The sequence below is a fragment of the Macaca thibetana genome, chromosome 20 (assembly GCF_024542745.1).
Source record: "Macaca thibetana thibetana isolate TM-01 chromosome 20, ASM2454274v1, whole genome shotgun sequence".
NCBI classification, from domain to species: Eukaryota; Metazoa; Chordata; class Mammalia; order Primates; family Cercopithecidae; genus Macaca; species Macaca thibetana.
The window spans coordinates 40,112,678-40,184,766 of record NC_065597.1 but is presented as its reverse complement, the minus strand read 5'-3'; the positions used below and the strand labels follow the sequence as shown (position 1 = coordinate 40,184,766).

Sequence of the window (72,089 nt, the reverse complement as noted above, 5' to 3'; positions counted from 1 at the left end):
ACACACAATTGTTAAAGCAATCTGGCTCCTGCTCTCAGACAGCTGAAGCTGCGATCAGAAGCCAAGGACAATCTTGAGTAATTATAACATAGTGTTTTAACAGTGGTGATAAAATGGTATTATGGAGTATGAAGGAAGAAATAGCGGATCCTCCCTGAGACAGTAGGTTTGACTTCAAGACGGGGAGGGGGCCCTAGAATAACTGGATCACACAGAGCTGGCTATTAAAAGGCAAGATAATGTGGTGGTTCAGAACAGATTTTGGTGGCAGGCTCCAGTTCCATTCTGCTCCACCAGGAAGTGTGTGACTTTGAGAAAGCTACTTAACTTCTATAGGGTGATTTTCTTGACTGTAAAAAGAGATAACAACATCACACACTGCATAAGACAGCTATTGTGGTTCCAGGAGAACTTGGCAATGCAGACTTTAGCATAGTGCATGGCATATAATTTGGGCTAAATAAGCTAAACATAACTTTTTGGCCTCAGTTATCTTGTCCAGAAGAAGGTGGTTCTGCTGCAGAATATAATTCATTCACTACTTCAGGCATTAGATTTTGATCTGCAAGGTGTAGAGCTAGGTTTTTAAGCATTCTGACCTGTTGCTATTAATCATTTGCCTTGGAAACATTTCCGGAGTTGGTCTCCCAAGTGAATTCTGTCAATGGGCTGTGCGTGTGTGAACAGAAGGAATCTTAGTCATGTAGGAGCCACTCTGCCCTTCCCTGGTGTGATACAAATTATAGGGAGGCTGTGGGACTTCCTCTTACTCCCATGGGCTCCTCCAGTGAGGACTTCTTGACAGCATTGTGGTTTGGGTTGTCATCACAACTAACCACTCATTTTTCAGTTGAAGCCCCGTGTCATTCTGCGCATCCCTGCAGAGCTGTGGGAAAGACGCCTGCAGAGAAGTAAGAGGCAGGAAGACATGCCACCAGAGGGGAATGAAGAGGACATCCAACCTGGGCTGAGGGGCTGGGCACGGGGGTGCTGGAACAATGCTGGCCCTAGTAAAGCCAAGCACCTAATACACAAAACTAAAATTTGTTCTTTGTTTTCCAGAACAGCATGAAGTAACTTTGGTACTTGCATAGTTTGGGATGGGGCTAGATTCCAAAGCAATGTCTGATTTCCTGGAGTCCCCGCAGTGTTATCCCTGATCAGCAGGGCCCCACCAGCTCATTACAGTAATGAAGGCCTGTCTTCACTGAGCTCCAAATTTCTTATATGAATTACTGTTTTAATCAAATACCATTATCATGTCTGTTTCATAGATGGAAAAAAACCGGAGACACAGAGAGATTGAGGGTTTTATCCAAATTTGCACAGCTAGCAGAAGGTGGACCTAGGGTTCAGATCCTGGCAGTGACAGTGCTTAATCTCTCTGCTATGCTGCTACCTCTCAATTATAACATTTCAAAAATGAGCACTGGATCAATGTGCTACTTAAAGGGATCGCATTGCCAGCTAAGGTCTTAAATAGAAGACCGAAGGCCTGGATAAAAACAGAAGTTTCCTGGAGGGGTCCTACTTAAAATCTAAATAAACCTTAGCTACATAGCATGCATTAGTTTCATCACATCAGCTCCTTACCTTGCAAAGGAGAGTTAGGATGAATGAGGCGGGGGGATTTTGTTGTTTTGCTCTTGAGAGAAAGAGGCCATAGAGAGGTGATACCTGGGATTCTGGATTCTGGAGAATAGGTGAAAGCATGGAGAACCAATACATAGGTGCTTGGAGTGGAATTATGGGGTGAGGGAGTAGAGACAAGAGGAAACAAAGGACTCAAAAAGCCTCAGTATGTCTCCACCACGATGTGTTTAGGGCTGGTTCTGCTGATTCAAAAGGTTTGTTCTCTACTCTTCTTGTTCAGAGGAGGTTGCCTGGACCTCCTTAATTTGGATATACTGAGATTCTACAGTTCAGCAGAACTGTGCCTGAGAGCTCAAAGTGCTGTTTGGTTAAGCCTAGGCCTCGGAGTACATGAAAGTCAAAGCCATCCTCAGGAGCACTGCGTCCAGGCTTGCCCAAGATGATGGGGATTTACTAATAACCTAAGTGGCAGCACCTGTTTTAGATAACAAGTGGCATCAGGACACTGCTAGATGGTGTACTGGGTGGTGCTAGACAAGGAGAAATTGAGTCACAAGTGCCCCAGGAATAATAGCTGCTCAAAGTACTGGCATCAAGCTCCTCTTGCTGGGCCATTTTAGTATTGAACAGATAACTACCTTAAAAAATAGAGATTGGGTCTTGCTAAGTTGCCCAGGCTGGTCTCAAACACCTGGGCTCAAATTATCCTCCTGCCTCAGTCTCCCAAAGTGCTGGGATTACACTATATCTGGCCAGATAACCCTTGATGAAATGAAGATATACCTGAAAGAGAGAAGTGACGAGGTATTGAGTGAGGGATGGGAGATTAGCAAAAGAAGAGAAGTCAGGAGGCCCAAAGGTGAGAAGGAGAGAGAAACATGGCTGGAAGTTGAACAAAAGAGGCAACCAGAGACAATTCCCTGTGGCTGAGGAAGTCGGAAGATCTGGAATGTCCACAACCTGCTTTAGGTTTTTATTGGATTTTTCTGGAAGACTACCTTCTCTCCCAACATCTTCCTCTTTTTTTCTCTCTCTTTGGTAAAATGTGCTATATCCAATTGCATTGTGTGAATGGCATTTGGGGGACAGTGATACTGAGGTGCTTGTTTGGGATTGCAAAAAGCAAAGATTTAAGAACTAGCTACAAGAGGAAGACATAAGGGAGACTGATACCAAGCAGGTACGGGAGCTCAGAGTCAGGTCAGACCAAGCAAGGCCCCAAGACCAAATCCCTAGAGCAGTGGAACTTTAGCACAGCAGAATGCTGGGAAGCCTGGCTGGAACACCATTACTGGGTCTGCGATGGGGCCTGAGAATTTACCTTTCTGACAGGTCCTCAGGTGAGGTGGATGTTGCTGGTTCAACCTGGAAGAACACTTGATATGGTTTGGCTGTGACCCCACCCACATCTCATCTTGAATTGCAGCTTCCATAATTCCCACATGTCATGGGAGGGACCCAGTGGGAGGTAATTGAGTCATGGGGGTGGGTCTCTTCCCTGCTGTTCTCATGATAGTGGGTAGGTCTCATGAGATCTGATGGTTTTATAAATGGGAGTTCCCCTGCACAAGCTGTCTTGCCTGCCACCACGTAAGACATAACTTTGCTTCCTCTTTGCCTTCCACCAGGGGGCCTCCCCAGCCATGTGGAACTGTGAGTCCATTAAATGTCTTTCCTTTATAAATTGCCCAGTCTCAGGTATGTCTTTATTAGCAGCGTGAGAACAGACTAATAGAACACTGGAGATATTTGGAGAAATGCCAAGTGTCCTCCTAAATGTGGATGAGGAAATTGGTTGATTTTGTCTCCAAGGAAAGGATAATTTCTACATTATACAAGGGGTGACATACCAAGAATCACCAGCAAGTCTCCAACAAAGTACTTTGGAATTTGGAAAGAGGAGACAATGCAAATAATTCCATTGCATGTAGTCCTAACTAGATACTGCCAGGCTCCCTGTGGGGTTAAGAAGTGTGACAACTTCTCATAGCTTATTGTAAAGGAATCTAATTAGGGGCCAGGAAACCTAAGTTTGGATCCTGACTCAAACTCTTACCATCTGTGTGGCCTTGAGGGGCAATTCATTAACCTCTCTGACCCCGTTTTCTCTAGTTTACACTGGGGGACTTTTCACTGATGATTGCTACTACCACCACGCTAGCTTCCTCGTCCACATGTGGGTCCAAGATTCTGTCCCTGATTCTCTGTAGCATACCTGAGAATAGGCTAGGTGCCTTTGGGTGTCTGGAGACAAAAATTTGAGGGATATTTGCATGCAGAAGTTTTCTTGGGGAGTCCTCTAGTGAAAAACACCTATAAGAGAATGAGGAAAGCCCAGGTGGGCAGAAGGAGATGTTGGACAGTGATGCAATTGCAACAGAGGTCTCAGACTAACCTACTGGGAGCTCTGGAGCAAGAATGGTCCTTTCCAGTTGTCCCGGTTGGAGGCAAGGGAGCTGGGTCTTCATACCCTCAAATCTATGCTGGGTATAGCATTGTCCCTGAGGAGAGGGTTTAACCTTGGGAAGGAAGCTCTCTTCCACAGGGTAATGTCATAGCTGTAAGCTGTCATTAGTCAACGCTCCCTACAGTGAGGGAAATGAGTGTCTCAGGTCCTAAGTAGGAGGCAGTACTCACTGCACAAATTGCAGGGCATGCTGTTAAAAAGTATGGAGAATTTCAAGATGATGATAGCAGTGTAGTAAACCAAGCATGGAGCCCTTCTTGCAGTGTCCACTTGGGTGTTGTAAAAAGAAATGAGAGAGAAACTACAAACTGGCTAACTGGTTTACAAAATGCACCTCCTCTTCTCCTCTTCCGCTTGGGGTCCCTTACAGGTAACTTCGACATAGCTATTGTGGCAGAGGCTTGTCTTTTAGACATCTCCAAGACCCTGTAGACTCCTCAATACCGACACATAAACCAAGAGGCATTCTTTGGACACGTGACACCAAGGCCGCTGGGTTTTGATTCTCAGCATCATGCCTTCCTCTTACCTGGGGGGTACACAGTGGGAATGCCCATTTCTTTCTGGAGAAATCTTACTTGCTTATGGTATGTGGCCTTACCCAACAGGCAGTGACCAAATAATCATCTTTCCCCCTATGTGGATGGAGCAGCTGACATCCCTTCCAGAGGTACACAGGGAAGGGACAGGGAACGTGCATCTCCATCAGCCTCCTTTCTCTTCCTCCACACCTAGACTTCCAGCCTGCCCAGGTGAGGCCTTCTCCTGCCTCCATTGCTCCCTTTTTTCTCAACCTCAGAGTCATGCAAGTCCCTTGAAATCAGTGAAAATAAATGTTTTGTTTGATTATTTTTTCACCAGCCAAACCCTAGGGTTTCTGGACCCTGTCTTTCAGTTCTTTCAAATAAAACTTGAAGTGAAGAATAATCCCCTCTACACAGTCTATCAGAGTTTCATTTTCTCTCCCTTTTAAAAATGTGTTCTAACCCCGATTTGGGGGGCCCCCAGAGCCTATTAAACTCGCTCAATAAGATGCAGTGTTTGCCACTCGCTCTCACATAAGCCTTCTATTCCCACTCACAGCCCCACTTCTTTCCTAACTTCGTTCCTTCTTTATTCTAGTTTCAGAATGTTGGTGAGTTGGCTGGATTTCCTTTTTATTTTCTTTTACCCATTTAGTGACTTGAAGTGCTTTATATTTCACACCAGGCCATGGGCAAGAGACGGCCTTACTTGGATGTCCTTTTCTTGCTCTGAAATGCATCTTTTCTGGGTTCATGAGAGGGAAGATTGAGGTTCAACTCTTTCACACAACTTCTAGCCCCACTCCAAAAAAATGAAAATGAGAAAATGCTAGCCACAAAAAATGGATATCATTAGCCCTCTGTTGGAGTCCCCAATTCATGGTCTGTAAAGGAAAATAATTGATTATATAAACTTACAAAGTGTTTATGCAAACATCCTTTTAAGTGCTTGCTGTGTGTGTACATATATGTATCTATGTGTATGAGATATATGCATATATATACACTATGGTTATATATGATGTAACATATAGTAATAATATATGTAATCACTAATACAATATAGTGATATATATGTAACATACATCATATGTAATTACTTAGGGGATGGATATGTAAATGATTATGTGTATATTCATTTACTCTTTATAACAACTTTACTAGGAAGCTATTTTAATTTCACATATATATACAGTACACTATTATATACAGTTATAATATATATACACACATATATTATCTGTAAAATCACTTAGAAGATATTTATTTATAAATAAATGTATATTTTGATTTAATCTTTATGAAAACCCTATGAGGTAGCTATCATAATTATTCCTGTGGCTCAGATGAGAAAAGTGAGGCAGAGAGTGAAGCCCTGTAAGCTGTCAAGTCATTCAACTGGTGAGAGGCAGTCTAACTCCAGAGTATGCGCCTCCAGCCCCACCATCTACTGCCTCTTAGTGCAGGTAGAAAGTATCAGTCCACAAGGACTCTGATTAACATAAACTAGACATAATCTCTGGGCAGGAATATATGATTATACTTTTTATAAAGTATAATGTGATGATACCTTCATGTACAGTTTGTAAGTGTGTAATATGCATATACTTTTGTAGACTTTTGAGTGCATTGGACCCTGCTTGGAGAAAACCTGGATAAACAGAAGGAGGTAGCCACTTTGAAAACAGACAAGGAAGCCCAGAAAGCCAGAAGCTTTCTGTGTGTCTCTGGCTCTCACTAGGCAGGATGCTGATTCAGAGCATCACAGACATTCAGCCTCTGCTCTCGCTTCTCCATCACAGAGGCCTCGGCACGGCTTGGATAACATATTCCTCATTGTGCCCAGATTAATTGCTCACCATGCTTCCCCCAAATTCTGATACTGGGCAGAGAACTTTAGAAGTGGCATCTGATCCTTTTGGTGCCTAGGATAAGATATCCCCCACTGTATACTAAGAGATTGTCAAGGTAGGTTAACAGAAAATTATTTTTCATTAGTTCAACTGACATGAAATGCATACAGATGTTACATGAGTTTCTGGATCCTTGAAGTGAAGATTGTTATGTCTTCTATCCATGCTCTCATCCAGGCAGAACCCTTAATCACAATTGCTGAGACTTTCTGGAAACTTCATGGCCATATGTGCCTGACACCTGTTCTTCCTTGTATCTTCCTCCAGTCTAGACCACTGGACCATGTCATCTCAGGATGAATTCCAGCCTCTTCGTAAATTCCACAAACTTCCAGGTCATGAGAATACTAGACTTAATGGAATTTTGGAAGGTAGGTGAGAAGGTATTTCTATCACAACAAATCATACTTTATATTGAATATTAGACATTTTCATTCTTGAAACTTCTAACTGGCTCATATCCCATATTTTTCACTGATGACTTCACAACATCCCACCAGCTTCCAAGTCTCTCTGCTCCCTTCTCAGAAGCCTAAGAAGAACCCTCTTCTTAAGTACAAACCAACTGCCCTGGAAACACATATATTTACTTTTTCTACTTCCTTCTAGTTGCTGAGGTTTTAATTGTTTTTGTTGTTGTTTATACAAGGTCTCTGTCACCCAGGCTGGAGTGCAGTGGCACAGTCATGGCTTACTGCAGCCTCATCCTCCTGGGCTCAAGCAGTCCTCCCACCTTAACCTCCTGAGTAGCTAGGACTACAGGCACATACCAATATGCCTGACTAATTTATTCTTTGTAGAGACACTGTTACCAGGTTGCTCTCGAACTCCTGGCCTCAAGTAGTCCTCCTGCCTCAGCCTCCCAAAGTGTTGGGATTATAAACATGAGCCCCTGTACCTGGCCAGATTGCTTTTTAACAAATAAATTCAATTCTCTCCCACAAAAAAACTACAGTTCCAACAACTTAAGGGCAGTAAGTCTAACCTGTTTTAGAGATACTATATTTAAAGCAACTCATTGAGGTAGAGTGATATATTTAAAATACTAACTCTTCAGGTCTTAATAAACCTTCGGTTGTGTCCAGATGAACTTGGAAATACAATTAAACTTCTTTCTTCGGCACACAGGGTTGTGTATGTGCCTCTCCTGCCTATGTCTTCAACCTCATCAGATTCCATTCTCTTCCCCTCTGGCCCCATTTTTCCCTTTTTATTTTCTTCTTCCTCATGGAGACTGTCACTAGCCCCATTTCGAATCCTCACACATCATAGGCTCTCCCCATCTCAGGATTCTCCACTTGCTGTTCTCTGCCTAGAGCATTCTTTTCCAGGCTTTCCCCAGGGCACATTCCTTCTAATCCTTCAAGTCTCAGCCCCATGCCACCTCTCTAGAGAGATGGTCTCTGATTTCATCAATCAAATTAGCTCCACCCGCTCTCACCTGCAGTTATTCTGTCTCCCATCACCTGTTCTTCCTAAACTGAAATTACGTTTTTATCTGTTTGTTCACTTGCTTTTATCACCTGTCTTCCTCAATTAGAATGTAAACGCTTTGAGAACAGGAGATCTATCTGTCTTGGTCACCACTCTGCAGCCTGCCCATAAAATAGTACCTAGCAGAGTGGACTGCGGATGTATGTTTACTGAATAATTGAGTGAATGGAATAAATGGGCAACCAGGAAATGTTTCCTTCTTTCATATCTGTGTATTTATGGGAATTTGTACAAGCCCATAAATACAAACACACATCTTATTCTTTCACATCAGTTGCACATATCTCCTAATCCAACCATCTTAACAATCCTATGAGCAAGTATTATTGCTGTTGTTATTTTACAGTTAAGTAAACTGAGCAAGTAACTTATCTGTTAAGTTACTAAACCACCAGTTCATATAGTTAATTAAGGCTTGCATGTGCGCACGCGCGCACACACACACACACATCCCCCTATCTGTGTCTGCCTGCTTTGTACATATTAAACTAATAGGTTAAGTGAACCAACATAACTTAGTTTAGTTTTATTTTTAAATTGAAGTAGTCTGGGCGTAGTGGCTCACGTCTGTAATCCCAGCACTTTGGGAGGCCAGATTGCTTGAGGTCAGGAGTTTGAGACCAATCTGGCCAACATAGCGACAACCTGTCTACTAAAACTACAAAAATTAACTGGGACTGGTGGCACACACCTGTAACACCTGTAGTTCCAGCTACTTGGCAGGCTGAGGCAGGAGAATCACTTGAAGCCAAGAGGCAGAGGTTGCAGTGAGCCAAGATCACAGGGCTGCACTCCAGCCTGGAATGACAGAGCGAGACTCTGTCTCAAAAACAAACAAACAAACAAACAAACAAAAATGAAGAAAATTTATGTATACTGGTGCATTTTAAAGCCACATCATCACCACTCAGATGTAGTCAGAGAATATCTTGGTATCCCAGAAGGCTCCAGCCTGCATGCCCCCTCTCCCAAAAGGTGACGGCTATTTTCTATCTCTACATCCACAGATGAGTTTTGCCTTCTGCTTGCATTTTACTTGAATGGAACATATCCTCTTTGTTTGTTTGGCTTATTTTTTTCTACGGTATATATGGAGATTCACTCTGTAGTAGTTTAGTATTGTCATTATTGTGTAGCGTTCCATTATATGAATATACCACATTTTATCTATTCAACTGTTGATTTGATATGCATTATTTTTACTTTGGAGCTTCTGTGCCAACTATTACTATGAAGTCCTTTTTAAAATATAAGTCCTTGGTGAGCAGATATAGTCAATACTGTTGCATACATACATAGAAGTGGAATTGCTGAGTCACAAGTAAAGCATGTATTTGGCTGTAGTGAATATCGTTATGGTTTTCCAAGTTACAGTTTTGGCCAGCAGAATGTGAGATTCCTGTGTCTTCTTTGCATCCTAATAATGTAGGCATCTCAGGGGCCTTAGATACTAAGACTAGCTAGTGTATCATAGACTTTTCACTCTAAGCACACGAAAGTCCAGAGCAGCAGCTCTGGCTTAGAGTGTAGTGGCGATTTCCCACTGGCTCCCTCCCACCACTGTGACTTTTAGATAGCTAGACAAGCCCAGAGGAGATGCAAAACAATTGCAGAAGGCTGCATCCATGTCGGGAGGGTGAAACCCCCATTATTATGAAAACGTTAACCTTCCCTCTTCTGGGAAGAAATAGCTCACTCTGTCAGGGGATGCCGTGTTTAAAGAACCCTGTGGTTTCAAAACAACTTCGAATGTTCCAAAGAGCAAAAAAACCCATTTATCTGCTCTGCAGACCCACAATTATATTATTTGGGCTACTGACTTGTCACCTAAATCTTCAACTTGATTTGCAAGAAGTGTACCATACCAAAGACTGGTCTCTTTCTTTTCCTGCTTTCCATACACAAGAAGAGATTATTTCAAGTCAGTTGGGAGCTTACCTCTTCACACTTCACTATAATTTGTAATTAGCGACATGATGGGCCTGGCTTTTCCTTGTAATTTTCCAAGAAACTCCACTTTCACTCAAGGTGAGATAACGTCAGTGTAAGTTTATTTGGGTAGGTGAGATGCTCAATTTTCAGCAAAGAAATTCATGTTGGAGCTACATGTTTTACTCAACTTGGAGCCTCATTCTGGTAAGAAGATTGGAAACCTCAACAAAGATGATAACCTCTGGTTACTCTGTGCTAGCTTGTTTGCCAAATCTTTTCCTTCTTCTCTCTCCCGGGCGTATGGTACCCTTGTGCTTCCTGGCGCCTTGTGTGAATGGAGCTGTGGCATTAATTCTGGCCTGTGAGTCAGAGTGAAATGACATGGGCCACATCTGGACTGGAGCTTTCATTTTCTGTCCCAAATGCTTCAGAACTCACTGTGGATGACAACAGCTGCTTTCATGATGGAGACTTCTCTGACCATGGAGGAACGGAGCCTTAGTTGTTTTCTGTCCCTGAGGTTTTTGTACGATTTGTCACAGCAGCATAGCCTAGTCTATCAGGTTGATATGCACTCTCTCTCATTCACCCTTGTGTAAATAAACCCTGGCCTGATTCATTCTGATCCCTAAGAAACTAGAGACTCCAAGATAGAGTTTCATTAAAACAAAAAGTTCTAATGTAGAATGAAAACTGTATCATTCTGAATACTGTATTTAGTTTGCCATTTATTATTTAATATTTAAACGATAAATAGTACACCTTTGGTAAACAGGCAACCATGTCAATAACAGGAAGGGTGAGGAAGAGCTAAGAGGAGATGAAAGGAACACTATTTTATCTGAAGACGCTCACAGTGAACTGCTGACACAGGGATTTCATGGCGGACTGAACAAGCAGAAGTGGGAAGCATTTAGGAAGGATAGGATCAGTTATTCAGAATAGCCCTAAATGACAATTTCTTCTCCACTACTCACACATAAACTTTCCATTAAGGGGGAGAGTGGGAGGGGAGAAGGGTAGGGAAGAATGAGTTTCCTTAAATGATCCTTTATACTAGGATGTCTAGGGGAACACAGTTTTGAGCATAGAAGAAAAGAGATGAAACAACCCATGTAATAGGCTTTTTTTATTTTAAATCACTTTTGAGAGCCAAAGAGGTCAGGGATTAAGTGATTCCTCTTGGGGTTAACAGCTCACTGTTGTAATCTTAGTGCTGAATGTAATACTTGGAATATAGGAGGAGCCTGATAAGGTTGTAAAATGAATGGCTGGGTGGGAAAAAAGTTGACATTGAAATACCCCTCACTGCAAACTGAAAGTCATGTTTTTTATTTTTCTTTTTTGTTCCAAAACTTTGCAGAAAAATCTCCCATGATCATTCCATACATTTATCTAGAAACAATGAGTTCCTGAGTTTGTGGCATGCTCACTTACCTCCATAGACAGTTATTATTATAGCATCTGTTTCCTAGATATAGTGAAGCACCAACTCAGTGGACCAAGGGATGATAGTGTGGGTGCCCACTGATTGCTGAAACCGAAATCCAGCCTTCTACCTTGACACACACCCACAACATAAGAGGAAAGACCAGCTGAAGTCCAGGCTCAAGCTATCAGGATTCTAGTCCCAGCTCTGTTGCTGTATCTTTCCTTTCTAGAGTTCCTTTGTTTCCCTCTCTATAAAATGAGGAGATTAGAATACTTTAAAAAGTGTGTACTAAGAATCACCAGGACCTTTTTAAATAGGCAGATTATAAATTGGCATACCCAGAGTTTCCGGTCCCTGAGCTCTGGGGTGGGGTCAAGGAATCTATTTTTTAACAGATCTCCCAGATCGTATAGGGTCATGGCTGATTTCTGACAACACACTTTAATATCATCAAAATGGAGAATCTTTAAGTTGAAAGTCTGATGGTCAATATTTCCATCAAAATAACTACATAAATATCTCGTTCTCTCCCAGAAGGTAATTTTAGGTGTTCGGTAAAGAAGTCAATCCCTGCTAATATGAGATTACTTTTGAGTAATGGAACATTGTAGCCCATATAATTAATGCATCCTCCTTCCTCTTGTCAACTCTGCACGAGGGCCCTAGGAGGGCCCTGCGTCAGCATTTCACACAGGCATCTTCGGATGAAGCAGGGTTCCTTTCATCTCCTTGTTAGGGCCTCTTTATATTTCCTTACCACCAACTTAAAAAGGCTGGTGTGGGGATTTCATTAATTTCTTAAAATTGTTTAGAGATACATCTCTGAATTCCTTTGGTGTATTCTTTTTTATAACTCAAAAGCACGGTTTTCTGGGTTCCTATTAAGCTCTGTACTCAAACACTCAGGGGCTTCCAAAAGAAAGAAATCATTTGTACGACTAAGTGAGACCCCATTTTGCCCAGGAATAACAGGGTAGATTTGGTACATGCTAAATTCTTGCCAAACATTGAATAAATCCTAAAGGCTGACATAAGGCTTCATTTTCAGGAAAGATAAGAGAAGATTTATAATAGAAAACATGATTTTCTTCTCTAGACCAACAATGCATGGGCTTTAGAGGACTCAAAGTCCCTAAATCTTTTCCGCCTAACTTTTCCCTAAGAGCCAGTATCAGAGTTGCCTTACTTCCCAGGTTATCTCAAGTGATTTGTCATCCCAGGCATCTTGCTCAGGGAAATCTGGGGTTAACCATGTGGAGTCTGTAGATTTCAATCCTAGAATTTTAATTCCTGCCTGAGGCTCAGGATGGGAAGTGCAGGCATGACGCCCACCTCATGGCTCGCCCAGAACAGAAGCGCTGAGCATGCAAGATATGCAGCGTCAGGTCTTGCCCCAGTGACATCCGAAATGGACCCTTGTGGAAAATGTCATGAAATTCATGACCAACTGATATCAGCCACAAGGAGAGAAGAGGCTGAAAACCAAGAGTTTGCATCCTATTTGGATATGGTTATGTTCTAGGTGACTCATTGACAGCTACCCTCATCATCTGCTTTTCTAACTCAGTTTTACTTTCCTCAATTCAAATATTGGTAATTTGCAGCTGCTTCTACTGTAACAATGACTATAGTTCAATTATGTTCCTGCATGTGTCAAGTATAGTACGGTCTAATTTAATCTTATTACACATCACCATATTGCAATTATACATGCTATCCAAGTGTTAACACATATTTAAACCTGCTATTCCTTTGTCACTGATTTACAAAGAGGTACCTGAAAAGAAGCAGATGTCATAATTACACGCTTATTCAGCTCATTTTAAACGAAGTCTCAAAGTAAATTACAGATGAGCCAGGCGTGTCTTGAAATTAATGTAGTGATAGGACACTAATGCCACGATTCATTACGGTTTGTCAATGTGCCGTACTTCTGGAATGTGCGATAAAATTATATTAATACTCTGTGCTAATGAGATTAATGAATATGAACATGCAGGAGAAGAATAGGGTTCTTTGTTCAACTATTGAAAAAATAACATATAGGTAATTAAAAAGAATTAATCAAACCATGTACAACCTCATTTATATTAAATTAATTTGTCTGGTTTCATTTCTAATAATTAATCACTTTTTGCAAATTACAAAGCACTTCAGGCGGACGGAAGCACTACTGTAGGAGTAGTGATTCAGAATATTTAGAACCATCAAGGTGGTCCCTGTGGGTTCATATTAATTAAGGTTTAACAGTTTGGAAAATTGTAGCAATATTTTATGATTCATGTAATTAAACTCTGTAACAAAATGTCACAACTGCTAGTTACTTCTGCGCCTGTGATTTATATCGTCCCCCCTTTGGAAAGGAAGCGGCAGAAATGAAGTCTTCTTAAATGTGCCGACACTGTGGATGGGAAAACAAGCTGGTGGGTTCAATGCAAACTGAAGCACTTCACCGAGGGTGCGGTGCAACCTTCCACTCTCCAAATTCACCATGTGGTTATGCAAATTAGACGGAGTCATATGATCTGACATTCGATGGAAGTCTGGGTGGGTGGGGTGTGGGGAATCTCTTCTGACACATTTGCTTAGATAAAAACAAAGAGGCAAGAGCCATGAGCTTCTTTCCAAATGTAAGGGGGTGTATTTCAAATTCAAATTCTCATTGAGGGAGGCTCCTGAGTTTCCAGAGCCCACAACCCTAGAAAGAAAGGTAGCTGTTAGTTCATACTTAAAACTGACTGGATTATGTCGTCAGAGTACTTCCTAGAAACCATTTCCCCTAGTCCCTGGTATCCTAGAAGAAGGACTGAAATGGTTCTCCTGGGAAGCACCTCCTGAGGAATATGGTGTAGGAAAGCCACCCGCGTGCTTTCCGGCTGGGGTGGCTCTCTTCCTTGGCTGCTGGAGGAACTGGAGAGAGGTCTGATGAGGATGGCTCCGTGGATCAGTGGGTCTTATTCCTCATTCTGCAGCAGAAGCAACTGGGGTGTTTTTTCTCCTAATATTGTGCTGGCTTCTCTGCCTTTCTCTTTCTGGCCTGTACCCAAGGCTGCTAAACCCTGGTGGCTGGCTCTCCCTGCTCTCTTTCCAGATGGATTATGGCTGGATTTTGCCATGGGGAGCTTGCCCAGTCAGACATGGAAAGCCAGGAATAGGAAAGAGGTCAGGTGGTTCTCTCCCATATCTCCCTGCCTTGGTGCTATGTCTCACCTCGAGGCTGAGTCCCTTGAGATGAGGCAGCCCACCTCCAGGGCTCCGGCCTTCTCCGACTCCAGTGACACTCTTCCCACTCCTGCCTCCTTCCGTGCACTAGTGCTTCACGCTGTTTCTAGCTCCTGGGTGCCTCATGATCTCTTGTTTGGTCCCTTAACCCTACTCTCCTCTGTAAACAAACACTTTATAAACATGTCTTTATTTGAAATATCTGATAGTGAATTCATGCCTGGGATCCACCCTCAAAGATTCTGACTCAATTGGCCTGGGGTGGGGTCCCAACATCTGTATTTTTTTTTTGTTTAATATTTCCTGGTGATTCATTGTATATGGTGGCAAATCCATACATCAGATTCCGGGAAGAGCCGGTGTCTCCAAAAATAGTTAATGCTAACATGGTACTTATTGTGGGCCAGTTTCTAAGATCTTTTAAATACATTGATGTATTCCATCCTCATGACAACTCTAATAAATAAATAGATGCTATTATTATTCTCATTTACAGAGAGAAGTAGTTGAGGCAGAGAAAGGGCAAGTAACTTGCCAAGGTCACAGAGCTGATAAGTAGAGAAGCTAAGTTTCAATGCATAGTCTGAGCTCTCAACCACCACTCTGCTATAATGACATGAGTCTTGGCAATTTATTCTAAGAAGTGATTTGAAAATGGAGAGAACCTTTTTGTTTATTCACACTTACATTAAATTATGTATTTATTCATTCATTCCAAAACATTTGAATGAGTGGCTATTATGTTCCAGGCATCAAGGATAATATCCCTCTAACCATAAGGGCTAACAAAGTAAACAAATAAACAAATCTGTAAGTAGAAAAATACTGAAATATCACAGGATGAATTGAATATATTGTGTTGAGGGATCCCTGGAGAATAAAAAACGTGTTCCAACCAGAAACATGAAGAAAGATTCACGGTGAAGGATACATTTGAGATGGGCTACAAAAGAAATAGGATCATCATTAGACAGTGTGGCATGTGGCTAGATCCACCCATAACACACTCTCACCTGAGGATAAGAAGGTTTTTACAGCAGAGGCTGGAGGGAAGGATTGATGTGATGGTTTAAGAATAATTTATTAAGAGTAATTTATTCCAATTGCTTGAATTTGGGACTTTATCCCTTAAATGCAGAAGAACCAAAATTGTTTTTAAGTAAGAGAATGATATGAGTGTACTGGAGCTTACAGATATTGCTTCACTAATGTTGCAGGAAATAACCAGGAAGAAGACACAGCAAGAGGCAGTGCCATCCTCTGAGATACTTGAAAGTCAGGTGAGAGATGATGGGCTTAGAATAAAAGCCTCCACAGCATGGAGGAAGAAGGTGGCTGTTCCTGAGGAATTTTAAATTCATTGATTTTTCTGCTCTCTGATCCAGTGCACAGAGTCTAACTATTAAACATAACGTGTGTGGTCTGGTAACGTGTGGTCTGATGCCATGTGGAGCTGCCCGGTTCTGCCAGGCCATTCGGGAAGTTCTGGTCCCTCTCAGTCCACACTCAAATTGGATTAACTTGGAAATGAGAAAGGCCATGCTTTTTTATGCCTGTGAGCAGATGCTAGGAATTTTGAGGCTCCCATGGGAAAGAAACATAGATCCCAATCAGCAGCCATGGTGTTACATGTCTGTAAATACCACGAATGGGGAACATTTTATTTTGTTTTGTTTGCTTTATAGAATGTACCACCCCATTGTTTCACTCAAGTATGAAATCCATCCATGGCTCCTTTGTAGGTAACAACTTTGTTCTGACTGTAATACTAATGGGATGGGGTGCAAACCCTGCTCGTAGACAAATGATGATAAAGTGAAATCTTTAAGAAATCATCAAAAAAATGAGGCAGGGCCATCTGAACTGTCTTTCCAAAGTGACAGGGCTAAAGAAGCTGCCAAGACACCAGCCCGAGGCACTGAAGCACATTTATGATTTAATTCCCATTTTGACATCAATCAACATATATTAATAACTTCAGCCAAAGAAAGTAACGTCCCGGGTGTGCTTTCACAGTGACATGCCTGCATCTAGGAAGCACATTTCTGATTGCCAATTAAACCTCAAACAAGCTCAACCTCTCCCACTCATCTCACCCCATAACCTTGCATCATATTTCAAATAGCACTGTGGGGCCCACTGTCATAACCTTAGTTTGGTATTTCCCTTAAAAACTGACACTAATTTTACTAATCTGAATCTGGTCTTATGGAATTATAAAATCTATTAGTTGGAAATGGGGAACTTAGGGATCATAGAGTCCAGCCCCCTACCTGAGACAGGATTTCCTCCAGTTTCTCCTGACAACTTTTTGTCTGCTTCAAATCAATAACTCTAGTACTGAAAAGCCCCTACATCTCAAAAAAGCTATGTGGTTTTCCAGGGAACCTGTGGATTTTAAGTCAGAATCCTAGCTGTACCCCAGATAAACCTGTTCCTCTGTGTGTATGCGTGTGAATATTCAATAATCCTCATCTGAAAGCAATTTTTCTCCCTAGGGTAAATTTGTCAAAGATGGGTTACTTTTAGTTGTCACAATGGTGGTCGGGTGGCATTGCTATTGGCATCTAGTGGGGAGAGGCCAGGGATGCTGCTGCTAAACATCCTACAATGCACGAGGCAGTCCCCCACAACAAAAGGATTATCTGGCCCAATATGTCAATAGTAATGAGATTGAGAAACCCTATTCTATACATACAGAGAAAAATATACAAACACATCCACATACTTAGTGCAGTTTCAGGCAGATTTCCTTTTATTCTATTTGTTAGAAAATGTATGAGTCTCTTGAACCCAAATCTGTTTTCATTCAATCTTAGATCTACCCCACAGAAAAATATAGATTTACAAATATATGAAGACATCTTCCAAAGTTACAATCTCCAAACCAAGCTTCCCCCATTCCTTTCCACATTCCCTTGTAGGTCAGGGTTTCCAATATACTCATCGTGAGTTTTGTGGAAAATTACAAAATAACAATAGTTATTTAAAGAATATTAATGAAAATGGGGGGCCAGTAGGATGAGAAGGAATTTGTTGGGAAAACACTGGCTTATCTCAGAATCCAAGGGATCACCAAAACAACCTGGTCTTTGGGAGAAAGACAAGATTAAAAACTCTAATCTAGACGAGGATTAAGGTTTGTTTTTATGAATCATCCAAACCTCAAGGCCTAACACAGTGGCTGAAATGTTGTAAGAACTCAATAATTATGTGTTGGAAGGAGAAGAGAAGGAAGGAAGGAAGGAAGGAAGGAAGGAAGGAAGGAAGGAAGGAAGGAAGGAAGGGAAGGAGGGAGGGAGGGGGGAGGGAGGGAGGGAGGGAGGGAGGGAGGAGGGAGGGAGGGAGGGAAGGAAGAAGGAAGGAAGGGAAGGAAGAAGGAAGGAAGGGAAGAAGGAATGAAGGAAGGAGGCAGGGAGGGAGGGAGGGAGGGAAGGAAGGAAGGCAAGTTAATGGACAAGGTTTAAGAAGGAAATTCTCATTAAAAAATAATTAAGAGCAATAGCCAACCTCCAGGAATGTTCTTTGTCCCTTTTAGGAGCCTCTGCTATATGGTAAACAATAAACTGTCAGCAAAAATAAGCACCCTGCACATGTGTGAAGCACTGACTCCTACCCTTTAAAGATCTCCTTGCTTTCTTTGACTTCTGTTTGTGATGCTAAATTTCTTGCTGCCTCTTTAAGCTTACAACATGTTTTGGGGCTTTGCAACATGCAAGTCTGTTATTAGAGATTCTGTTGAATTATTCAGGGCTAAATCAAGATGCGAAGACACCTTTTTTGAGACAGAAAATTGGCAAACACTCTTGAAGATGCCTTACAGCCAAAAAAAAAAAAAAAAAAAAAAACCAACACCTACAAATTCTGCTGCAGTTGTATTTATCATAAAATAGGTAATGATAAAAAATTTGTTACCTGCATAAGAATGACATGTATTCCTCAAGAAATTTTTTTGTCTCCAGTGTCAGTATCAGCTTTTGTCAGCCATAGTTCCACAAGAGATGTACCTAATCTGAGACTCAAAGGGTTAATTCTATCCCTTGTAGCTTCTGAAACACAAATAGGATAATGCACCATCAATATTAGAAATCAACATTAAGTGAAAAGATTCCCCCTTCCTTTGACTTTCATTATAGGGCCAACAATATTGAAAACCACAATGACTCAAGGGATTGTGTCAAAATACACTTGATACACATCAAAAAGAATTGCATCAGCAAGACTGAAAAAAAAAATCAATTGTCTTCCTTTCCAAAATGCTGACCCAAAAGCTCAAGCAAAATGCAGTGAAATTTCCTAGAAAGCTTCTGAATGCAGTCTAGGTGTGCCACTGTGCAGCAATTCTTTGAAAAATAAAAAAGAGCATCCTAGCAATGTTCAGTGTCCAAGGTGCATCTCATTCATCAATAAACTATGAAAGCAGGAAGAAGGAGATGATCAAGCAGACAGAAGAGAGCCATGATACTAAGCGTTATTGACTCCCCAAGGCATGGTGCCTGGATGACAAGAGTACAGGAATCTTGGACATTTAAGCCAAGGCTCTGATTTCTAAATGCTGATGTAATTCAGTGTCTGAGAAGGAATCAAAGTGAGTATGTTTCCAGAATGTCATCAGTGTACCTTCACTTCAGTCAAAAGTCGGTAGAATATCACTTTCCTTCTTTCCTGAAAAATTATCCTTTGGACTAGAAGCTCCTTCAGGGAAGTTTCCACCTAGTTTTCCATTTCCCCAGCTCCTATATCAAGTCACTCCTGCTATGCTAGGAAGGACTGTGTTGCCTAAAAACTCATATATTGAAATCCTAACCCCCAAGTTGATCATATTAGGAGGTGGGACCTTTGAGGGGTGATTAGTTTATGAGAGCTTCACCCTCATGGAGAAATTAGTGCTCTTGTTTTTTTTTAAAAAAAGACTTCAGAGAATTTCCTTGTCCCTTGTGCCATGTGAAGACACCTCAAGAGGAAGGCTGGCTGTGAACCAGGAAGCAGGCCCTCACCAGACACCAAGTAAGCAGGTGCCCAGATCTTGAACTTCCCAGTCTTTAGAACTGTGAGAAGTAAATTCCTGTTGTTACAAGCCACCTAGTCTATGGTATTCCATTATAGCAGCCTGAACAGACTAAGAACCCCCTGCCCCCTTGATAGATACATTTGAATTGTGTGCTTGAGTTCTGAGAATTAAGTATCATGTGAACAGTTTATCAAACAGCTAATGTCCACTAGCAATCAGGCTGTCTGTACATTTCCCCTATTTCTAACTCTTAACGGAGGCCTCAACTAAATCACTGATGACTGAGGTCTTTATTTGAGCAGTTACCTGGTGTTTCTCAAGCTGGTGAAAGATACTCTGCTGTTGTGGTCATGATTACCTTTATCCTTTAAAGCACATACACACAAATACACCCCCGCATATCACTCCTTATTTATTAACGTATCCTAACATGTAGAATGCCTGATATTGAAAAGATGCCGTGAAGGCGGTGGTTCTGTCAACAATTCAGACTAACTGAATTCATGTTTAAATGGTTCTGTGTTCCCTTGCCGGCATGCGGAAAGAAACAAAACCTTTTTCAGTAAGAAGTTTCTACAAAGGGTACACCAAAATCTCACAAATCACCACTAAAGAGATTACTCATGTAACCAAATACCACCTGTTCCCCAAAACCTACGGAAATAATATATTTTTTAAAATGAAACCTTAAAATTAAAAAAAAAAAAAAAGAACTAAGTCAAGACCTGCCGCCACCCTTACCTCCCACCTAAATTTGCTGCATTGGTTTTCTAGACTTAATAAACAACTTAGTCATCATAAATCATTTTTTAGAACAATGCTGGGGCAGCATTGCCAGCTAAGTGCCACGTTTTCTTCCTGTAATCTTGGAAAGCATTGCTAAATGTTCAGATATACAGATTTTGAGGTGATAACTTAGTAAATCTAAGAGTAGTTACACTTATTTTCTCTTTTAGGCTATACCAGTATTTAATGAGCACAAATTTTTAGTCTACAGCCCTGTTACTCTGTTCCTAATTATAATTTAGCTCATTACTGCATTTCTGTTACATGCTGGGTTGCATGTAACAGAAAAGCCTATTCTATCAGCTTAAACTATAAGCAGTTTATTTCCTTATGCAACAAAAAGTTCACAGGAAGGCAGTCCAGGGCTGATATGAAGAATCAACAATATTTTCAGAGACCCAGGCTCCTTCTACTCTCTTGCTTCCATTTTTAGCACGTGGCTTTTATCCTCATGTTTACATTCTAGCTGCTGTGTTTCCAGGGATTGTAGCAGCATTCCAGGTGAAAAGAAAATAAAAGGCCCAAGAAGCAAAGAGGCAAAAGGGACTTTTCTTTTCACTTGGGGATGATTTCTGGTCTTCAAGAATTTCTGCCTGTGTCTCCTTGGCCAGAATCTGTCACATGGCCACCTGTCACTGCAAAAAAAGCAGAATTGATTTTTTTAAAAATCTGAGACGTTGTCACCCAGAATGAAATTGGGATTCTTGTGGTGAGACACGGAGATGGATGCTGCAAAACTAGTATCGTTTGCTACAATATTTCATGTGTATGATTTGTTTACCGATTAATATTCTCTATGATAAGCTTCATGAGGAATAGGACCATGCCCATCTTATCATTGTGTTCTCTGTGTCTTAACTTAAAAGAAAGAAGAAAGAGAAAAAAAAGGAAGGAAGGAAGAGAGAGAGGGAAGAAGGGAGGAAAGCAGAGAGAAAAGGGGGAAGGAATGGGAAAGGAAGAGGAGAACTAAAGAAAGAGCAAAATTAACTCAGAAGATGGAAGTAATGGTTAAATCAGTGGTGGTCAAACTATCGACCAAACCCTGCCTGGCCACCTGATTTTGTATGTAAAGTTTTATTGCAATACAGTGGTGCCTATTCATTTGCATATGGCCTATGGCTACTTTTGCATGGAGTGGTTATCACAAAGACTGTACGACCCACAAAGCTTAAATAAAATATTTACTATCTGGCCCTTTACAGAAAATGTTTGCAGATGCTTGGGCTCAATGATTGATGGTTCCTTAGGAGATAGGTCTTACACAAATGTTATTTGAAAATGAATAAATAACATGGCAGCATGGATGAGGAAGGACTCCGTGACCTGATCTCCTTCCCTCACTCGCTTTTCCTGTCCCTTCTCCCTTTCTCTCCTTTACCCCGGACCTAGTGCGACCTCTGCACCCAGGCTAAGTGACTTAAAGGTAAGTAGAGGGGCTTGCAACACAGACACCAGACATTCTGGATTTTCTTATTTAAATTATCCATCCATTATGCCCTTCAGAACCTCCTACCTGTCCAGGCCCCTAGGGATTTTGCCATTTGGCACAGAAAACAAGATGGCTAAATATCTCAACACTTACGGTGCTCAGCTAATACTGAGTGACAAAACAAATGCTATGGAGAGAGGGCAGCAGGAGAATCTGCATGGTGAGCATCCGGCTTGGCCTGTCTGCATTCCCTGCCTTTGCTCTCAGAGTGAATGGGAGGTTGCCTGGGGCTGGCCCTGCTGCTGTGTTCTTTCCGCCCCCTCTGCGGGGCAGCCTTCCCTAGGCAGGCTGGAGCTCTCAGCAACTTATAGGCCCCCAGGGAGGTTCTGTATGGCTTGGGGGTAGGAGTGTCGCCAAGGTCCAGGCTTCCTTCTTCCCACCAAACTGAGGGACAGGGGGTGTACCGGGCACCCGGGGCATTTTAATGACCTCTCCCCTCCTGCCGAGCTTTATAGGGCTGTGGCCCCGCCTTGATGAGAACACTCCCACACACTGGGTCCCAGCTTCGCCCCCTCGTCTTCCTTTGCGTGTCCTCCAAACGAAGACTAGATATTTATTTCCCCTTCTCAATTCCTTTACATTCAGATCATTTTCAATTTGGAAACAGATGGCAACGAGAAACGTGGGGATGGCCCCCGAGCAAACCTAAAAGCCTGATTTGCCCGTCCCGTTCAGTGTGGCCAGACCCCCAGCTTCCCTCCCCAGAGGGCAAAGGCCAGGCTGAACAAAATGCCAAACCAGCTTTTTACAAATAAACCTGTGACCAAACTGCAGCCATAAAACTTTGAAAACCACTCTGATTGAGACATTTGGACTAATTACCAGGGAGCAGCAGCTACGGGCCCTCTCCTAATGCTGTTTATTACATTCTCTCGTTACAGAGACTCCCTGGGGTTGGTTTCTGAAATAAAGATTTAATTTGAGGGTAAATCAGAACAACAAAAAATGTAGCTCATTGTAAACAATAGTATCCCCAGCCCAGCTGAGTCCATCAATATAAAAACAGAAGTCCTCCTCATCCTCTCCGTACTGTAAACACGTTAAATGCTATTTATTGTGACTACATGTGTGTGGCCCGGCATAAGTGACATGGGGAGCATTTTCGTGACTGAGAGACATAAACATCAAATACTGCCTCCATCATTCTTCCAGTTTTAAAGTTATAAGATCTAAATATTAATTTTAATAGAAAGGTTAGGAAATTGGAAACTGCAGTACCCACCGAAGTCATCAGAACAGCACGCAGCTTGCAGAGGAAGCGGCAGCATTCCAGGGAGATTAAGGAGGCAGGTGGGGTCCAGACGTGGTCCATGAAATATGACATGTGTCATAAACAGAGGCTTAGGTCCCATGGCTCCCTACCAACCCCAAACCTTGCCCAGCCAATGTTTTGTAACTCAAGTCATGATGTACGTGGATACAGAGAGAGAGGGAGAGAACAAACAGCCAAACTGCCACCCCTAGGAGAGTCCATTTGACCATCTTTCATCTGGAGTCTGGAAAAGGTACAGTTTGTCATTAACCAAACACCCACTATCTCCAAACGCCATGGCCAACTAGGGTAGGCCTGTTGGAGGGATATTCATGTTTTGGCTGCTCATGCGCAGAGAGTTCTAGTTCTACATGAAACCAGAAAGGGGGCAACACAGCCTCCAGGGTCTGATTCCTTTGGGCCTCTTCATTTGGGAATTAAGATGCCTTTCCTCACTGTGCTCTCACATCCGGTTGCAAAGGACTGTGAATCTGGCGAAGCCACTCATGTAAAAGTCATCGTCACTATGCAACAAATAGCCTGGCATAAGGTTGGAGGCAGATAACTCCTGTTCTAGCCCCCACCATATACCTAACTCTAGACTTGACCTTCAGCAAGCTGTTCACACCTTGCTCAACTTCCTTATCTACCTTCCTGGTGCACAGGTCAAAGAATGAATGACCACTCAGTATGCTCAGTGCACATCAGGGCAGTGGTTCTCAACTGGGAGAAATATTGCCCACTCCAGAATATTTGGCAATGTCTGGAGACACTTTGGATAGTACAACTGTGGGCAGGCTGCTGGCATCTAGAGGGTAGATATCAGGGATATTGCTAAACATCCTACAATGCACAGAACAGCCTCCCACAACAAAGTTATCTGGCCCAAAATGTCAATAGTGGCCAGTTAGAAAATCCCACAATGGGGCTTAATAATCACACATAGTCATTAAGTTATTCAACAATTAATGACCTGCCATATACAAGCAACTGCCTTTGATATTTTTATTCTAAGTTAGCATTTATTTTAGTTATCATGGTGTTCCCTAAACACAGACATAAGTTCTGAAGATCAAGAACTTGCTCCCCTATGTGAAATACAGGAGAGAAGATTCAATCTTGCACCGTCTTCTACTCTTGAGCTAAAGTTACCTAATTTAAACCTGGTTTAAATAGTTTAGATACTTTAGAACACTATAAACCTTTTAAGACGTAATAATGTTTGTATTCAAGGAAAACATAAAGTAAACTGGTTTGAACACTAGACCACAAAAACAGAAGCAGGAATCTTGTTCCTAGATTTTTCAGATCTTTAAAAGTCTTCTAAGAAATGACCCAGACCCAGAGTCTGCCCAGAGTGGGGACATTCCTCCTGCTTGTTGAGTTGAGTTGGACACCATCTTGCTACTCTGGCAAGACCATGCACCTTGCCTGCTATGACATGGTTGTTCATTTTCTGTGCAGAACAAAACCAATGTGAGATGAATGCAGGAGCATGGGACCCAGCATCGAGTTGGTACTTGATAAATATTTCTGAGTAAATAAGGAGACGGGAAACTGGATGAAGTACAAACTAATCAAGACAGTTGTTTTCTCTCTGGGACTCATTTTCTTCACTTATAAAGTAGAAAGATGCTGACATCTGTTCTGTAGATTCTATGGATGCTTGTGAGGAATAAATTATGTAATTCTTGGAATGTCATGTTAAAGAATGGGAATAAAATAGTCCTGGTAATAAAATAGACTCCGTTTTTACTACCACCCCATTGCTGGTCATCCCCTAACCAAACCGATCTGCATCCTTCAAGCAGGCAGAAAGCAACAGCTCTGTCTATCTAAGGAGGATTCCAATTGCCAGTCACCACAAGGGCTTCCTACAACCGAGGAAAGAGAAAAGGAGAACAGAATTATGGAGCTGCAAATAGATAGAAGTTCAGCTCTCACCAACTGCCTAATCTACAGGATGAAAGAAAGGCTGAGCCATCCCACGCTGCTTGTAGCCAAATGATTATCTTCCCAGTAAATGTCAAACAGAAAGATAGGTTACTGGCCCTGTACTCAATTCCTCACCAATGTAGAATGACTTCATGCAAATTTCACATGGTCTCAGATGACCAGGACCATAATTGCCACCCCCAGAATATCTGTAAAGATTTCCACAATAAATAGCTCTATAGAATAATTTTTCTTCTGTCGTCACATAAAAATAAAAAATGCTAGATTAAACAAAGTTAGCAGATTTTTTTTTAACTTACAGGACTTTTCAGAGCCTTTAATGCCCTTTGGAAATTTCCATTGGCTGTAGTGTGTAGATTTCAAAATTTACCTACAGACAGAATCTTATGTTCTCAGTTTACCTAGAGAAAATTATGTTTCAAAAAGCGTAGCTTTGGAAACTGGGAAAAACTGTTTCTATTCTGACAAAGGACCCTCCTATCTTTCTTCTAAAAGAACCAATCTGCGCACTCCAAGTGAGGTCTCCCTTACATGTTCTTCTTTTAATCCTAGACTCAGTTTCTTAGGCCAAATGCCTCAGTTTGTGGATGTTCACTTTGAAAAATCAACTCCTCCTGACAATCAGTTGGCTACAAGCAGCGTGGGATGGCTCAGCCTTCCTTTCATGTGTTGATGAGGTGCTTGGTAAGACATGAACTTGTGTTTATTTGAAGCTCAGTAATTCTGCCCACCCCTTTCTTTGCACCATTTTGTCAGAAGGCCTTCTGGTGACCCGGGACTGGGATCCTCCTTAGATAAACAGAGTTGTTGCTCCTGACTTATTGAAGGGTGCAGGTTGGTTTGATTTGGAGTTGATGAGCAACTGGGTGGTAGTAATCAACCGCTCTTATAAGTCAAGCTAGGTGGACACCATTTATGGACCGCACATCATATACCTCTACCACATTCTTCCTGAGGGAACTACAGTTTATATATATGAACAAGAGGCAGCTAACCCCACAAAACAGCATCTATGAGAGCACTTGACTGAGTATCACCACCTGGGAATGAGAGAGCGTCTCTGAACAGAGAAGAGAACTGAAACTATCAGGGAAGACTTCCGGAAGGTTAGTGGAAATGAACCCAGACCTTTACTACCTTGGGGAAGCAGAAAGTGTCTGGACTCAGAGTTTCAAGCTGATAAAGAAAAAAACCTATTTAGCAGTGTCTCCAATCAGGTTCCCTAAAAAGAGAGCATAAACTACAGATGTGGATTCATTAGTTGCAATGTAGAATATCCTCCTCTTAAAGCAAGGGGTCTTCTGAACTCTCCATGTGTCAATCAGTGATTATGGGCCCGCCCTTCAAGTGAAGGGGTAACCTATGGGCAAGAAGTTCAGCAGCTAAGGCCAGATGCACTGGTCAGGTAAAGGGAATTTAGGTGGAAACTCACCAGCAGCTGCTATGAACAGCAAAGATAAAAATGTATAAATGAGCATAAGATTTTCATGGAGCAATAAGAAAGCAGTCTGGGTATGAGACAATACGTGAATTGCAGTGTCGAATCAGGCCCAAACAGGGTGAAGGGAAGGATGCATGGACGCATTTCAGAAGCCTTTTGAGAAAGGCAACACATGCCTGAAGGTAGAGCTCCCCCCATCCTGATATAATATATCTGGAATGTGACCTACTCAGTGATTTGATTTTTTTTTTTTCCCTATATCTGATGTTATTGCTGCCATCCATCTACATTTTACAGAGAACACGAACTGAACCTTTCTTGTGTGCGGAGGCTTCAAATAAAAAGATACATGTGCAATTCGCTTTTCCGTTTCTTGCATTTTATGTTGGCCTTTGGTATGGTTTTCCTCTAAAACTCTTCTTTTGGATAAACTAAACGATGGTTCTCAGGGTTACAGGGAAGAAGACAGATATGGGATATGATCATGTCTAATATTTGCAGGCTGCAAGAGGAAATGAGTCATTTGAATAACATAAGCAGTGATAACTCAGCTGAATATGACTAAGATGTTAAAAATAAGGTGTGTTTACAAAGGAATAAACTTCCTGATTGCACTGCTGCTCTCCAGAGAGATGGGAATGGAGCGGACAAAGGTCCTTGGCATCTCATAAATTGCACTCTATTTTTCACTGGTCAAATGTGGTCATAGTGAATTGCTCCTGGTGGTCTCTCATGTCTCTTTCATGTCTACCGGTAAACATTTGAAGAACATGGCACTACTGGGGAATGCTTTTGAGACTTTACATGATAGCCGTGTCACCGGGGCTCTTTGCCTTTGTTTTTCTATAGATTCTGAAAGTAATCTTTAGGAGGTATCCTTTCTTGAGGAAAAGATCTCATTTATATTCATTATCATCTAATTCTCCTTTCTCTGCCCTTCCCCAGTTTCTTTATTGAACCTCAGGACCCTATTAATTCTGTACTCATCAGATCTTGATAATTGATTAATGCAAATCTGTAAAAGTATTTTGAACTCAAGTGCTAATGTCTTAAAATGGCTAAACATTATCTGCTATTCAGAAGACAATAATAACTAATCAAGTGCCGTTTTCTTTTGAACCTCATGACTATTATACATTATATGGGCCAAGACACTGGAAGAAACATTTTTGTTAAAAAAAAAAAAAAAGTCTGTCTATCTAGAACTTAGATAACTTCTTTCATATGGTCTATTGTTCCTTGCCATGCATTCTCATGCCCTGCTACGTGCACCCTTATAACACAGAGGTTGGTAAGATAAAAACAACTTTTCTGAGACCAACTTGTGACCACAGCCCTCAACATGACTTGGGTCCTGTAAATTAGATTCGGGAGATTTGGAAGGTAAAAAGCAGGCAGAAATATTTTTTTTTTTTCCAGCAAGACTGGCTGACAAACAACCTGCAATGGCTATATGTGTGTGCTGTTGCCTGATTGCAGGTTCCAGTGTCTGGGGACCACATTTGTGGGTATGAGACAGCTGCAGGAACTGGTGGTAGAGGCAGTTTCCTACTGGGTGATGTTGAAGCCAAAATAATGGCATTTTCTGTATGCACATTATAGTTCAACAAAAGTTTAAATTAGAAAAAAAAAATATATCAATCCCTCAACTTCTGATCCATCCATTTTCTTCAATAATTTTGAAAGTATTTAATCCCTTTTGTTAAATGCCTTTTTGATTATAATACCGAGAGTGTTTTCTGTTTCCTGTGCAAATTCCTGACTGGTATAATAACTTTCTTCTTTACTTCTAAGAACATACATAAAGGACACATTTTAATTTGATTCAGGAATTTGTCTGGCAATGAAATGGACTATATTGATGGCTGGTGAGATTGGTATCAAGAAGATAGTGCAAGAAGAAATTGCACAAATTATATGACGGGGTTGTTGTTAAAATAATTTGAACACCAGGCATTAGCTTAGGTTCTATAATTCTTAAAGTTCTGTTCAACTCGAGATTTTCTCATTTTACTAATTCCCCTTGAAAGTACCCTCTGTGAGATGTTGCAAAAGTCAGACAATCAGCCCCTGGAAAGAACTCTCAGTCCTCACTACTCATCAGAAAACAAAAAAGCACACGAATTCAGTTCCCACCATTTTTCTGCTGGTCCTGAATTTGAGAAAAACACCAAAAACATAAGTATATTGTAAATAAGGAAGAGGTCTTCTAACTTCAAACAGCAGAGGCACAGAAGGCAAGAACTTCCCCCACCACCAAGAAATAGGTCTGCCAAGCGTTAGACAGAATCTAGAAGCACCTCTCAGATCACAAAGGCAATGTAACAGGATGAAAGGACCGAAGATAGGAAGATGGCTCATCCCATTTTTGCTATCTTTCATTAGTTCAGAATTCCAAGGACTGCACCAATCAGAAAACTGTTGTCTCTTTACTTACATTAGTATTTCTAGTTGAAACAGGTAGAGTTGTGGAACTCCTTCATCAGCTCTTATGAATGACTCTCCTTTGATCTCCATTCATAGATTACAACTTCTGGAGAATATCTGGATATAAAAGGGGATGGAAGACTGGAAGTAATATACTGAACCCAGGCGGTAGCCACAATGAAGAGAAGATAGGACAATCTGTGGTAGTAAGAGTTCACAAATCCCGTATACTCAAAACATCATAGTGCTTTGAGTAGCATCATAGTGCATCATAGATAGTGAAGGCAGAAAAAATTTCCCAGGTAGACAGAGCCATGACACAGCACCAACTTTAAACTCAGAAGAGAACTCAACAAGCATCCATATGGAAAGAAAGCTGGAGAAAATTCAGACATTTTGCTGTCATACTCTGGATTCAGATAGATTTCTTCTGAGTTAAAAACAACTGTACCTTTTTTTTCTCCTTTTTTTTTTTTTTTTTTTGCATTCATTGTATTCAGGCACGGGGTAAGAGCTTTCTATGTATCATCTCATTTAATACTGAAAGCGTTCCCGCTATATGTATAAATATTCCTGTTTTACAATGATAAAACTTAAACTATAAGGGTATAGTTAACTAGCCCAAAGATACATAAAAAATAATCGGGAGAGCTAGGATTTAAACACAGACTGCCAAATATTAGAGACTTGACTTTGAGTAACTCTGCTCTATTGTGATTGAGCCCATGGGAAAATTAAAAGTCTGTGAAATAGACCGAGTGCAGTGGCTCACGCCTTTAATCTTGGTTGGGAGGCTGAGGCGGGCAGATTGCCTGAGCTCAGGAGTTTGAGACCAGCCTGGGCAACATGGTGAAACCCTGTCTCTACTAAAATACAAAAAAATTAACCGGGCATGGTGGTGGGCACCTGTAGTCCCAGCTAGTAGGGAGGCTGAGGCAGGAGAATTGCTTGGACACGGAAGGCAGAAGTTGCAGTGAGCGGAGATCGGGCCACTGCACTCCAGCCTGGGCGACAAAGCAAGACTCCGTCTCCAGAAAAAAAAAAAAGAAAAAAAGTCTGTGAAATAATAAAGAGAAAATAAGGCCGGGTGGGGTGGCTCAAGCCTGTAATCCCAGCACTTTGGGAGGCCGAGGCAGGCTGATCACGAGGTCAGGAGATCTAGACCATCCTGGCTGATACCATGAAACCCCGTCTGTACTAAAAATACAAAAATTAGCCCAGCGTGGTGGCAGGCGCCTGTAGTCCCAGCTACTCTGGAGGCTAAGGCAGGAGAATGGCCTAAACCCAGGAGGCAGAGCTTGCAGTGAGCCGAGATCGAGCCACTTCACTCCAGCCTGGGCTACAGAGCGAGACTCTGTCTCAAACAAAAAAAAGAGAGAGAGAGAGAAAATAAAACCACGGAGAAATACACAAAACACACACATACACACCCCTCAAACATCTACCAGCAACCTCAGCTTAGCTGTGTTGTGAGCCATAGCTATCACGTCTGGTGTTTGAAGTTTCCATCAGGTAGCCCTCCTTCTATTACTTCCTAGAAACTTGCAAGCTACAGTCTTTCCATATCTATTTCTATAAGCAAAATCTAGTTCTTTTTCAAGGTAAAGTGTCATACTCATTGTAGTATGTATTTATTTCTTAACCACCTAACACATGTAAAACTGTTCTACTGTTTTTACTAGATTCCTATGGCATTTATTATTTTTCAAACATGCTGCTGATATTTTAGAGTGTTGTAACTCTGCTCCTCTTTTCCCCATCAGACCTGCTGTTTTTGCTGTGTGATTTTGTAGAGCACAGTGATCTTTAGGGGTATATCTGTTGAATCATAGCAGGCCTGACTGTACATAGAATAACGCAGTAGAGGACGTAGGAATCTGGTATCCTGGGGAGGCAATTAGAGCTTAGCAATATGAGAGAAATGAGGTTTTCACTGTATTTTCTTTTATAATATGTGTATTTTTTAAAAATGGATTTCAGAAATAAAATAACACTAACCAAGCACTGTGACAAATGAACCTAGATTTAACACTTTCTTTTTTATGGAAACCTAACTCTGATGAACACCTGAAACATAACAAGGTAGGGAATCGGAAGAGATAGGTCAATTTAAATTGAAATGAGAATTCACCCAGTTCTCAGTTAAGGGTCTGTCTTTCCAGTTAGATATGAAATAAAGAACTTAATCGAGTTCTCAGCACATACAAAATGCTTAATCAAAGTTGGATGCATGAATGAAAAATGAAATACGTGGACAGATGGGTGGATGGATGATATTTAGGGAAGGAGGGCCTTTATCAAGATTTCTAGTGGTCTGGGTCCAAATCTCACGTGAACACCAGCACTTCAGACCCAAACGAGTTAAAGGTATGGGTGAAACTAGCCAGGAGTCACTAGGAAAACCTCACATTTTTTCTTTCATTATGTACCAAGGCGTTCTAATTATCGTTGCTATCTCCTGTGCTGTAAAATATTTTATCAGTTGCGCCACTTTGCAGCATTTTGTCTCAAGCTCTTAACTGTCATAAATGCACCCAACTGTCTGCCAATGTGGAATAATAAATAATTATTATGTGAGTGACTGATTTACCTTGAAAAAACATGAAAGGCCTCTAAACCTGGAGTTTCCTGCCCCCCCATAATGTGCATGAAAGAAATGAGCATCAGTAATCACTGTCAACAGTCTCTTGTAACTAAGAATTGAACCATTTATCTGTCCAGCATGTGTAAATTATCATCATTGTCTATTCCACAGGAAAGCCTAACGGCAATTTATGTTATAAAATTAATAAGATATGAGGGTTTAATAGAAATCACTTCTTGTTGTTCTTCTTGGGAACACCAGCCTCTGGCGTCAGCAGGAATCATCAGCCCTACAAATTCAGGCATACCATCCAGCTGTTGACTCTCTTATTTATATATTTTCCTCTTACCTTCTCTAAGCGAACTAAGAGCAAAGAGCTTGCTTATTATTTTTATGAGATGACCTTTCCCTACATGTTTCAAGGATACTTTCCATTGTGACCAACACAGATAATGCCAGGGAGCAAATGAGTTCTGAGCACTGAATAATTGTAAATGCTATGACATCCTCTGAAAATATTATCAGAGCTCCAAGTTGCTACATATCCATCATGTCTTCTCTGGGAGGTTTTTTTTTTTTTCTCTCTCTCCTTAAACTAAACTGATCTTAACTTTAACTGAAATGCTCAACAGCTTTTGGAGTCTGCCAGTTTTCTCAGTTACCTTGACCTTCAGGATATGTAGTCTCCTTTGGATACCTTCAAAGAAAGGGCTTTGGGAAGGCGATGCATATGTGTTTACAATAGCACAAGGATGTGATGTGAATTATTCTTTTTGTCCTTTGGGGTGAGCCTTCACAGTTTCACATCCTGAAGACACGGTGTCCCTCTACACAGAGGAGAAAAATGACTGTTTATTGCCTAATGGGAAAGACTTTTTACTTTCTGTCCTACTTAGGTTCCTGTAGTAAGTTCAGCCATGTCAGCTGGAATCCAAGGGGGTAGATGTGAACTTAAGCTGTAGGATATAATTTAGGGGACTGAGGAAGTTGGCATGCTTACTGGAAGAATGAAAAACCACACTCTTGACCTGAGATGTTATGTGTTCAAACCAAAAACATCCTGTAGGTTCAGGAAATTCAAAGATGTCTGAGATATGGTTCTTACTCTTGAGAAACTCAGGTTAATAAATGACATGAATATGTATACAGGTAATTCTTTTTTCTGATACAGCAATTCTTCTAAGAGTTTTTTTTTTTTTTTTTGGTCACTATGTTTAAAGATGCTCATATATGTAAAGAGTGGTTGCAAAGATAATCTTTGTATCATTGTTTATTGGACGTAGAGTAGAAACAACCAACAGTCCCTTATCATGGACTGGCAAATGCATTAATATTATGACATATCATGTACTTAGAAGACTATAATTCACTTTAAAAAATGAGGTCATCTGTATATACCAGGTACAGACTTTCATCCCCAGTCAAAGGCCATCTTCTCAATGAGGCCTTCTCTGAGCAGTAGATTTAAAATTGCAACTCCATCTCCCAACATTTTGTATCTTCTGATGCTACATTGTTTTCCTACATAGTATTAAATACCACCTGTCATAATGCATATTATGTTACCTAACATGATACATAATATATGTAAATAATTTTGTTTTATATTATTTTTATTTGTCAATGAAAACTTGCCAATCAAAATACTCAATTTGTCAATCAAAACAACACAGAAAATAAATCAATTAGTGTTGCAATTGTGTCTGTTCAAAGCTGCATCCCTAGAGGTTGAACTGTGCTGGTATGTAGTAGGCATTTGATAAATATTTTTGGATGAATAAATAAATGTATTGATGTGGAATACTCTTAAAGACACACTTTCAGAATACAATCTTTTAAGATATATTTCAAGTAACAAAAAATCAAGGTGAAGAAGTGTGTGTAGTGTCTTCGTTTGTGTGCAAAGTGTTATGCATGCTTCAGAGATGGCCTTCAGAAGGAGACACAAGAAACTGAGACAAGTTGTCTCCTCTAGGGAAAAGTACCAGGGACACAGGGTTAAGAGTAGGGAGGGATATTTATGTTTTACTGCATATACTTTCAGAAGCTCCGATGTTTTTGTTTACTATGTCCACATTTTACCTATTAAAATTGGTTTTAGAGTCATGATTAAAGCTATCAGATGATAACAGTATAATGTGATTCAAAAGAAGGGGAACAGGGCAGTAAGGACCCAAGAAGAGCTTGATTACTTCTTCCTTTGAGAGTCAGAAGCATTGCCCAGAGTTCTGGGACACTGGTAAATATTTTCAGGTATTAAAAAAAGGTATTAATAGAAAGGACACCTTTGGCAGAAGGAGTTACTTGGGGAGACAGAGGCACAAAAGAGAAATACACATTTGAGAAAGGTTTTCATTGTAGACTTAAGAGACCTTTCCAAGAGAAATGTTAATGGGACAAATGTATCATCCTTTATTCTCTCCAAAGAATAGTTGCCCTGGAATCATATATGGTGCCACTAAATAAAGAGTTGGATTGAAAATGAATAAAGTAGGGGAAAACAAGATCATCATACTAAGATATGGGAGTCATGTGGATGACTGGGTACAGAAGAAGCAGCCTGGGGCTTTCATTGCACCACCTTTGTCCAAGTTGCAAATACTAAGAAGAATTATATGCTCAGTTGTTTCCTTGAAGTCACTCTGTACGCCTCCAGAGGTGTGGCATGGGCAAGATATAGGGAATGATACTGGAATATTCATTTAGAGTATAGTTTCTAACCTAGATGCCTTCAGGGGTCAAGATGGTGACAATTGTGATGAAAAATAGCTGAAAATACTGATCACTTCCCCCAAAGTACGTGTTTTTTCTACTTTCCTCAAATTACATGGTTTCTTCCATTTTCCCTGAAACAAACAGAACTCTTTATCTGTCTTTTACTTTTCACTTTTTTGGAGACATTATCATAGATAAATGTTTCTTTCCTTCGAAAAAGCCATGAGTCATGGGCAAAGACTTCATGTCTAAAACACCAAAAGCAACGGCAGCAAAAGCCAAAATTGACAAATGGGATCTCATTAAACTAAAGAGCTTCTGCACAGCAAAAGAAACTACCATCAGAGTGAACAGGCAACCTACAGAATGGGAGAAAATTTTTGCAATCTACTCATCTGACAAAGGGCTAATATCCAGAACCTACAAAGAACTCAAACAAATTTACAAGAAAAAAACAAACAACCCCATCAAAAAGTGGGCAAAGTATGAACAGACATTTCTCAAAAGAAGACATTCATACAGCCAACAGACACATGAAAAAATGCTCATCATCACTGGCCATCAGAGAAATGCAAATCAAAACCACAATGAGATACCATCTCACACCAGTTAGAATGGCGATCATTAAAAAGTCAGGAAACAACAGGTGCTGGAGAGGATGTGGAGAAATAGGAACACTTTTACACTGTTGGTGGGATTGTAAACTAGTTCAACCATTATGGAAAACAGTGTGGCGATTCCTCAAGGATCTAGAACTAGATGTACCATATGACCCAGCCATCCCATTACTGGGGATATACCCAAAGGATTATAAATCATGCTGCTATAAAGACACATGCACACGTATGTTTATTGCGGCACTATTCACAATAGCAAAGACTTGGAATCAACCCAAATGTCCATCAGTGACAGACTGGATTAAGAAAATGTGGCACATATACACCATGGAATACTATGCAGCCATAAAAAAGGATGAGTTTGTGTCCTTTGTAGGGACATGGATGCAGCTGGAAACCATCATTCTTAGCAAACTATCACAAGACCAGAAAACCAAACACTGCATGTTCTCACTCATAGGTGGGAACTGAACAATGAGATCACTTGGACTCGGGAAGGGGAACATCACACACCGGGGCCTATCATGGGGAGGGGGGAGGGGGGAGGGATTGCATTGGGAGTTAAACCTGATGTAAATGACGAGTTGATGGGTGCTGACGAGTTGATGGGTGCAGCACACCAACGTGGCACAAGTATACATATGTAACAAACCTGCACGTTATGCACATGTACCCTAGAACTTAAAGTATAATAATAATAATTAATTAATTAATTAAAAAAAAAAGAAAAAGCCATGAGTACCTATGTCACAGACAAACATTCTTCACTCTGTCTTCTACTGTGGTTTACTGATGGCACCTACCCACTCTGTGAGAGAGTAGTTTCTATTCAACTGTAGTTTGTTAACAGGCAGGATTTCTGAGTCACTGATGTCAGATCTTCTGACTTACCAGGAGAAACGGAAAATTCAAAGTGTTTATTTAAAAGCGTTACATTTAAAAATGTTGGTGGCCAAATGAGGTTTATCACAGAATTGAAAATCTGGCTTAATCCTCAACAATCAATCATGTAATTTATCACAGTATATGATCATATTAATACATGCAGAAAAAAGCATTTTACAAAGTTCAGCATTCATTCATAACAAAACCTTTCAGAAAACTAGGAATAGAAGGAAATGTAATAAAAGATATCTACAAAAAACAGTACACCCAACACATCATATTGAATGTTTTCTCCATAAGATCAGGAAATAGTCAAGGATGTCAACTCTTGCCACTTGTATTCAGTTTTGTACTAGATGTCCTAGCAAATTCAATAAGTCTAGAAAAAGAAATAAAAGGCATTTGGAATAGAAAGAAAAATGCAACTATCCCTATTCATAAGTATATAATTCTCTACATAGAAAACCACAGGGAGCCTACAACAAAGATCCTAGAACAAATAAGTGAGTTCAATAAGGTTGTAGAATAAAGGATCAATACATAGAAATCAATTTTATTTTTATGTATGAACAACGAACAAATGTAAATAAAATAATTAAAACAGTACCATTTACAATAGCTCTCAAAAGGACATCGTACATACGAATTCCACAAAATATGTGTAGGATCTGTGTGCTAAAAATTGCATAATGCTGATAAATAAGATCAAAGAAGACCTATAACAAACAAAAGACACTGTGTCCATGGAGTGAAAGAGTCAATATAGTTAAGATATTGTAAAGATGTCAATTTTCCCTCAAGTTGATACATAGATTTAATGCAACCCCAATCAAAACTCCAGCAAGATTTCCTGTACATAACACTAACTGATTCTAAAACTTGTATGGAAAGATTAATAAATTCAAATGGTCAAAACAATTTTGAAAAATAACAAAGTTGGAAACTCACACTAGTAAATTTTAAGATGTACTGTAAAGCTACAGTAGTCAAGACAGTGTGGCATTGATGAAAAGGTAGACAGATACGACAATGGGATGGAATAGAAAACCCGGAAGTGGAAGCACACAAACATCATCAAGTGATTTTTGAATTTTTGACTATAATTTAATGGAGAAAGGGCAGTCTTTTCAATAAGTAGTGACAAAAAAAAAGCACTTCAACATCCATACACACGCCCCCCCCAAAAAAAAGAAAAAAAAGAAGCTTGATCCACACCTTACACTAGACAAAAACATGAACTGATACAGACTCAAATATAAAACAAACTACTATAGAACACTTAGAAGGAAATAGAACTAAATATTCATGACATTGGATTAGACAAAGACTTGTTAGATATGACATTAAAAGCACAATGGATAAAATAAAAAATGTTACAAGGAAAAATAATGAACTTTATAATAATTAAGCACTTTTGTGCTGTGACAAAAACAAGAGAATAAAGAGATAAACCACACACTGGGAGAAATTATTTGTAAAGCAAATATGTGACAGAGGACATGTACCAAGAATATATAAAGAATCTCCAAGACAACAATAAGAAAATAACAACCAAATTTTAAAAACAGGCCAAAGATTTGAGCAAATCGCTCACTAGAAAAGATATATGGGCTGGGCGTGGTGGCTCACCCCTGTAATCCCAGCACTTTGGGAGGCCAAGGTGGGTAGATCACGAGGTCAGGAGATCGAGACCATCCTGGCTAACACTATGAAATCCTGTCTCTACTAAAAATACAAAAAAATTAACCAGGCTTGGTGGTAGGCACCTGTAGTCCCAGCTACCGGGAGGCTGAGGCAGGAGAATGGCATGAACCCAGGAGGCGGAGCTTGCAGTGAGCAGAGATCATGCCACTGCACTCCAGCCTGGGCAGCAGAGCAGGACTCTGTCTCAAAAAAAAAAAAAAAAAAAAAAAAAAAAGAAAAAGAAAAGAAAAGATATATGACACCAAATAAACACATGAAAACATGCTCAATGTCATTTGTCATAGGGAAATTCAAATTGAAATCACAATGAAATGCTACTGCACACCTATTAGAATGATTAAAATTAAAAAATCCTGACAATATCAAGTGTCAGTGAGTATATAGAGGGAGAGGAACTCCCTCTACATTTGCGTTGCTGGTGAGAGTACAAAATGGCATAGTCACTCTGAAAAATATACTTGTAATTTCTGACAATATTAAAGGTTAAATATACATTTACCATACGACCCAACTATCCTACTTCTAGATATTTACACTGGACAAATATAAACTTAATGTTCATACAAAACCTGTACTCAAATTTTATAACAGCATTATTCATAATTATTGTTTTAGTCCATTTTGTGCTTCCATAACAGAATATCTGAGACTGGGTAATTTATAAATGACACCAATTTATTTTCTCAGTTCTGCGGTCTGGGAAGTCCAAGATCAAGGCTCTGGCAGATTCAGTGCCCTGTGAAGCTTTGTTTTTGGCTTCCAAGATGGTGCCCTGTTGCTCTGTTATCGCGTGACAGAAGGTGGAACGGCAAAAATGATCAATGCTGCCTGAAGTCTCCTTGAGAAGACCATGAATCCCTTTCATACGGATAGGAGTCCTCATGTCCAAATTGCCTCTTAACAGTCTCCCTTCTTATACTATTACATTGGAATCACCCAAATTTTAGAGAGGACACATTCAAACAATAGCAGTCATCACAAACTAGGAACAGCTCAAATACCCTTCAGTGGGCGAGCGAATAAAACAAACTATGGTACTTCCATGGTATATCCATACAGTGGAATATCGTTGAGCAACAAAGAGGAGCAAATTGCTGGTAACACACAACATGATGAATCTCAGATGCATTATGCTAAGTAAAAGAACTGAATCTCAAAATGTAATTAATAGTATCATTTTATTTATATGACATCTTGAAAAAAGCAAAACTATAGAAAGAGAGAGCACATCAGTGATTGTCAAAGGCTTGAAGTTGTGGTGGAGGGGGCACTTGAATACCAAGGGGAAACACAAAGGAATTCTTTGGAATGTTGAATTTCTTCTGTATCTCGCTTTCATTGGTTATAAGAATCTATCCACATGCCAAAGCTCATAGAACTGTACACCAGAAAAAGTTAATGGTACTGCATGTAAATTAAAAAATCAACAAATTAATTTTTAAAATTAAGTAGAAAAAGGGTAAATTCAGTTAAATGAAACAAAACAGATACTTTGGAGATCAAATAAAATCTATCTGTAGTCTGAATCCTACCCATGTACCTTTAGTTTGCAGCTCCTGACCTGAACAAATAGCCTGTTAACAGTGTTCTTAAGACATCATTTGACTCAATTTCTTAAAATGAGGCCCAGACAGGGAAGAAAATTTCAAAAGCCACACAGCTATTCTACTGAGTGAAGTAAGGTTGCCTCACTCCTGCTTCTCTATGACACATGCTTTGATGCAAGTTGAATATAGAGTTGCTTCCTACTACACCCAAGTGAGATCCTAAAATATAATCTAATTCTCAAACACAGATTTTTAAACAAGAAAAGAAGTGGTGAGAAACTACCCTCATGATTACAAAGGGCAAACTCCTTAAAGCTCAGTCTTTACAAGGAGGATATTAAAAATTAGGACCTCAACAAACTATTCCAGTGAAAATGTGGGGATAACAGGCACAGAACGATTTAACTGTTGAAATAATTCTGTCAAAAAATTAGCAGCATTATAGGGAAGGCTGTGGGCCCTGACAGGTCCCCAGCAGACACTCATCTGTGCAGGGCGGCTATTGATTTTGAAACAATCTCGCACATGATAAATGAGAATGTGCTTAGGAGACGATTCGGTCACGAGAGCCCCCAGATCAATCAGCTTGTCAACAGGCAGACGAAATTCAATTTTTATTCTTGGTAAACTCTTATTTGGTGGCAGACCATCGTTTCTGTAGAAATTGCTTCACAAAGGCCGAGGGGCAGGGATGAGAACATGAAAAAAGATCATCTTTTCAAACCATGTTCAAAGTGAAGATGTGGGACTTATGACTGAGAGAGAGAAAATGTGATTTCAGGACAGTGATGACCAGAGCCCACCTTCTTTTCTCACTGGGACCAGTTAGGACCAGCTCTCCATGTCCCACACACAGAGTGCACTTTTCTCTCTGTGACCTGACCCAACCACCTTAGAAGGAAACTCATTTAAAACGGGACTCCAAGACGCCAAGCTTTGTAGAAGAAACTCAGTGACCCCGCAACAAAGCTGAAACGAACTTCTATTCAATTAGTTTAAACCATATGTTTAAACCATGTGAAATTGCCCCTTTAGTAGGTTAAAAAAGGTTAAATATTAGCAGTTTAATATGGTCGAACCGTATAATTCATCTCTTTTCTTATCTTTCACTGCCATGATATTAGAAATTTTCAGGCACCTTTTCTTTTTATAACCACTTCAAAGTTACCCAAGAAATTAACTTCAGGGCTATGACAAGGACCTAGGATTCTTGACTCTCACACTGAAGTTCTTTTCACCATTTGGTGCTGCCTCTTCTCCAAAGACAGAGCTATTCCTCCATTTCACTGTCAGCCCTTGAGTTAATCTTCACTTGCCAGGCACTGACAGTGCAGTGTGAGCCCTGGCCCCATGTTGCTCTTATAGTCTGGTAGGCCACACAGATGTTAAGTGAATAAAAGCATTACTCAGATATTTACGAGTGTACAAAGTGCTACAGGGTAGATGTTCAGGAAGAGCTCTGTGCAAAGAGCAGATTACAGAGGACCTAACGGGACAAGGGGGATAGGCTAAAACGGTCTTATTGGAAGTTGGTCCCAAATTTAGAGCTGATGGATGAATGGGAGTCAGAGGCAAAGATGAAGTAAGGGAGGTAGGCCAGTAGCATCTAGAGAGATCATTCCAGAGAAAATTGTGTGTACAAAAGGGGTGGGTGTTGACATAGATTGAGGGGGATATAAAAGAGGTCCAGATGCCTAGAAATAAGAAAACAAGGAGGGAGGCACTATAGGATAAGGTGGATGAGGAAGGCAGGCCAAGATCACATGTGGTCCTGTACACCTGTTACACCCATAGGTCTCTTTTTTTTGAAAACGTAAAGGACTTTGGGCAAGGACTTTCCTGAGCTTTCTACCTCATTCAGATACACAAAACCAGAAAACCAGTGGGAAGGAGAGTGGAGGTCTTAGTTCATTTGTGCTGCTATAACAAAATACTGCAGACTGGGTAATATATAAAGTATAGCAATTTACTTTTCATTGTTCCGGAGGCTGGGAAGTCCAAGATCAAGGTGCCAGCAAGATTAGTGTCTGATGAGGAACCTTCTTCATTTCCAAGATGGCGCCTTGTTGCTGCATCCTCCAGAGTGAATAAACGTCTTCACATGGCTAAAGAGCAGAAGACCAAAAAGGGGCTAAGGTGGTTCCTTTCAGCCCTTTTATAGGCACTAACCTATTCATAAGGACCTTGTTCTCATGATCTAATCACTTCCCAGAGGGTCCCAGCTCTGAATAACACCACAATGGGGATTAAGTTTCAATACATACATTTCAGAGGCTATTGAGACCATAGCAGTGGATATTTACTATTGCCAGCCTCCTTAGGAGACAATGCAGTGCAGATAGTCCATCAAGAGTGTTTCTGATGTTTTTCTGCTTCAATAATTGATGTTCAACTACCCAGAGCCAGTTTCTTCCTAGACAGGAAGCCCCTAGACAACTCCCAGGCCCCTGCCTCCACTTCAGTCTTGCTGTGTCCATGAGGACCCAGTGGTTCATGAGGACCCAGTGGTTCAAGGGGATAATGCCCAAACCTCCATCATGCTGCCATCAACCACTCCATTTAATCCAGGATTCCAGGCCCACTCTATCTAACTGTTCAGAGTGTGTATAACTTTGAAGAGGTTTGTCAGATGTTTTCTTTGCCAATCTCATGTGAAGATAGAACATGCTGAGAATGTAACGCTTATGCAGAACCAACACAGGGCTCAATCTTCCTTCAGAACACCAAGAAACCTGATGTCAATGACTGAGTAAACAGGATTGTATAGTATCCATTACACTTGGGGAAAATAAATGAAACTCTACATTATTGAATTTAGGGAAATTAGCCACTAGCAAAACAACATCACTTGTGGGACTTCCTTTAGCCCCATTAAATGAGAAGGCAGAGAAATTTCATAAAAAAAAACAAACCAGAAAACAAACAAACAAAAACTATGCGACCAGTGTGTACAAGATGAAGGTCCCTACACTGAAGCAGAGTGGAAGTATCTTTTTGGCAAGAGCTAAAATTCAGTCTTGCTTTCCCAGAGCCATTTTATAGTTTTCTTTCGCCAATAGTATGGTACCTATGTTTTTGGAGCTCCTTTTATTTGTTCTGTAAGCTACACCTAAATGTCTTCTTTTCATATCGTCCCATGATATACCATTCTTTCCAATACAGTCAGGTCTTAATCCTCTTATACAAAAAAGAATAAATTACAACTATACTGATTAAGTCTATTTAAGGGAAGAACAATGGAGAAACACCTTGGTAACTGGACAATTTGATAAATATACAAATCTAAACACATCTCTCATTTTCAATATCATCCATTTTGTGAGAAGCCGTTAAGACCAAAACATACAGATGATGGTTTTAACCATGCAAAGAAGCTTGTAACATTACCCTTAGTCCTGGGATGCATACTTTAAAATGTCTCCACTCTGACCACAGTGCCACTACATATTTTCTTCAGGCCAAAATACCACTAGGATCAAGTAGCTGTCCTACCCAGAGCCCGGTCTTTCCTCTGGGCCACACTCCGCCATGTACTCAAGGCCCTGATAATAATCCCTGATTGGTCAGTCCTGGCTTACTTTTTGGGTTCTGCTATTTCTTCTGGGGTCTGCTCTTCTGAGAGTGAATGGTACCACCCCATGTGCCCACCCCTAGATCTGAGAGAAAGTCAAGGAGTGACCTCTTGAAAAGGGAAAAATGGAGACTGAGAATGCCAGCCACATTGTTGACACTCACAAGCCAGAGGTTCCCTGTAATGTGAGAGGATATTGGCCATGAAAGGGAAGGTAACTAGACTGAATGCATGGCCGGAGACTCTCAGGAAAGAGCCACATTCCATGGTGCAATTCTAAGGAATTGTGATGTATATTTGTCAAGGATAGAACATATTTAACAGGTTGCTACCTGATTTGTAATTTGAATATTTAAACATATGGTCTATAGGCCTCCTTTGCCTTGCAAATGTTACAGGTGAACCTGTAGCATTCCTGTTAGTGACATCATCTTTAAACACGTACACATGATGGCAAGGCTAACTCTAAATGCCAATAATCCCCAAGCAAGAGTGATGCATAAGTGTTTTGTCTGGCTTCAGAACTTTGTATTCCTAATTCCACATATCATTATGTTTGAATAAATTATCCAAGTATGCATGATATGATACATATACAAAAGTATATACATACATATATCTAGTCATGAATTGCTTAACAGCTGGTATGTTTTCTGAGAAATGCATCATTAGGCGATTGATTTTTTCATTGTGTTAACATCACAGAGTGGATGTACTTACATAAACCTAGATGGTACAGCTTTCTACATACTTATGCTATATGGTGTAGCCTATTGCTCTTAGGCTACGAACCTGCACAGCATGTGACTGTACTGAATACTGTGGCAATTGTAACACAATGGTAAGCATTTGTGTATCTAAACATATCCAAGCGTAAAAATAGTAAAGTAAAAATACTGTATGAAAGTTTAAAAAATGGCACACATGTGCCAGGCACTTACCACGAATGAAGCTTGCAGGACAGGAAGTTGCTCTGGGTGAGTCAGTGAGTGAGTGGTAAGTGAATGTGAAGGCCTAGGACACTACTATGCACTACTGTAGACTTTATAAACACTGTACACTTAGGCTACACAAAGTTTATAAAAAATATTTTTTCTTCAATAATAAGTTAACCTTTGCTTACTGAATGACCGCCGTCATATGTATAGCACATCCTTGACCGAAATGTCATTATGTGATACATGACTGTACACACACACACACACACACACACATATCTACATTCACATGGTTAATATATATATATATATATACTTTCATGATTAAATAATCTTGACAACCCATCCATGCATTCCAAATTATGCTTGCCTCAGAAAAGAGGCAGATTATCTGTGATTCTTGAAGTATGTGAGTCTGGAGTGTTAGAGATCAGGGAAGCAGATACTACACATCACCATCAAAGTTCTGCAGGTGGATATGATTAGAGATGGCTCCAATAATTATGTATATTTTGCTTTAATAAAACACTGCATAGAATGAAATAGCATGTGTAGGATGCCAGCAACAATGTGTAGAGCCATTTCTGCAGAAAAACAAGAAACTTCTAACCCCAGAGGTGCCTGGGAAGAAAGATAACTTGCCTTTAAAGCTTCAGAACAAGCCTCCCAGAGAGCAGTTCTTTCACTAAAAATCTACCCTTCCCATTTCATGCCCTTCCTCAAATAACAGTGGAAAGAAAGGGAATGGATGGCATAAAGATTGAAAACCACAGGAAACTTGGACCAAACCAAGAACTTTGAGGAAATACTGCATTTTGTATCATTCTGTATTCCAGCTCAATAGGAAGTGGATGAAGTATCTCATTTCAGGGCTGTGTTTTAACATGAAAAATGACTCGTATTCTTTATCCATTAAACTATTAGTATATCCTAGCATTGTGGGTCTTAATAACATTTCCTTAAATAACTGTGAAAGCCTATTAGTTTTATTTCTTCCAGAAAAAACTGAAAGGAGGAAAACATAACATATTGGACACACAGGGATCAAGCTAATTAAATTGTAAATGCCAATAAAGATATCTGACATTTCTTTTCAACGATAACCAATTATTGTAAGCATTCTCCCAATGGTTATTAAATCTATCCCTGCAAACCTCATTTTTTCACATTTGGAATATCTAACACAGATCATTTGTCCTAGCCACTTCCATTAGTCTATGTATAAATATATATGTAGGGGGGTGGTATGGCTTATGTTTGGCCTAATTGGAGTATCACATTCCATGTTGAAAGCAATATTAAGTTACATTTAGGAAACAGGAATATTATATGTTAAAAACCAGAAAAAAGCTACACATCTGGTATATTTTAGCTGTGGGATATGTAATATCTCTGTCCCTCCCAAATTGTGTCTACTGGAAACCAAAATCAACAACTTGAGGACGTGTTTTCTTTCAGTTGAAACTTGAGGCCCAGACAGAGAGGTTGGTGAATGGATTAAAAATGGATGTGAAAAATCAATAGCAATGGAACAGGGAGATTAGAGCCTGCAAAAGAAATGATTATTTCTAAAGGGATCACATCTTGGGATATATGGGGCTTGGAGGCAGTTTACACTGAAAACAGCCCAAAAGAAGAGCCCATGGAGTGACTTCAGGATGATGGAAAGTGAATCAACCTTAAGCCATGGCCAGAATATAGGATCCAATAGCCCTGTATCAGAAGTAGAGGATGGCTTCCTTGTGGCCTCGATGCTTCTTCCAGACTCTCCCAATCTTATTTGGTAGCACACACAGTCACCAATTAGAGGAAGATTTTCCCTGGTGGGAGGAAATACGTAGCTATCTACTGGATTGTGTGCAAAGCCCAAAATAATTTAGGTGAGGGCCTTTCTACTGATCTGGAATATTTCAGCATGGTACTCAAGGAGGGGAAAGACACAAGAAAGCAACATTTAATAATTCTAAAAGTATCTCCTCTAATCTTGACATATTTATTAATCAAGAGAGCCTTGTGGAAAGCAACCATTATTATTTATATCTTGCAAAAGAGGAAATTGAGGCTTGGAGATGACTCTGAAATCTCTCCAGGAAAATATAGTTAGCCAATGGTAGAGATAACATTTCCATCATTTCCATTCAGATCCCTGCTCACCCTGAGACTCATTTCCTGCCAGTCTTCCCCTTGATGACAGTGCTGTAGTCACACACTCCTTCCTGTGCCTCCGAGCTGCCAAGGTCCTTCCTGCCGCAGAATCTTTTTACCCAGTGTTCCCTCTGTCTGGAGGGATGGCCTCTTTAGATGCTTCCAGTTTCTTTCACATTAGAGTCCTTCCCTGTTTATCATTGTTAAAGTGATCTCCCCTCCCGTCTTCCCCCAGCCCAGCTGCTCTACACCACATTACCTAGTCTACCTCCTTTCTCAGCAACTCTCTCTGACATTTTCTTCTTTGTGTCTATACTTACCAGTCAATTGTCGATCAGCTGACCTCCCACTGAGGGCATAGTCTTTGTCTTCCTCTATTTTGTGAGTATTCCTAGAGCCTGGCACAGTGCCTGGTACACTGTGGGTATTCACATTTATTGAATAAATGTGTGAATAAATGAATGCATGAGAGAGGTTTCTAGCCCAGGTGTATCTAAATCTAAAACCTGAGTTCAATTTCCTCCACCAAGCTGGCTCCTTTGGTAAAAGCACAGCAGCTTTGAGGTTAGTGACATAGGTAGAGCAGTTGCTGAGGCACTGCTCGTGAAGGTGGATGGGAGGGTGTTAGCACTTTTTCCTTTCTGTGAGTGGCAAGTGACCAAAACAGTTCACTCTGAAAAGCAAGGGGGAATTGAGATTAATGAAAACATGCTACTTAGAGTCAAAAATCCTCCAAGATAGAAGAAAAGGGAAAATGTCAAAAAATGAATAAAAATACAACAGAGCCTATCCTTCCCTTTTCTCAATTTAGATCAGCCAAATAATAGCTGATATTGTTTGTTTCAGTTTATTTAGCCACTGTTACGTGCTACCCACAATGTGCTATTTGCATGGGTTATCTCATGCACATGACCATTCACAACTGCACATTGCAACTGCTACTAATATCATTCTCATGCCATCTTAAAAAAAGCAAATGGAGCTCAAAGATCTTAATCAATTTGCCCAAAATCACATCATTTCTGAATAGCTTTGCTGGGACTTTCATACAGGTTTGCTGACTCCAGTGCCTATGACAGTCTGAAGTACTGGAAATAATTTAAAACCATTCTGGTGAGGAAAAGAGAATGAAGGAAGAGCAGGAGAAGATATTCCAAATTAGAGACCATTGTGGACAACTTCCCCAGTCTACCAAGATCCTAATGGTGTAAATACTACTGCATCTAGAATATACTTCTCAGCAGTGCCCAGAACCCATAGTGCAGAAGCTGTTTACACAAAAAAGAGAAAAGAGGCAAATATTAAATATATTCGCTGATCTCATTCTTAACTTTTCCCTTCCCTCTCCCAGGGTATCTCAGTGAAGCTTTCTGTAAATCTTTGGCCATCAACCAATAACTTTGGTTTTGGCCGTTAAAAATAATTCTTCAATGACTCCTGAAAAATGAAGCACTAGCCCTCAAACTTCATGGATTTCCAGGTCTTGAGTCTATTCGAACAGAGACACAGTGACATCTATGTTTATTGTCTTCCCATGGCTTGGTTGGCCAAATGTGCCTGTAGGAATGGTCTTCCCAGAAGCCCAAGGTGCCTGGCGCCATGGCCAATCCTTGTGTAATCCCTATGCCTCCTAGCAGTCTTCCCGAAAATGCATATTTATCTCATTCATCCTCCACTTCATAACCCTGTGGCCCTACCAGGTGCAGGAACATAACTCATAAGAAATATTAACATTGGCTGTTTATCATGGAGCTTGCAAAACAGAAAAGCAATAAAAGTGCAGGCATGCTCACTCAATTACCATTGAAATAGATATCACAAAAATTATTCAGTGTCAGAAATCTAATTTTGTATGATATTTCTATATATTTCCACTGCTAATTTTTCTTCCCTCCAGTATTAGTGAATTAATATGCTTCAAATGCCCCTCAAGCTACCCTAGAAAAAAAAATACGACTTATTTAGTTGAGCTACCCAAATCCATTAGACAAATTTCCTTTACAGCAAAGCATTGATGAATGAAATGTCTCATGCTAATGTAAGAATAATCAATTTAGAATGCTTATGACAATTAACAAAGCTGAAGATACGCCTTGAAGGCTCCATGCTTTGTCAGCCCTGATTTGGATTAAACTTGTGCTAATGGGATCATTTTTCTTCCAAAAGGTATTCTTTTTAGGCAGACCTATCAATTAATATGAATTATGCATGTATAAAAGTACTAATGTCATTAATTAGACAAATTAATTTTTATGATGCAGTGGATAGACTAACACTAGATTATATGTGATAACTTTCCCCACGGCGCCCGCCGATTTGAAATAAATGAATAGTTTATATTTGTGTGCTTTCCATAGACTCAATCGGGATTAATCAGGCTGGTCTCTGGGCGGGAGATGGTTGAGATACTGCATATTCTTGATGGTCTTCTCAGCCAGAGGGGTCATTTCAGAGACAACAGAGCCCAAATTGCAACAGAGAGAAACTTTAGAATAATGCTACGCAAGGTTGTGGGGGAAGTTAGTAAATTGTAAGCATTTGTGCTGGCAAGTTTTAATTGATTATTTTCCCCAAATTTACATGCTGTTGTCCAGGTAGACTAAAAAATACAAATAAAGATCAGAAAATAAAGAGTAGGGGGAAAAAGCATTTTGCAACTGTTGCATTGACAGACATAACTCATTAATGTCGGTCAAATTTGATTGGCACAATAGTTATCTTCTAACTCTGGGTCTAATTTGTAATTTTTTAATCGAGTATGAGCTAGATTAATTTTCAAATTCATGGAAACATTGATTTTTTCAAGCCTAGTAAGTTACCTAAAGTGTTAGAGGATGAAGACCATCTGTTAAACTAACTGGTTAAACTAACTGTTATGTTTTCAATGTTTGTGTCTCTCCAAAATTCATGTTGAAACTTAACCCTAAATGTAATAGGATTAAGAGGTAGGGATGTTTGCAGGTGATTAGATCATAAGGAATCCTCCCTTGTAAATGGGATTCATGGCCTCATAAACGAGGCTTCACATAGCATTCATAATTTTTGCCCTTCCATCTTCTGCCATGTGAGAACACAGAAACAAGGCATCATCTTGGAAGCAGAAGCAAGCCTTCACCAGACACCAGATATGCTGCACCTTGATCTTGGACTTCCCAGCCTCTAGAACTATGAGAAATGAACTTGTGTTGTTTAAAAATTACTCAGTCGATGATATTTTGTTGTAGCAGTCTGAATAAACTAAGAGATTAGTCATCACCTTTCTCATCCATTTTGCAATAAGGCTTATGATTCCAACAAAATGACAGCCATGAGGAAAGTAAGCCCGAAATGCTTTAACCCCTTTTATTGCTTTTTACTCTTTAAATCTTGCTTTGCAGAAACTTGATACATGAAACTTAAGTTTTCCAACAGGGATAATTGATGACTTCAACAACATATCCTAAAGTCAAACGACTGTATCCCATCACAGCAAGGCTGGTAGGAGTTACAGCAAGCTGGTATAACCTAGGTAATGTTCAAAAGTTAGGCACGAGAGGTCAAAAGTGATCTCTTGCCCAAGGTTCACACAGCTTCTGCCTGGATCGTGGTAAATGCTCAATCAATGTGGGTTAGAAAAAAAATAAGTAAAGGTATTCATTTAGCTAAGAATTTGACATGGGTTCATAAAACATGGTACATCACAGAGACACTGAAGACATTTACTCTGTATTCTCAGTGTCCTTTGTTGCATTCCATGATGGTATGGCATGGTCATAAAAAGCAAGCTCTTTGAGGACAGAGAGTCCTTGATTCAAAGCATGGGGTTTTCCACATTCTGGCTAACTAACACTGGGGGTTCCATGTTGCCTTCCTCATTGAGCAGCCATAAGGCTTCAGTGAGATGGTGGTAAGTATCTGCATCTTTACCTCTTACAGCAAAGCATAAAAGATATTAGGGACTTCTTAGAAGAAATGTTGCCTTTGTCCATAATTAAATACCTCCCTGGGCACATATACTGATGAGTAGTAGAATGGACTTAAGCCTCACAGGGAGATAGGACATGGCATCCCATTCTCCACTCAGTTCTGACTATAAGGTCATCTTTTTACAGTAAGAGGTAGGTGGGGGAGGAGATAATGGAGTGAGTCAAATAATGGATTTAAACCTTACTCCTACCATGTACCAGCAGTGTAACCTTGGGCAACCTCTCGAAGCTTTCTTTTTTGTCTTTAAGATAAGCATAATGATAGGGTCAATCTCAAATAATATGATTAAATGCATTAAAACTCTCCTGAGGCAGGAGAATGGCGTAAACCCGGGAGGCGGAGCTTGCAGTGAGCTGAGATCCGGCCACTGCATTCCAGCCTGGGCGACAGAGCGAGACTCCGTCTCAAAAAAAAAAAAAAAAAAAAAAAAACTCTCAAAGTGCTTAAAACAAGAACTAGCACATAGTTTGCAAGTCATCAATAAATACAAGTAAAATTTATTTAACATCTATTGTTTTCTAAATACTTTAAAGACATGATCTAATTTAAGCTACACTACATTCTTGAGAGGTTACTGTAAATAACCCCATTTTACAGATGAGAAGATTGAGGCTTAGAGTGATCATCTTGCTCAAGGTCACCCAACTAATAAGTGAAAGAGGAAGGATTTGAACTTGGGTTGCCTGAGAATTTATTTAATGGGACTGGGGAGTGCTGTGAGAATAAAGTCTAGAAGTTAGAAACAGGAACCTCTTCATTTTGAGAAGCCTATGACTCATGGAAAAGAGAGAGAGTGCTGGCCATGAAGGTCGAATACAGGGTGGGTTGGGTGACAGTGACAGCTACTCTGGCCATCAGTTAGGCACACCTACTTGGAGTAGCTATTATTAATGGGGCAGATATTAGTATCTTCATTTTATTGATTTGGTTAACTGGTTTATCTTAGATCACAAAGTTGGCACACAAATACTAGTCTGTCTTATTTCTCAGCCTATATTATAAACTTTTACACTATAAGGTTTAAAGATGTCTGAATACACAATGATGTACCAATTGGGAATGCCTCATCTTCCAGTCACCTGTCTCTTCTCCTTACTCTTGTCTTGTTGTTATTTGTGATAACTAAGACTCTACAATCACCCCTTACTAGTTTCTGGAGGAGGAGAAAACAGCTTATAGAAGCCAATCCTATAGCTGTGAAAGGAAGCAATCTAGTCTAGACCAGCAAAGTGGTGGCGGGTTATGACCAAGGAGAGTTTCATTTAATAATATCTATCAAAAAGATTTGCTTTCTGGGGTGTCATGCAATGATCTAAATCAGATTTACAAACCTCTATATAATCTATGATGTCAAACACATCTTTAAGCAGGTTGAGTTTCCAGAGCAGGTAACTGTATTTATCTGTCTAGTCATGGTCTTCATTCAGAGATGGATGGTCATGTTACTCAAGACGGGACAATGATACTACATTCCTGGGCTTTTGTTGAAGTGGAAAGTATCTGCTATAAGGATGATGTAAGCTTGGAGCTTTGAGAGGACCAGCATTTTGAGGGAGTCAGCCTGAGAATGAAGCCAGCACATGGGAAAGCAGAAACCAGAGATAGGGCAAGAGACATTGAATCCTAATGGCATCATATGAACATTGGGATACATTCTTCTCTGAAGCCAGATAACCTAAACTTTTCAGTTATGTGAACAAAAGTCTCCATGTTTGTTTACGTTTGTTTGTCAAGTTTTTGTTACTTGTATCTGAGAGATCAGAATAATACAGAACAGAAAATAACAAAACCCAACAATATCAATGGTTTCTAATAGCAGAGTCTGATAGTCACTCAAATTCACTAAACATTCCTAGAGACTTGTTATTTGAATGAAGCTACCTAAAATTATGGTGGGAGGTTTTTCTTTTGTTTTCTTTTCTTTTTCTTTCTTTCTTTTTTTTTTTTTTTTTTGACAGTTACACTTCAGCACATGAAATTCTCGGCTACCAGATTACTTTAGACACAATTTTATAAATGTGTCTATTTTATAAATATTTCTTGAAGTCCTTTTTGGTTGTTGTTACAAAGGAGATTACATAATTTGTTAATTCAGTGTGAGTGAGGGTTTCCTGGGAGAGTGAAATGACCGCTGATCTATATGGTTCAGCCACAGTGGACTTAATATTAAAAGGAAATGGTCATTTAGAAACCAGCATTCACTTGTTCATCTACATTTCTTTCTTCCTTGGTATCTACATTTTAGTTATCAGCCAAATCTTCAATAGTCTCCATTTTTATTCTGAATATAAAAAATTTCCCATGATGCTTAAAATTGAGCAAACGTGTTCTATTGATTACTTGAGCGAATCATCGATAAGATCAACAATTTTTCCTTTAGTCATTCACTATATCTTGTGTAAACAAGTGAGTATTGAGTGCTGCGTTTACTCCTCTCCTCACCATCCTAAGGGCATTGACAATGGCATGAAGACACCGGACCAGTTCTAAAGCCGTGGAAGATTTGGGTCAGCAAGGCCCTGTAGATGCAATATTTTCCCAAAACATTTTCCATTCTCTGATCACTTTTGTTTCCCTGAAAACTTCAAAATAAGGTTGTGGTTAAGATTGTAGTCTTTGGAATCTGATGACCTGATGTACATCATTGCTTTATCACTTCTTAGCTACAGGCAAGTTACTTAATCCCAGATTTATCTGTACAAAGGGTATAGTGCCAAGTCAGCAAGTTCATTTGACAAAATTATTGAATATCAACTATCTACTGACAAACCAAACCAGGCACCTTTCTAGGTGCTTTGAGACACAAAAAGCAAAATAGATGAAATTCTCCGCTCTCATGAAGCATATGTGTGTATCTGTGTGTGTGTGTGTGTGTGTGTGTGTATATATATATATATATTTTAGAGACAGATTCTCGCTCTGTCACCCAGTCTAGAGTGCAGTGGCACAATCATAGCTCACTGCAACCTCGACTCCCTGGGCCTAAGCTTTCCTCCTGCCTCAGCCTCTTGAGTATCTGGAACTATAGGCGTGTACCACCATGACTGACTAATACTTTATTTGATTTCATTTTTTTAAAAAGATAAGGTATCGCTTTGTTGCCCAGTCTGGTCTCAAATTCCTGGGCTCAAGCGATCCTCCTACCTTAGCCTCCCAAATTGCAGGGATTACAGGCATGAGCCACCATGCTTGGCCATAAAGTCAATATTCAAGTCTGTCTTGGCATAATGTTGGGGGAGATTCAATGAGATAATGCCAGTAAAATGCTTAGTACTGCACCTGGCAAATAGTAAATGCTCAAGAATAATGCTAGCTTATGTCGTCAAAAAAATGCAATTAGTATTAGCATTTGCTAACAGTATCATCGTTAGCATCACTGATATTATAGGGACCTAATTGTCCCACTTGGTTCTGCCTACTCCCAAATCCAAGACTACACCTTTCAAGAAGAGGCCCCAAACCTAAATGTTAGACCTTTTTACCAGAGTCTCTTTGTGCTCCTTGAAGACTTGATGGTGGGCCACTCCCTTTATTGACTCACCAAAGTGAAAGCTTGTTTCCCCAAAAATACCTCCCTGGTCATTTACACTCTGAAAAAGGAACAGTTTACTATAAGATGAATACTATAACAGAATTGTATTCTCTTGTGTTACAAGGGAAGAGTTACATTAACTCAACAGTGCTTGGCCTCCTTGTTGGCTATATGGAATCACAGGGCTTTGAGGACACCACGTGAGGCTCAGCTTTCACTGTCTTTTTTGTCTGAGATGCCACTTGCCAGCTAGACATTCTCTGTGCAAAATCCAAGACTCTCTATGCTGTACAAGTTGGTAACATGGCAAGTCAACTAAGGTTCTTTGGTTGCAAGCATCAGAAACCAACTCCAACAAATATAAAGCAAAAAGGCAAATAATTGGTAGAATATGGGGTAGTTGCCACAAGCCATGGAAAAGTTAATACACCGCGGTAAATACTACAGTTATCCCAGCAGGGATCAGTGCAGCATGATCTAATGAATTGTCTCTTCCAGGCATTCTCTCAAATGGAAGTTTTTCTTTTGTTAGTGGTTAGTTCCTTGTATGTCAGTTATGGTGAATTCACCCCTTACAGCAACCCCAAATGCAATATATAATCGATTTCCTTTAACAACATCTCTAATGATCATGGTTGGGTGTCTCGATGACTAGACAAAAAATATGAATAGTTTCATCTGTGACTTCGCATGTGCTCATCTCAAGAGAAAATATTGGTAGAGTTCTTAAAAACTGCAGCCTGCATCAGTCTGGTCAAAACATTAAGACACGAACCAGCAGATGTTTTTGGAATTAAGACTCACGTGGTCCTCATGGTGGAAGGCAAAACCCAGTCCTTGTGCTACTTCTGTCTGCTCTTCAGAGAGCAATATGTTCTCAGGGCTCCACATAGGGAGCTGTTTTTCCTACAAGCACTGTGGAAACTCAAAACTCCTGGGACTTAAATTGCTAACCTTTACCCAGACTCAAAGTTTTTTTTTTTCTTTTTAATAAACTTTATAATTGAGTAATAACAGAGAGAAAAGTACATAAATCATACATGTGCAGCTCAATAAATTTTCACAGTGAACATACACCTGTGTGTCCACTACCCAGATCAATACATAAAATATAATCAGCACTGCTAGTTTTGTTTATATCTCCTTCAATTGAAACCCATCTCTTCCTCAAGATAATCTGTTTCTTGACTCTTTATAACATAGATTAACGTTATCTGTCTTCAATTTGTTTAAAGAATGTTGAAATCAAATAAAATATAGTGATGAATCTTAAGTGTCAAACATTTTACTCAGGAAGCAAGAATTGCAATTCAGGGTATACACACAGACTGGGCGGACTTCAATAGTTCCTAAAAACAAAGAGAAGGTTGGAGGTTTTATAAAAAGAAGAAATGTTGTGTATTATTTTTCCAGGAAGTTCATCCGCAATACTAAGGTTTTGGGGAGCTGCTAAGTTCTAACTGGTAACTGAGGGCAGTGAGTAAAACCAGTCTTTACCCACAACAGCCTGTTTCAGTAGCTTTTAGATAAAACTAGTTTCAGGTTACAACAGGCAGTTTCAGCAGCCAGGGCTGGCCTGGTCTTCATCTCAACGTAATGAGTACCCATTGCTCTACATATTCATCAACATTTAGTATTTTTAGACTTGGTGTATGTAGATATATCTCATTATAGTTTTAATTTACATTTCTCTAATGACTAATAAGTGGTTTTTAAAATACGTTTCTTGGCTGTTTGGATTTCCTCTTTTGTTAAGTGCCTGTTCAAACTTTCTTATATCTTATGCCATTGGTTGTCTGTCTTGCTATTGATTTGTAGAGTTTATTAGATATGTGGATTGCAATATCTCCTCCAACTCTTTATTTGCCTTTCTACTCTCTTAATTTTAAAAGTGCGATTTATCACTTTCCTTTAAGTTTGGCGCTTTTAAATTTACTTTTAAGAGATCATTGCATACTCTTCGTTCATACAAATATTCTGTCGTCTTCCAGAAAGTTATTGTTTTACAGTTTATATTTAGATCTGCAATCTACCTGCAACTCATCCTTTCTTCTGGTGTGAAATGAAAACCAAGATTCACTTCTTTTTCTCTACAGATATCCAACTGGTCTAGCACTATTTATTGAAAAGCCTCCTTTCCCCACTGCACTGTAGTCTCACATTTGTACATCAATATGGGTCTGGGGTTTTGTGTGCTTTCTATCCTGTGCAATTTTTTGTGTATCTATTAATGAACAGATACCATGTTATCTTAATCACTATAGCTCTATATAAGTCTTGATGTTTGGAAAATGTAAATTATCTAGTTTTTTTTTTTTTTTTCATCAAGCCAATTTCACTATTCTTGACCCTTTGCCTTACATATAAATTTTGAATCAGCTTGTCAGTCTTCCCAAAAGGGAACTCTTAGGATTTTAAAAATGTAGATGGCATTGAATCTATGAAACAATATGGGAGAGTTTCCATCTTCATTTAATGAATTTTTAAATCCATAAATATGATACAGCTTTTCTCTTAAGTTTTTAGAAATTATCACAATAATGTTTTGTAGTGCTTCTGTAATAGCTTATAAATCCTTGTTTAGACTTATTTTTAAATATATAACATTTTAAAAGGGTTTTGAATGGTAACTTTAAAAAATTTTGTTTCTTAGTTGATAGCTAAATTTATTTAATTTTTATAGTTGATCTTGAATGTCTGCCTGATACTTTATGTATATAATTTTATATTATTAAATGCAGCTTGAATTCTCAAATAAAGTTATTTTGTTATGATGTAATATACTGTTTCATATCATTGACATGAATTTACTAATTTTTAAATAAGTTTTATTTATATTTATGAGATAGATTAATCTGTGTTTCTCCCTTTTCTAATATCCTCTTACATTTTAATATCATAAGAATGTTTCTTCTTTTTCTCTTCTCTGGAAGACTCTGTGTAAGATGGTGTTGTTTCTGTCTTAACTGATACAATTCAGTTCTTAAGCAATATGGACCTAGCACTTGTTTATTTGTGTGTGCTTGGGGGGTGCAGGGCTTGCTTATAGGTTATTAATTATGCATGTGATTTTTAGTAGATACATGACTATTCATATATTTCACTTAGTTGTATTCAATTGTGTTTTTCTATTTGCTGATTATGTCTAAATTTTTTAATGTATTAGCTTAAATTTATTATATTTAAAATTGTCAGAGTGACTCCTTATTATCTGTTCATTACTGAGGTCAATAATTTGTAATATGTGTGCATAGGTATATGTGTGTTGTGAGTCCCCAAGACAATGCTCAGACTTCATGATTCAATAGAAGGACTCACAGGATTCAGCAAAGCCGTACTCATGCTTATGGTTTATTGTAGTGAAAGTGCACACATTAAAATCATCAAAAGGATTTTCTGAAGTCCAAAAGAAATGAGGTACAATCTGCTAGGTGTTGTCTCCCCGAGGAGTCACACAGATGTATTTAATTCTCCCAGCAATGATGTGTGATAATACACACAAAGTTCTATCAACTAGGGAAACTCACCTGAGCCTTGAGACCCAGAGTTTTTACTGGTGGTCAGTCATGTAGCCATGCAACAGTTGCGTGACTGACTTCAGCTACTTGATCATATTCTAGTCTCCCAGTTCAAAACCAGGCATTCACCATAAATTATGTTTCTAGCATAAACTATGTGATTAAACTGGTATGATGTGGCCCAAGGCCTCAGACATAAAAATACTCTTGTCAGGCAGAATATTCCATGGGCTCAGTGCTCACCTCCCAGGAGCCAGGCAAGGGCCAGTCTTGAACATAGATTTGTCTTAGGAATGTGCTGGATTTGCTGATTTTCTTAGGAATATGCCAAGTTCTGCTGATTTTTTTTTTTTGCATACTTTCTTTTCTTGATCATCTTCATTCTTGCCAGGTTTTATCTATTGTATTAATCTTTTTAAGAAACTCCTTTTTAGCTTTGTTGATCTTCTTTATTTTATTCTTAATTTTATTAATTTCTGCTATAGTCTTTATTATTTATATTCTTCTTATTTGGGTTTAATTTCCTCCTTTTCTAAGCTCTTGAGATAAACATATTAATTTTCAATCTGTCTACATTTTAATAAAAGCCTTTAGGGATACCAATCTCTCACTAAGCATGGCTTTAGCTGCATCCCAAAATATTTACTGTGTTGTGCTTTGATGAAACTCAAAATATTTTCTAATTCCCATTCAGGTGTTTTTCTTTAATGCATGTGTTATATATAACTGTGCTGCTTAATATCCAAATATTTGAGGATTTTTTATATTTTTAAAAATTAATATCAAAGCTAATTGTGCTATGATTGGAGAATATACTGTAGGTAGTATCAGTCCTTTGAAATTAATTGACATTTCTTTTATGACCCAAAAATATGTTGGTACATATTCCATGTCTATTTAAACAAGAAAGTGCATTCTTCAATTGTTGGGTATAGTGTTGGGTAATGTCTATTAACTGAAATATGTTAATAATATAGTGCCAGTCTCCTGTGTTCTACATACAAATTTGAGTAAGTAAACATTTAAATTTATTTTATATTCCTGATTATTGTTTCATTTAACATAAAATTCTCGTCTTTATGACTTACTTTGGCTTAAAATATACTTTTTCTAATGTTAGCCTAGCTGCATCAACTTAATTTGGTTAATTTTAGAATGGTATGTTTTTAGTGGTAGATACTTTTACCCCATTTGTAAACATATATTGTTTTGTTTCTTGTAAGCAGAATATCATTATGTTTTGAATTTTTATTCAATCTCACAATCTTTTTCATGTAATGGGAACATTTAATCTGAATAAATTTAATTACTAACATATGTGTTTATATCTACCATTTTAGTGTTTGTTTTTTATTAGTCTCATAGATTTTATGTTCCTCCTTCTCTTCTTTTGTTACCTCTTGTGATAAATACAGTATTTTGAACTTTTTCATTTTTCACTCCATTAATTGTTGGTTATATATAATTCTTTTCATGGTTAAACTAGATATTCCAATACGAATTCTTGTTATAGTACAATGAAAATTAGTATTTTTACCAACTAATTTCTGCTATATGCAAAGGACTTAGAAAAATTTAATTGTATTCAACCTCATCAATTCTATATAATAACAATACACTGTTAATTTGCATTTTAAACCCCATAAAGCATTGTTTTGCGTAGATAATATTTAGATTTACCCACATATCTATATCTTTTTTGTTTCTTAGGCTTTTCTTCATTTTTATGTTCCTATCTGACTGAGTAATCTAGCAGCTCCCCCAATTCTGATTGCCACCTTATTTCTTTTAGGACAGATCCTTTGCTGACAAATTATTTCATATTTTGTTTGTGTTGAAATACTTTTTTTACCTTCATTTTTGGAGGATATTTTCACTTGATACAGAATTATAAGTTGAGAAGATTTTTGTTTTCAGCGCTTTAAAACATATCTTTTTGGTGTTTATCCATTGTTTTTGTTGAAAATGTTCTTCAGTCTTGTTGTTTATCTCCAGGTAAAGTGTCTTTTTTCATCCCTACTTTCTCTCTATGACTATCTGCTTTTTCATTTATCTTTGTTTTGTTTTTAGAAGTTTTTTATTGTGTGCCTAGGTATGTGATTTAGAAAAAAAACATTCTTTTTTACTTACCTCATTTGGGCTTACAGAGCTTATGCAATTTGTAGCATAATGACTTCTAAAATTCTTGATTACTATCTTTTTAAGTCTTTTTGTTGCTTAATTCTGTCTCTCCTATTTATTAACCCTTCAATTACATTATGTTAGACTTTGTATGTGTTCCCCATTTTTCTTGCTCTCTCTGCTTCAGTCAATATTTTCTATTGACTTGTTTTCTATTTGACTAATTCTTTTCCTGACATGTTTTATTTTCCATTTAACCTGTCTGTTGAGGTCTTAATTTCAATTATTTTTCAATAATATAATTTCTATGTTATTATTTTTATACATTTCAATTCTCTAATGATATTCTTCATCTTGTTATCTAATTTACTGAACCTATTAATCACAATAATCTTAAAGTCTGCATCTGCATATACCTATGTCTGGATTGCCTACGCTTCTGTTTTATTTCAATTTTTTTTCTTCTTGACTTTTCTTTATATAGTTCTGTGTCTTTGTAGTCTGGCACTATTTTATTGAGTTGCAGTTATTGTGTAAGGAATCTGTGGAGGTTCTAGGTGATGCTATCTATATCTAAAGATGTTCTATTTTGTCTGTCAGGCAGTTAGAGGAGGGATAAATCATCGTAGTTCAGTCTAGAATGAAGCACATGTGATACTGAGTCTACTTCTGAATTTCCCTTACTCCCAAGACATGACTATTCACTGGTGCCCCTGGAAAGCCAGAAATAGTTGCCACAAACCCTTCTTTCCTTGGCAGACCCCAGGCTACAGTTTTTTTTTTTTCTTCCCAGCACCATGAGACTGTCAAAAGCTCTCAGCAGTGTCTCAGCCTCTGGGCTGCTACTTATGAATTGCCAAATGCCTTACCTGAAAAAGTTATGTGTAATGCTGAACTGGTCTCTCTATGCTTCTCTTGTCTGTAGGATTTCCCCCTCTCAAAGCCTGGCTACCATGCAAGTTCTAAATTCCGATTTTTATCTCCCCAAGCCAAAACTCCTCAGTTTCTTCTTGTAGCTGATCTATTTTACTTAGTTTTATATTCTCCCACTCTTTGCTGCTTATGAGCCAGCCTCAAGTAGAAAAGTGCTACAGACTTTCAGGTTTAACACAATGCATTTATTCTTTCTACAAGAACACGGTTCTTTAAATTTTGATTGCCACAGCTCTCCAGTGTCTTCAGATGGATTTCTAAAATGTTTATCCAGCTTTTCTAATTTTTCCAGTGGGAGGATTGATGTGATACAAGCTGTTCTGAAAGGAAGATGGTTATAATAATAATCATATACCATAAAAACTTGTAATCTTATTGCAGGTATTACAAACTCAAATTTCTACAGAGATTAGGCAAGTAAAATAAAGGAGAGAATTATGCCTGGTAAGGACTGCCAAAGTGCAAATCACATGATCTGTCTAAAAAGGGAAGTGCTATATGTTATCCACCTTGGGCTTACCAGTGAAAACCAGCAACACAGATGTATGTATCATCTTTAGACTATATGCAGCCATAGGATGACAGCTGCCATTCTCTTTCTTTTTATTTTCTAAAGTCTATTGTTTCCTAGACCATATTTTGCTGTATTCAAATACTATATTTATAATTAAATACTTAGTAAGCATCAAAGAGAGGAATTTCAATGGGAATTTGAAGAAAAGAAAGATCGCTTTCAGCTGGGTGATCTGGAGAGAAAGAGGAACTGGTTACACTTTCATAGAGCATTCCTAAGGAATGAACTGGGCAGAGATAGAGGGCCAGGAACTAGCAGGTTGCTTTAGGGAATTAGGAGTGAAAGAAAGTAAAACAGCATTTCTCCACTTCAGGAGGGTGCTAAACAAGTCTGGGTTTAGTCTTGTGCTCCAGAGTAAGTGACCTGAAGCCTGATCCTTAAAAAGGAACCACCAGTGTCTTTAACAGAGAAAGTGAGAGACCCACCAACACCTTCTGCTATCGGGTCAGTTTTTCAGCCTCATAAACAAGCTCCTGTGTATGTAATTATAACTAATATATGGGAGGAACGGACAGGGATGAACAGATGTTGGAACCAAATGAGGATATAGAGAACACAACAGTGTGGTATAAAAAACCTGAGTTTATATGGTGCAGCTGGCTGCATTGCATGCTTTATTATTATTATTTATTTACAAGGTGTGGCATCTGGCCTTCTATTGTCAAACCTCAATTTTTCTTGCAGTTATTTCTATCCTAATACAAAGGCACTCAGGCAACACAGGTGAGAAACTTAGTTAAAAATCTCCTCCGAAAAGGAGATCCAAGGAATTAGAAAGAAAGGTGACCTGGAGGCTCCATTGGAGCTAAATGGGCTCAGTTTTATTTGCCTGTATTTTAATCTGGACTCTGTGAGTCTCTCAAAGCTGAGGTCTATTTTGCCTGTGTCGACATGATGCTAGTCAAGCAGGTTAATGGATTTTCCCCTACTGAGACGCCCACTGAAGTGGAGCTATATAGAGCTAGGCAGGAAGTTAGAAAATGGAAGAAAATACATGCTATTGACAAGAGTGAAATCTGACCTAAATATACCCTCAACCCATTCTAAATGAGTCCCCTGGAATTGTCCTTGCTCAATCACTAGTTTTCAAACGACCTCCACAGTTGGAGAACCCACACCTTCTACAGCAACATGGCAGCTTTGTAGAGGTGGTCACTGAGGGTCATGGACTTCCTGTGGTCCAGTGTTAATTTTGTTTTTCTGTTTCCTGGGTTTTGAATCATTTTCAGTGGAGAAGTCTGTGCAACCTCTTTTATCCTCAGCCTTATATTATGTGTGTCAACCAGCTTGAGTGACAGTAGAGTATTTGGGTTAAAGCAAATGTCTTTACATCTAGGTGGTGTAGATTCATATTTTCTACCTACCAAGCTGTGTTGATTGGAAGAGTTGTTTAAATATCTAGTCCTTAGCTTCTTCATCAATACCATGGAATAATCCAATCTACCCCACAGTCCTGTAGGTAGTATTAATCAAAACAATATATGGAAAGTACATGACATAGTGCCTAGGACATAATATCTACAAAATAGTACCTAATATATTTAATACTACCTTCCTTCTGTGCCTCAGCTATGATAGAGTTGTAAGTATAAATTGGCTCATATCATTTATTTCCAGGTGGTTTTTTTGTTTGTTTGTTTGTTTGTTTTTGCTTCATGAATAAATTTGTTCTCTTAGCATATCCCTACTCCTGTTTCCAAACTTAAAATGTTGCCCTTTCTGAGAAGTACTCCCTGACTTTCCCCATCTTCCTGAGTCCATCACTTCCTCTGGAGCACCGTGGTAGAGCAAGCACATTATTCATGCTCACCTCTTCATCTCAGCACCCTCAAGTGCAGCTTTTCACTGTCGTGCAATTAGTAATATATATGCACATCTTCCCTACTTAATGCTGAGTGGACCCACATCCATCAATCCCAGGCTTTTGAATATTCTGTTTCCTGAGCTGCTTCTAGGGCAAAGTCAAGGTCTACAAATGTTGGTAATGTAAGGGTAGATGAGAAAGTAGGCCACCTATTGCAATAGACTCTCATAATTTGAGCAGAGTTTCAGCTTCTCATAGTCCATTTGTATCTGTCCTCCTTGCTGGGTCTCCTATATTGCCATTAAAGATCAGAGGTCATTGATTGAAGCTAGCTGAATTCTCATTTTGTTTTCAACCCCACTCCACCAGTGCATGGCATCTGAGGGCCGCTGCAGCTTCCCACAGTATGAAGGAGCTTGGCCTTCTGACTAGGAATATTACTTCTCCGCAAAGAAAATATTTATCACATCATTTAGAAGCTTCTGTGACCTACTGCAATTTTGGAAATTAGCAAATAGTCCTTGTTCATCTTGCAGACGGTATTTGATTATTGGATTAATGTGCAAAAAGCCCCTATTTTGTAGCACCAAATATTTACTTTGGAGACATTCTCTGGTTTTATCACGGATTTGCCTTGTACTGTCAACAAATTACTGCAGTGTACATAATGAACTATGGGAATAAAGAAAATATACACAGGGTTAGACTTGCTTGGAAACATATATTTTGCTTTTCGGGAGGGGATCAGTGAAGAGTTGACATCCGGTCACCCACTGACTTTATCTTGTGACCCTATCTCATAAATCATGCAGAAATTTTGCTTTTTATTTTAAGCATTTGGGCTGCTTTAAAAGTATAAGCCAGATGTCTATGCCCAGAGTTCAATTTTAGGGCTTAGTTCTATATCATAAAGAGTGTTTACAAATCCTCCACTAAGCCAGGTAAAACATAGTAAAATGACAACTATGGTGGGGCCGTGAGGCGGCTTTTGCCATGGTCAGGAGGTTCTTATGTCTCTACTCAGGAAGCACCTTTCAGGAGCTACATAAATTCTCCACTTTAGAAGAAATATTTAGAGATTTAGAGGATGAAAGTATGGCAGTTACTTAGTTCTCTTACTGACATAAGAGAACTATATTTGGGTATGTTTGGGCAAAAGAAAAAAAGCCATCTTCCCTGGTAACTGGATAATTTTTGGACATGCTTCCATCCTTGAAATGGGAATCAGTATGAAAACTGTCCACTTGTCCATTCAACACAGTAGCTTTCTTCCTGTGACATAGTGGCTCATAGAGAAACATTCTCTGCATTATGTTCTAAGCATACCTGTTGACTGTATAGCAAGGTTTTTGATAAACCTGTTGAACATCTCTCTGAAGCCCCCGTATCCCTCTCCCCACTTTACTTTCCAGCTTTACCACCATATCCTAGTCTAAGCTCGTGTTTTTCTTGGGCAATGCCATTTTCCTTTTATCATACCCAGCATGAAACCTTTAGGCCCTCCATTTTCTATGCTGCCTTCAGAATATGAATTTACAAATACACGAGTTTTTCTGCTCTTCACCTAAAGGCAATAATCCTTAGCCTTAATCCTTGCCCTATCTTGTATGCCAACCACGCTATTCTTGTGTGTCTACCCAACCAGGCCTTCTTCCAGACAACAGAATGTCCTCCTTCTTCTTGCTGCTACTGAGCCTTTGCCCATGCTGTTCTCCCTGCCTAAAATGCCCTTCCTACTCACACCCCTGGACCGAGATAGCATCTATTTTCCATAAGATCAGATCAAAGTCCTCTTCATAGCACTTGATTACAGTTGAAATTGTATATTGTATATTTATGTTGTAATTTTTTTCCTTAGCATAGGCCTCTCCTAATAGAGTAACAGGGAGTTCTAGAATTCAGCCTCAGAGAGGAAACTGTAGAGTGCCTCAAGGGCAGGTCGGGCTGGAAACCTATTTGTGGCTAGAAAATGGAAGGACAGAAGAACCACCACCACCACATACACACAACTGCCCCACACAGATGATTCTGTCCCTCTGCTTCCTCGACATCACAGCCAGACATTGCCAGAGCAACCATACAAATACCCAGCCCAATCCTTGTCCCTACAAAGTGAAAATCCAAAAGTATTTCTCTAACCTCAAGCCCTAATGCCCTTCCTCCCTGCTTCTACCCTTTCAGTTCACATTCTTAGAGATGCCATGTACAGATCTGGAAAGAAATAAAACAAGCTTTTAATTGTTACAGGTGTTTAAGAAAATTGCTTTTGGGTAACTGCCTGAATTTTTAGAATTTTCTATAATTAACACTTTCATAATCTCAAATAAAAAACAAACATCAAAATATAAAATATATTTTAAAACATTTAAAATATATAAGCTGATTTGTCAATATTCGGGTGCCAAAGTCAATGGTAGGACACAAAACAACAACAACAACAAAAAACACATACCCAGAGTCTTGTCCATAATGCTCCCAATTGACTATAAGCTCATGGCACCAACAGGAAACCAGAGGACGACTTTACAATATTTTTAACAGTGCTCAGCTGCTCTCAACGTTTTGTAAACTTCCTTCTGATCTCTCCAGGATTTTCATTTAATGGAGTGGATTTATGCTGGAGAAAATTAAGGGCTGAAATTATTAAATGAGTATGACCCCAACTGTGAAAGAAATTTTTTTCACTTATTTCTTTAGGTGACAGAGTTTGGGATGAAACTGATGTGCTATAAGTTACCTGGATGATCTTTCATATTCTGTTGATTCTGTAGGACACACAGGGTCTAGCTGTATATTTGGAATAGTAAAATCCTTTAGTCTGAAAACCTTAGTTTAAAATCCCTTAGTTTCAAATCTTAGTTTGAAGCATATCATCCGTTAATTTGAGGCAGCATCTCAATTTGGGAACACTGATGAAAGATAACACCTTGTATTTGCAGAGCACTTTTTATGATCTGTTGCTTTCTTCCCCTCTGTGTGCCTCACATCCATTATCCTACTCATTTCTTGCATCACACCATTTCATAGGTAGGATAAGTATAATTCCCCATTTACAGGTGAGGAGACTGAGCCTAGAGGGGTTAAGTGCTTCATCTAAATGAAAATAACAAGCCAACAGCAAAGAGGGCCTAGAGATTCAGGCTACTAATTTCACTGCTTTTATAATAATGTCAGTGGCTCCTACTGGGCCCCTAATACGTGCCAGAGACTTGACCTTTATGAACTCCTTTAATACTCACTATAACTATACATGTATTATCTTCATTGTAAACATGAGGAAACTGAGGCTGAATTGATTTGACAAAGAAATGTAACCATGGCCACTCAGACAATGAATCTCAAACCCAGAACAGTCTGAGGGCAAAGCCCATACTGTTTCCACTATACCGTCTCCCACAGGAGAGCACGCTCATATAGATTTTAGAAGCTGATGCAGTGAAGATGAGCAATAGATATTTTCACACAGTCCATATTGGTCCTTCAAATTAAACCACAAAGACCAGAGAATAAATGTTGCCAAGTTTTTCCTATGAAGGTGACGTGGAAAATGAAGACGTGGAACTTCTACTTAGCCACTGATATTTTGTTTAGGTTTGCTTAATTTGTTTATCTCAAGACAACTTTCTGGGGTTATGTATTGGAAACAGAAAAGAGAAAATTTGGGTTAATTTGGAAAAAAGAAGGTAAACAGATGAGGTTGAACTGGTATAGTATTTACTGGTTTGTTTTTGTCCTGCAGGTTTGAAAAAAATGAAGAAAGCTGATGTGAAAATTCTGTAATCTTGAGATCATATTCCTGTGAGGTTGGGGCGTGGGCAAGGAAAGTCCAGAAGAGGGAAACGGCTATCATAGTGAGGCCTGATGAAAATTCTGGAACATTGTGCATTGTGAACATGGCACAAGAGTATACAGGTCTTGGGCATGGCAGGGAAGCACTGGCTGTGATGGAGACTTCTAGAGTCACTTCCAATCTGTACTGGCCTCCCTTCACATGAATGGAATTGTTGCTGGGCTTCCATCTGCTCAGCTACACCTCATTTTCCAGCCCCCTCGCAGTTGATTGGCCAGGTGACAAGGTTCTCATCTGTGGAACGTTACAGGAAGTCATGTGTCTAGTTCTTGAGATATTGATTTGCTTCCTCCATACTTTCTTCTCACTGGCTGGAATCTGAGTATTGGAGCAATCAGCTTCAATCATGCTGTGATAACAATGCCTGGATGTAAAGGAACAATGATTCATCAGTGACCTGGATCCATGTTGTGTAGAGCTGGGCTGCCCTCCCAACCAGGATGTCTCATCACATGGGGCCTGGTCAATAAAAGAGACACAAACTCATTTGTTCTTAATGTTTCTTGCCACGTTGGGTCTCTGTTACGGCAGCAAAACCTTACACTAATTGATACAGCAAATTGATGTAGGGGAACCCAAAGCTTTTCTTAAGTATGCAAGTTACTCCCCAAAAATGAACCAGAAACTTATAAACAATACTATAAACCTAGAATTTTCTCAAAGATAAATTTACTCTCATGAATCAAACCACAAAAACCTAAGATCACTTCTTGATCTAAAACTCTGTCTTGGTTTTTGCCTAATAAACACATAATAACTAATATATCCATATCATTTAGGAAGTATGTTTTATTCTTATAATCTCCTCTGTGACAATTATTTTTATGTTGCATTGTACTGAAAGCAGTTTATGCAATACAAAGGGCAGGTTGATTTGAGAATTTCTTCAGTTGCCATTTTTTCTCAAAATAGCAGGCTGAATCACAAAATGAAGTTTTATTTATCTTGATGTTACCATGTAATAAATCCATTCTGTCAATGAATTTCTTTGAAATATTGTCTATTAAGAAAATAATGAAATGAATTTATTAAAAAACATGAAGACGTACAGACGTAGAACACCAGAAGTCAAAATTATGTGACTCTTTCTGTATTCATACCCACATCTATGTGTTCTATCACACGCATCTGTTCTCTCTCTCTCTCTCAACTTTTCACAGTCTATGTAAGCTTCTCAAAATAGGGCTACAAACAGGTTTAAAGTTCCTGGAACACAAAGTGATTGAAACAGTGGGCACTTAAAATTCATGATTGCAAGGTGAACATCTGGAATGCATTCAAAAGAGGAAAATAATATGAAATGAGAGCATTATTAATAGCTAACATCTTGCAAGAAATGAATCAATGGACAACCTATTTCCTAGATTCATTTTGGGGAAAAAATATCTGAAAGAAAAATGCACAGGACTGCGGAATATAAAACTACCATGAAAGGAAATATGGTATACAGCATTACCTTTTAGAGATAAACTTTTCCACTTGTTTAAAATGCTGATAATGTCTGCACACTATTCTTTTCTCCTACCTTACGTGTTGCTGAGGGAAGAGCTTTGTAGTTAACGAGGAGTTTTTTCTTCACCAACGAAGTGGGATTTTCACACGTGTGCTTCGCAGTAGCGAGTCTCAGCCCTGCAGTTTATTTTTGTAATAATTAATAAAATATCACACTTCCTGGCTTCCTTGCCCCTGCCCAGAGAATGGCTTGCTGCCACCTTCCTGGATGCTGTTGTAGGAAATGAACTGATGTTACATGAGGATCCAGGTTGGGGAAGAAAGTATAAGAAGATTCTTAAGCAATTGAGTGCTTTCTCAATGACAGTTTCAATGACAGGTGACCCTCACGGATCACCAAATGTATTGTGTGGTAGAGATGGTGACCAGTATTTATAGGTCCTGGTGTTGAAATGCTCAAACAAACGGCATCTATATCATTAAGAGAAAAACAGTCTTCTACTACTCTTATTTTAAGTGAAAGAAAAAGGGATGCACCGGCCTGGCGAGGTGGCTCATGCCTGTAATTCCAGCCCTTTGGGAGGCTGAGGTGGGCAGATCACTTGAGGTCAGGAGTTGGAGACCAGCCTGGCCAACATGATGAAACCCCATCTCTACTAAAAATAGAAAAATTAGCCAGGCATGGTGGCACACGCTTGTAATCCCAGCTACTCCAGAGGCTGAGGCAGGAGAATCGCTTGAATCTAGAGGTGCAGGTTATGGTGAGCCAAGATTGCACCACTGCACTTCAGCCTGGGCAACAGTGTGAGACTCTATCTAGGGACTCGCTTAATTGCAATGAAGCTGGCAAATATGTCTCAAACTAAATAGAAAAAGCAAAAAATTCACTTTCGGGGGTAGAAGGGTTATTCATAGGTTTAATAAATATTTATGGAGTGCGAGCTGGGCTTCAGGCACTATTCTTGGCAATGGTGATATGGCTCTGAACCAGAGAGACAAGCCCCACCAAAAAATGAAAGAGGCAAATGCATAGTCTGGGGAAAGAGCTCTTTGATCACGTCATAGGCTCAAGTATCTTCTAGGATCACATTATTAATACCCAAGGAAACCTAAGAACGGTGTTCAAAACTTTTCACATTCTGTCTTGTAGGAATCAAATCCATCTCCCACTACTTCTGCACCATCTCCATCACCATCACCATCATCTTCATCTTCAGCAATACATACACTAGCAAGATTTTCTTCAAAAGGTTTTTTGAATGCTCACTGTGGACTACACATGATACTCAATGATGTATGTGTTTTACTCCTTTCCTCTTCTCAACAATTACTTGAGTTGGGTGGTATAATTATCCCCATTTTGTAAATGAGGAAACTGAGGCAGAGATATGTTAACAATAATATGAGAAAGAATATGAGTGAGAGGTCAGGATGAGAACATGAGCAACTGAATTCCTGAGCCTGTGCCATAGTTACCCTTTCCCTCATTGTTCCTGACAGTGCTCTAGATTGCTCCTTGTGTAACACAGCCTTCCTCAATGAGTCAGGCACTTTCATGTCCCTGCATGGTGGCCCATCCTATTTCCTTCACCAAACCCTGGGAAACTTGTTCTAGCAGGACACTAGAGAAAGCCTCCCACTAGAATCAAGATCAAAGAAAGCATGTGTTACTTGAGACCTACACATGTCCTCTCATTATGGAACCTGCTGATACATCATGAACCTCAAAAGGAATCCATGCGTTATCCAGTGGGTAGCCTCAATGAATGTACAGAACATGAGTCTTTAAGGTGTCATTAAACGTAAGAGAAAGGCCAAGCATGGTGGCTCATACCTGTAATTCCAGCACTTCGGGAGGCTGAGGCTAGAGGATCACTTGAGACCAGAAGTTTGAGACCAGACTGGGAAACACAGCAAGACCCCATTTCTACAAAAAATATTTTAAAAATTAGCTGGATATGGTGGTGCATGTCTGTAGTCCCAGCTACTGGGAAGGCAGGAGGATGACTTGAGCCCAGGAGGTTGAGATTGCAGTGAGCTGTGATTGCAGCACTGCATTCCAGCCTGGATAACAGTGAGACCCTGTCTCAAAAAAAAAAAAAAGAAGAGAGAGAGAGAGGTAGAGAAGGTTTTGCCCCAAGTTTGAAGTGAGAAAAGCAAATATGCAGTTTTTTTTTTTTTTTTACATACTTTAAGTTCTGGAATACATGTGCAGAACGTGCATGTTTGTTGCACAGGTATACACGTGCAATGGTGGTTTGCTGCACCCATCAACCCATCATCTACATTAGGTATTTCTCCTAATACTATCCCTCTTCTAGCCCCCCACCCCCAACAAGCCCCAGGGTGTGATGTTCCCCTCCCCTGTGTCCATGTGTTCTCATTGTTCAACTCCCACTTATGAGTGAGAACATGTGGTGTTTGGTTTTCTGTTCCTGTGTTAGTTTGCTGAGAATGATGTTTCCAGCCTCATCCATGTCCCTGCAAAGGACATGAAGTCATCCTTTTTTTTTATGGCTAAATTTGCAGCTTTTTATTTGTGTTAATTTAAAATTCAACAAACATTTGCCCAGTCCAATGCTGCCTGGAAGTCAAACTATTTTATACCTCTTCCAGTAGCTTTCAATTTTGAAGACAGAAGACATACTACAATAAAAACGGGACCTCTACAATCTTTCATTTAAAAATCTCTTTCTTAATGCTTTCATAAGCATCATTTTGTATGAAATTCAAGCACTCTAGGATTATCACCACTTGATGTGGGGAAACTGAGGAAAGAGAATGTGCATCCTTAAAGTGCATGCCAGCATTTAGGTTCCTGACTCATGATCTCCTAAGTGGAACATGCCGCCAAGGCATGTGCCTCAGCCATACTTCTAAAGCAAGCAACACTTCAGCTCTAGGTCCAGCTGGAACAAAGGGGTCCACAGTAGCACTTCATTGGCACCATCCTCTGTGCCACTTTAAAGCTGGGAATAAAACAAGTCCCAGCAATAGTGGCTCTGCCATATGCTACCACACTGCTGTGCTGCCTTAAGACACTGCACAGGTTTTGGCAGCTCAAGCAGCTAGACTTTTATCATTGGTTCACAGTAATGTACTTGGCAATCACACAGAAGGGCTTTTAAATCTAATGGCTCAGACAATAACAAAGCAAAATTACATAAGCATTTTCAAAATGTTGGGGCTGTGACCCTTTTAGGTATGCCATGTTGCCTTATCCCTGGGACTTGCTGGAGTTGTGGTATATTACATTGACTTTGAGCCTGTTCCTATTTGCCCAAGTATGGCACTAAGGGTTGATAACTTGATAATATAGGCAGTGTGAGGTTTTTCAAAAATGTGAATCTGTGCCATCTTCTGTGTGTGTGTGTGTGTGTGTGCACACTGTGTGCATCTGTGTCCATGTGCTCAAACCTGTACAAGTGTCTATGACCAAAATTGCAATGAGACAGATCACTTGAACGTAAGTACTCAGGTTCAACAGGACTAAACTTCAGCTGTGACTCATTTCAGAGAGGGCATCTAGAAGCCTTTATTGTGCTCTATGTCCTTTCTTCTTGAAATTCTAAAGCTTCTCTCATTCTCCATTGGTAGCTATGAAGAAAGGTTTTCCCTAGATTAAAAATTGTGCTTAGATTTTCAGCAACTAAGTTTGTAAAGTAAATAAAGACCTTCTTTCACCTATTTAAAGTGTTACAAAATTATTATTTTTAATACAAGTATAAAATATCTATCATATAGGGAATTAATAAAATACATTCAAGGTTCTTCATATTTATCAAGGCACATTTTTTTTCCTTCAATTACTTGCACAATCCGTTTCCAGGTGATACCATTGTTGGTCCTCTTATCAGTGTCAATAATTCCATTTGGCAGGCAGCAGCTAATTCTTTTCATGTGCTAATGATTAATCAGACAAGCCTATTTACTAATGTATCAGAATGCATTAGAAACATAAGGTAATGGTGGACAGAACATCAATTCAAATATAAATGAACTACATTTACATTGGATATCTATTGACTTATGTCACAGAATGAAGTAGAAAATGCAATTTACTTGTAAACCATTAAAATGAATGAAAATAGAATTTCAAACTCCATCTTCAAACATAACTTTATTGGCTTGGCTGTGAGCCTTAAGGGAGTGCCTAACTAAGTTTAAAATATATAAATAACACACTAATTCATTTTACCATAAAAGAGTTAGTGTCTCACCAACTGAACACCGTGGAATTTACTTAAGTTGGAACTAGTACAAAATAAAAAGAGGTCACAGAGTATAACGTGAGGACACGTTAGCATTCTCATGTTGGGGTTTTCTGATTTTAGCTCTCCTCTAACCTATTTTTCTCCAAAATCTTCCATCTTTGCTGGTCCCAAGGGTGCTGGCCCATATCTTACAAACCAAAAATTTGAAATTAAAATCCTTGTGAGAGTGAGGGTGCGTTAAGTAAGATCAAGTTATAAAAGTAATCATAATATAGACTAAAGTACTGGAAACCAAGCTCTGTAGGCATCTACATTGGACTTCCACTGGTTGAAAAGGATATTATAAGATATTCAGAGAAACATTACAAGCAGTAAGATAAACACTGGAAAGTGAGTGGATTTGACCCACTTAGTATGGAAAATTTCTGTGACACTAATAGGATTTTTTTAAACTGAAGTCCAGATATTGAGCATGAGATA

General features: G+C 39.3%; 1 long non-coding RNA gene across 1 annotated transcript; it reads left to right on the top strand.

Moving 5' to 3' along the window:
* The first annotated feature begins 14,158 nt into the window (after positions 1-14,158).
* On the top strand, positions 14,159-66,402 carry LOC126943952 (uncharacterized). The gene is made up of 3 exons (XR_007721909.1): positions 14,159-14,302; positions 15,795-15,857; positions 65,833-66,402. It is a non-coding gene; the product is annotated as an uncharacterized LOC126943952 (long non-coding RNA).
* Positions 66,403-72,089: the final 5,687 nt, after the last annotated feature.